The sequence below is a fragment of the Nelumbo nucifera genome, chromosome 5 (assembly GCF_055504915.1).
Source record: "Nelumbo nucifera cultivar China Antique chromosome 5, China Antique-T2T, whole genome shotgun sequence".
Taxonomy (NCBI): domain Eukaryota; kingdom Viridiplantae; phylum Streptophyta; class Magnoliopsida; order Proteales; family Nelumbonaceae; genus Nelumbo; species Nelumbo nucifera.
The window spans coordinates 43,916,278-43,988,366 of record NC_142653.1 but is presented as its reverse complement, the minus strand read 5'-3'; the positions used below and the strand labels follow the sequence as shown (position 1 = coordinate 43,988,366).

Sequence of the window (72,089 nt, the reverse complement as noted above, 5' to 3'; positions counted from 1 at the left end):
TCATTCGATTAATTTGGACCATTTGATAAGCATCGTTATATAATATGGTATAATATTAGGGCACACCATTATACGGAGTAATGCATGCACATACACAAAAAAAAAACGATGATGATAATCACCTTACCAAATAACATTAGTGTTGCTTATTGCCTACGTAGCAAAAACACTACCAAACATATTGATAGTGTTTATTTGTGAAAAACGAGTTAGCAAGTGTGGGCATTTTCTTTTGAAAATCGATCTCAAAAAATGCCCACACTTTCAAACACCATCTTAGATAATGCTTAAGCAACCAAGCCTAGGAAGGTTTAGGTCAGCAAGTCTAGTTTTAACCTTTAAGGTATTCTAGTTAATCTCCTATGATTCTATTCATTTCAGATTTATAGACCAATTTGGAAGTAAAAAAGGTAGAATTAAAGGGATGAGAGATCCATCATATGGATGGCCGAACCCTGCAGGAAGGTTGAGCGAAATTTCAAAAATTTCTCTCTCTCTCATTCGAAAATTGCATTCCCTATTTAAAAAAACTGCATTTTCAAGGATCATTCTTGAAACAAAACCGGACTAGATCTAAAACCAATAGGAAGTGAGGGATGTACTTGATATGAAGTATCAGTAACTCATAGTGAAGGTGTTCACGCCCAAGGAGAAGACCAAAACCCACTTCCACTAAAGATGACACAATGTGTGGTGAATCAGGATCAACAAGAGGGCTCTTTAGTAAGAATCGAGATTCTTCAGCAAGAATCGAACAGGGGCTGGTGAGTACGACTTTCAGATTGTTTCTTCAGCCAAGAAACAATATCAATAACCTTTCTTGATCAGATCCACAAGTGGAAATCGAACAAAGTAGGAATGACAAGAACATGAGAGAACTCTACAGATTGCTATGTATAAAACTGAGGAATTCGCCCCTATTTATAGTCTTCTTTGGATCAACCTCCTAATCTAATTAGGAGAGAGTTTCTTGATCCAAATATGATATTTGGATCTGGACTCTTAAATGGATAAGACTTATCTTATTCTTCAGCTAATCCTAATCAGATTATAAATCAGATTTTGCCCCTTTTAATTAACCAACTTAAGCCCAATTCGATTTGGGCTTTAGACCCATTAAGCTTATGTGCTCACTTACTCCTTAACCTATTGCATAGTTGGCTCTCTTTGTACGGCTTGGGACCTTTACATCGATTTACACATCAGCCACATGGGTTCAATCCAGCCTTTGTTACAAAACCTGGTCGAATTCACTATAGGAGACAATGAACCCCTGAGTCCATCACCATGAGCTCTTAATGGACCCAACATTTACACTAAATGGTTCTTGAATCCAGCCACTTTATGAAAATCCAAGAACTGTGGACAGATGCAAGATTAGCCCATCAGGTATTACCCTCAATAGTCTTACACTTAACCTCTCAACCCATAATGATCAAACACTGTCCAATAAGAGAGAACCTCTCCCTCGGCTGCAAGGTACAGTGTTGCACTCTCTACTCACATGGATCCCAGGAATTAGAACATTTTGCAAACATTTTGAAACCATAATATATATATATATATATATATATATAATATCTCTATATAAATATATTTTGCAAGAAAACAAATTTCAATGTTTGAAATCAATTGCCGGTAGTTTAGGTTTCCATCAGAGAGAGTGCATTCCTCGATCATTCACTTTGTCTGACAAAGGGGCTGATCCCGTTACTATGATCACCCACTCAAGTGAATTTTCAGACTGTCCCAACATACCTAGGTTTTGACCCCCTCTAAGGATCTCACTAATTGGAATATCAAAAACAACTCGATCCGACGAGTCTAGGGGTTAGGTGTAATATTCTAGTTTTGCCCATCTATCTCCAAGGTCCAGGGCAATACTAGAATTTGGTCCTGGTTCAAGGTTTCAAGAAAACCGACACTACATGTACCTCAGGTTTCACCCTGACAAATAAGACAAACAACCCAACCAACTTGGCGGCACATCAGTGTTAGTCTTAGCAGAATAAATCTCCTCAGATCTATCCAACGGTTGTGAAGATTCTAAACTAACACGAATCTCATAAGTGTTCTGTTTAAAGGTATTACACAAAAACATACCACAATGACATGAATCAATTATGTACTTTATTCATTTACAATAAATGTCAAAAGATACATCAATCTGATTGGAGTTAAGGGCATAACTGTATAACAATAATACACATAGATCCCATTAAATATGAATTTATATATTACAAATAGTTAAATATGCACTTACAAAAAGGATAAATGCACACAAATAACTAACAAAATAAATATTTGAGTTTGCATGCATTTATGACTTTATACATGAATGTGGGCATAAGTTGATCATACAAATATTTGTACATGAATATGTTTGTTTGCACCCAAGTTTTAAAGTATCAATACCCTCTCAATAATTTGTGTATTTAGAGTTTAACTTATTTAAAAACAAATAATACTTTTTTGTTTGATTTGACTTCTTGACACTTGACAGGTTATAATCTATTAATATTCAAAATCATTTAAATCTCCTAACTCTCATTATTTGCCTTAATGTAATAGTGACCCTAAAAACCAATGTCACTAGAATATCATATTGATATTTTGAATCTTGGACATCATGCATGAATTAGGCCATAACACTATATGTCAAAAACTTACAACTTTTAAAATATAATCTACAAGAGTTTAAAGTTTTATGGATAAAGTGGTTTTTTTATTTTTTTAATAAAATAGACTTTTTGGTAGGTTCCAATAAAATAGGCAATGTGTTAGGGATCCTTTATCATTTTAAGGGATCATCTTGCCATTTGATATGATCTGCTACAAGCAAAAAACATGTTAACAAGTTGAAAAAGCATGCATCCAAACTACACATTGAAAACATCTTTGTACCTTTAAAAGGCAAATGCACAACGCTTAAAAGAAAGGATCAAGAAATAGATAACAAAAGCCAAATGAAGGACAAGACAAAAGTAGTACTTCAAGTAATATGAAGACTTTTTATATTTGTTGGTGAGTACAAATACTTATATATGAATGCCACATTTACATACGGAAAAAAAATTAGAAGGATGTACACCGCCTACAACGCACAATGCTTATTACTTAATGTAGTTTAAATGTTGTGAATACATGTAATATCCTTGGTGGTAGGTGTAATACCATAATCACAAATGATGATTTACTATGACCCTTAGAGCCCTAAACAAAAGATGTGCAAAGTTAAGATGTTATTGCTCTAAATATTCATTGTGAATGGCAGATGATAATGACCATTCATGCCCATTGCTTTCATGCAAGATTACATTATGATTTTCTAAACATGTAACAAAAGCCGATATGTGGCATTTAATGAGGGCCCATAGTTGCATGCAAGCATAAAATATTATCTATTAAATTGCATTTTTCTATAAAACAATAATACAAGCTAAGGGGTCATGTCAAAGGAACAAATGCATGTGTCAGAATCCCAATTATATGTGTAAATACATTAATCATATATCATACATTAAATTCATTAGTATGTTGTTATGATGGATGGATGATCAAACCCCAAAATAATTACAAATAGAATGCATGCCAATTTTGTCCAGATGTAGTGAATAATGATATTGGAATAGATACATAAAACACATGATTTTCTAGTACTAAGCGCCTAGAACTAAAATGTATTTTAACAAATTTCATTGACAAAAAGATAGAACATAGTGGTTAAATCTTGCCTTGAATCTTGTGCAAGTCATGAAGTTAAATCCATATACCATATATCACATATGGTTAATAAGATAGCACATAAGGGTGGATTCGAGCTCATTCAACCGAATATTTATCTATTCAAACTAAAAACATGAGCTCAAATCAAGTTTGACTCAAGAGCTCATGTATTCGAACTTGGCTTATCTTGAGTTCGACAATGTGCCAAGCTTTATATAAAAATTAAAAATTATACATATAGAAATCATTTAATATTAAATATAAAAATTAAAAATATTATATATAATATAAGTTCAATTAGCTCTCAAGCTTTGCAAACCAAGCTTTATTAGGGTCAAGCTTAGCTTAAAGCTCAATTTAAATCAAATTGAGTCAAACCTTTCATGAGTTGAACTTAAATGGCTCAATTCATATTTGCCCTAAAATTAGCACTTATTCTTAGAGTGGTATTATAAAACATTTATACATTTGCAAAGGAAATTTTATATATGTTCAATCAATTCTACTCTCAAATTGGGCCATAACCTAATGAATAATGACCATATAAAAATATATTCATAAATTCTTTCAAACTCGCCCAACCCAATTAAGCTCAACTCTACCCAACCTAAACCTGAGTCTATCTCAAGTTGTGTTGGGTTAAGCTTAAATTAGACTTGGGTTAATAAACTTGGGATAGGCCAAGCTTTAGACTAAGGTTTGCATCTTATGAACATGGGCTGACTTCAATTAGATCCAAACCACCCAAATTACACCTATAGCATGAGTTTGGATCTTCTCCTCATATAGCACTCCTCACACCAACCTTATGATATATTCTAGTGGATCCGTGTTATCTTGATGCAAGGGAAATTTAAAGAAGAAAGAATCTTGAATAACCAAGATCACACCCATGGTGGTGTACAAAAGCCCTAATTGTGAAACAAAACTACATACTTGTTATGCAAATTCGAATTAATGTTGTAGATCCTCAAAAAATTGATCCTAACTAGGGTCATAACAAATCGAATTTAGATTAGGTTTAGCAAAATTTGAATCTGATCTAATTATTGAAAATTTACATATGAAGAATTTAATCAAATTTGAAGAGCTTGGATTTGAATTCAAATATGAGTGAATTCATATTGAATTTGGTTTAATCCAACAACGTTTAATATTTTAAAATACAAAAACAAAATTATAAAGTTAATTACTTTTCAACTTTTATATATAATAGATTAGTGTAAATATAACATATTGAATTTATTATATGTAAATGCATATATAATATAATTTATAAAATGTGTATTTTTTATGGTTTTAAGTATAATTATATAACATTTATATATTAAAATCAATAAATATTATAAAATAATCATATTCGGATTTTAATCATATCGGATATAGTCATATTTGAATCCAATCTGATTATCAATCAGATGTAGATTCCAAAAATTTGAATCTAATTTGGTTACACAAATACATCACCCAAATCTGAGATAATTGGATCGAGCCTTGGATTCTTGGGTATCATTAACAAGCCTAATCCTAACTGTAGTCTAACACTTGTTTGGCCAAGATTGATCCACACAAAGTAACAACAATTATAAAGTTCCTAAATTTTTGTGTGGATCACGATCCGAGAAAAGAGGAGAGGGAGAAAGAGGGTTGGGTAGCTCAAGATTGTGCTAGCAACCTGTTATGAACTAGCATTTAATAGAAAGAGTGAACTTTATAGCCTTACGAACACCCCCTTCTATATTTTACATAGTTTTTAGTCATTTTCTATTTAGGAAAGGATTTATCCAATAAATCCTCCTAATTACAATCAGGTCCCTAAATATTACAAGTATATCCCTTTTATTAAGACTCTTCTTAGTGAGCACACCCTCCTCCATGCTTTGTGTCTTGCCATTTAATGTGTGTGACCTCTTAGGTTCAATGCTATTAAGTAGTGGCAAATGATGTTGAACTCCTTCACCATTCCAAATAGAATTTATTTTAGTTGAAATGAATTAAAGCCCTTTTAATTCTCCCTTGATTGTGATTAATCAACCATTATTCATAGGGGTTTCACAAACCATGAGTGACATCTAGTAGTATGTCATGGCTATCCTAACATCTTGAACAATTTGAAGCTTTCCATCTCCAATTGCCATACAGTCTAATCCTTCAATAATACAATATCTCGAGAGAGCAAAAGGACTTGGTAAATGAGTTAAACCCTATTGGCTCTCTCATATGTTCCACTAAACCGACGATGACTCGTATGGTGACACTTAAAACTGTTCTCATATACCATTCTGCCTTGGCCAAGGACAACCTCATTAACTTTTTTGTGACAAAGATCCCCCAGGCTGTGAAGTACGAAAAGCATTAAATTATCAAAATACCCCACTAAATTTATTCTATTTTCTTTTACTTTTCTTGCCCTTTCTCTCTTAAAACCTATTTAACCTGGGAAATCTCCGCATAACTCCCTTCTCTGTCATTGAACCCTCAATTCCACGATTGATTAGAGCACGAGGCCAACGGTTCCACGGGAATGATTAGGGCTTTGTTCTCAACCAAGTGGAGGTTTGATATCGATTTAAACATCAAATTTGGTCCTCCTCCGGAGGGTATAGAATCTGATACTCCGATGGACAACAGAGGCTTTAGTGCATGTAGCACCGCCGGGGAAGCTATTGATGATGGCAAGGCTTGCAGAATCATTGTCAACTGTAATTCTTCGGCGGCTTCTGGCGATGTTTCGACGGTTGATAAGAGATCCAAAGGTGAATGCGATCCCAAGGAAGCCGGGACTTCGTCGGGAGCTTTTCTAGTGGGGGAAGTAAATAGAGGTGAACACGATGGATGAGAAGAAGCCGGAGAAGAAACAAAAGAATTTTCAGAGATCATGAATCTCCAAGCTCGAAGCTCGAAAATCGGTAGTAAGTGAGTTCGTGAAGAGACCGAGGACGTAGAACAACAGAGTGAGATTAAAGCGGAGAAAGCAGACGAAGAAGAAGAATAAGAAGAACAAGAACAAGCACAAGAAAAAACGACAAGAAAAAAAAAAAAAAAAAAGACGACGAAGAAGCAAAAGGTGAGGACAGAGAAGATAGGAGGTTGGGAGAGAGAATACAAAAGCGAGGGTTAGCTAGGTTTTCTTGTCAAAACAGCAAGGCTGATTTCTGGCAACTTCGAAGACCACGAACCGGAGCCACAGAAAACAAGCTCAGGCACGAAGTCGCAACCAAGATTCAGAGGAGAATGGAAGTCGAAATAGAGACGAAAGAATCAATAGGATGCAGATCAAATCAGAACGATGAGTGGATGTTGGATTTCTATGAAGGGGTTGAGGACAAAACGAGGGAGGAACCAAGTATTGCCGTACAGATATAGAGACTCAGTTCTCGAGCCATGGAAACGTCTCTCCCGACAGAGATCGTCGAGGGTTTCTACAAGACTGAAGACGAAGTGAAGAATTTATAAACAAATATAAAAATTACTATTTTCATTCTCGAGATCCCGACCGTCATGCAGTAAAGAGAAATCCTCCATTAAAGTAGTAAAAGGACGGAAGCACGATGATCGTCTTCTTTGTCTATTAACAGAGAGTGCCAGAAATAAGGAAATGTGGAAGGTGACAGATAAGGGAGTTATGCGGAGATGCAGAGGTAGCCAAAACCTGGATTGGCTAGACTGATGTTTCAAAACCATTGTTTTTAGTGTAGCCATTTCACCTAATTTTAATAGAATACAATGAACAGTATAAAAAGGTAGTTTGGACATTTAAAAGAAGGGTCTTTGTTTAATGGCTAAAGTTCAGGGGGGGTTTTGTCGGGGGACTTTGTCATTGACTCCATAGTACAAGGGGGGTCTTTCTAATTGTTATATTATAGGTCATGCTCATTAAACCTATTCTCTAACAATCACCCACATATTTGCTTTAGTGTTTCTACACATATGACTTGAGATTCATCACCCTATAAGGTAGGCATAATATGTGTTAGTTTATTTGGACAATAAAAGCCCATTTGCTAAGAACCATTTTAGGTTCTTTCTATGTGTTGAAACATATTTCAAAGTTTATAAAATAGTTAGGAATATGTATAATTAATGAAGAAACTATGGGCTATTTATATAAAAGTAAAAGTTTGCAAACATGAATGACAAAAATGCTCTTTTATTAATAAATGTGAATAGTACAAAATTGCACCTTTATAGTGTTACACAATTGGTTTTAGGACATACAACACCTCAAAGCATAACCTAGTTGTACATTAGGAACATCTCTTGTACTTATGTGTTGCTATTATGAAGATGTTCCAAATACATAGCTGGACTTGTTGTGAAATTGATGGTAGGAGTGCTCTATGAGGAGTGTAGGGGTGCAATTAGCGTGGCCTTGGCCAAATTTATAGTCAACCCAAGTCCAATCCTAAGATTTGAGCCTAAGGCCTGAGCTTGAGGTCAAACATGGTCTTCTCAATTTGAGCTCAACCCGCATTATAATTTGATGCATTTGGGTTGGGCTTGAGCCCAGGCTGGGCTTGGGTTTGTCAATTAACCCACTTTAAAATTACACATATACATATACATGATAATAGTGAACAATAAAGCAAAGACACTAACAAGACCTTCAAGGACGAGGTGCACCACTTTACCATCTATACATTTCACGCCTTGCCAAAGAGTATTGAGAGTGCTTCTTGACCGAAAATAGGACCTTATTATCCACATTGAGCTTTAGATTTGGATGCCAAAAGTAAAAGGGCATCAAATGGAGGTATTGAGTTCAATAGAGGAGAAATGGACGGTGGTAAAGGATGAGAAACAAAAGCGGCAGCAGCAAGATCTAAGGGTCCGTTTGGTTCACGGACGGGACCGGAATCGGAATCATCTATTCCCAACACCCGTTTGGTTTCAGTCAGGAATCGGAATCGAATTCTGATTGTTGCTGTTTGGTTCAACTAAAAGCTATAATCGGAATCAGCCAAAATTTCTAATTCACCTGAAATAAAACTTTTCAGCCATGTCCATCCACGAGAAAAGAACACCCAAAACTACCATAAAAGGCAGAAATATGAGAAAGCCAGTTCGACTGAAGGGAGAAATAGATCTTTGGTAATTGCTCGTAGAATGTGGTGAAATTGGGTAGGGATCCGCCAGAAGTTGCTGCTGTTCTCTTTGATGAAGAGATGACGACATTATGCCTTTTAAGGTGATTACTGCGTCCAGGCCAATGTGCACCAGTTCTAAAATGGAGTTACTGTAAGCCCAAAAAATCAGTTCTATTCAGTCTAAATAAAAATGACGAAATCTGTAGAACAAAATCCTGTACAAGGAGCAGCTAAATCCCAGCTTTAATGGGATTGTACCATGAAAACTCGATGCCGACTATAGAATTGGAGATCCCTAAACCTCAAAAAATGTATCGGAAAAGAAAGAAAAATCCAGTGCTTCCAGAATAGAGACAAAGAAATTTGGGAAGAATTAAGCAGCGCAAAATTCAAATCCTCTACCTATAGCCTGAGGTTCTTCGAGCTTGAGTTGACTCGACCAGATTTGAACTATGGAAACGTGGAACTTCCTCGAATCAGTTACGCGCTTGAAGACTTCAGCAGGCAGATTGGAATCCAGAGAGAGAGAGAGAGCATTGATGTATCTATCTATGCTGGCGCTAACTACTAAGTGATCACAATTTTGTCCAAAAAAACCTAAATAGCGGAATGGGAATGGCATTCCGGGGGAGGGTGTCGGGAATGGCTATTCCCTCGTATGGGGGAATCACATTCTGCACATTCCGGTCGACCAAACATCTGGAAGCAGAATGGTCCATTCCGATTCCGAATAAAACAATAATCGAAAGGAGATATGAAAACATTGTTCAAGATCTCTAATTTTCTCTCTTGCTTAAGCTGGTTTTTGTGGGGAATAACCCTTTGATCTCCCTCCAATTTTTCTCTTTCTGTTCAATGTCCTTTGATCTCCCTCGCTTTCTTTCTTTGTTTCGGTACAAGCTGATCTGAAAGTTATAGCTACAACAGTCAAAATGAGAGTGACAGAGGCAGGTTCAAGCCTCTATTCCCAGCCTTTACTCTCTCTTCTTGACTGAAAACGGGAGCTTATTATCGACATCGGGCTTTAGATTTGAATGCCAGAAGTGAGAGGGCATCAAATAGAGGTATTGTGTTCAACGGAGGCGAAATGGGCTGCGGTAGAGGATGAGAAACAAAAGCGACAACAGTAGGATCTAAGTTAAGCAGAGAGAGTAAAACAATAATTGAAAGGAGAGATGAAAACATTGTTCAAGATCTCCGATTTTCTCTCTGTTCAGCGTCCTTCGATCTTCCTCACTTCCTCTCTCTGTTTAGGCACAAGCTGGTTTCTGTGGAGAATAACTCTTCGATCTCCCTCCGCTTTTCTCTCTCTATTCACTGTCCTTTTGATCTGCCTCACTTTCTCTTTCTGTTCGGGCACAGACTGATCTGAAAGTTACAGCTACAACAGTCAAAATGAGAGTGATGGAGGCGGGTTCGAGCCTTCGTTCCCAGCCTTCACACGGATTTATTAGAAGATCATATGGAATATTTGAATGTCATCCACGGAGATGAAGGAGTACGTTGTGGGAGTCATGGGGCCAACTCCTTTAATCGAGTTAACATTAATACTATTGTTTCTTTCCTTATCTTTTTCTCCTCTGCCAACTCCCAAGGAAAGAATACGTAGCTTTACTGTTTCTTCACTCGTCAAGTTTCCAGGCCAGATGTCAAGGCAAAATAAGCTCCGAGCCACCTCTCTCACCAGATTGCGAAAACCAAAGGGCCAGAATAAACATCTTTCCTCTTGGGTCTCTGTTCAATTGTCTCTGGTCACGAGAAATTCAATCCTCACCCCATTCCCAGACCTTTCATCATCCCATACCTTTACTGTTACAATATGCGAGTTGGACGTTTGCTATTGAAACTAATAACTTGAACCCATGGAAGACAATCGCCTTAGTGTGCGCGAGTTATGTGAAGGACTACATGACGGACAAGGGTTACTTTGTTGATCTTGAAAGCGTCTCAAAGGAGGCAATTGCTTATGCGAGGAGTGTCCAGTTGGTTGGGGATGGGATGGACGTCTAGGTTTTAGATATTGACGAGACCTTGCGCTACGGGTGAGATTCTTTATCTATGGTTGCAATTCAATTTGTTCTTATTGTGATGGGTTCCAATGGATTTGATTTCTGATTATTGTTTCTTCTTCCTTTAAACTGGGGTGATGAGTTTTTGTAACGAATTAGGTTCTCATTTGGGTTTTGATGGTTTCCTTAAGCCTGAAGGTTTTCAATGGGAGTGAGTTTGATAAATGGGTTTCAAACTCTGAGCCTCTATTTCTAACGTTTCAAGCTTGTTGATTTCCAATTTCAGATTTAATTATTTTTCGCAACAAAAAGAAAGAGGTTTCTTTGACTTTGCGGACGTACTATTAAACACCTCAGTTCTGAATTCTGAATTATGGTGATTGGTCATGTGCAACTCTGGTGACATGTGAAGGTTAGGAACGGGTGGAGAGGTGCGAGGTGTTCGGGAAGTGGCATGTGAATGGCCGTCTCGTGGGTAGGAGATCAGGAGTCGTTTGACACACCACCTACCGGTTGGAGAACAAAACTGAAACATTGACGGCCGTTGATGTTCCGTAAAACAGGAGATTCACTCTTCTGATACACCACTGTAAATTGTAGTGGATGCTGTGCCGGTGGGAGAAGAAAATTGAAACAGGGGCGGCCATTGATGCCTTGTAAAATAGGGTTTTAACGGAAGAGGGACAGTGATTTTTACCTGGCTTATAGAAGAGGGATGGAGGGTAATATTAAAAAAATTCATAAGACACATGGTGTCACTCGTGTCACAAGTGTACAGATTTTGATAGAACATTAACAAACACTAATAGTAGGGGTAGAGCTAGTCAATTATCAAAAAACTCGGGTACTCTAAGATAACATGTAAATAATAAGGGTAGACTTAGTCAATTAGCTAAACATTAGGAATAGTTTAAGAAATTTACCCTTAAAAAAATTTAAAAAGCTTGAATTTTTAGGTCTAAGTATAGTTTGACTACTGAAAATCTAATCCCAACTTATATAAAATTTTGGTTTGGGTCAGTCTAGGCTCAAGTTGAGTCTGCCCAAGTTGCACTTCTAGTTAGGAGCAAATCCTGATTCCTCTAACAAAGGGTGTTACTCCATAAATAGAAATAAAGTGAAAATTAAAATTTTCTTGTTCCACAAACAAAAAAAAATGAAAATAAGAATAAAAAAATCATAGAAAAATCGAAACCTAATAGGCACACGTCACAATGTTTTGATAGCACACTATTGTCTAATCTGACGTTGATTGTCCTACGTTTATGTGGGAGCTGATATTAGAAAAGCAGGGAGAATAACAAGTAGCATCTTGTGAAAGTTCAACGGGGCCTTTTCTGCAAATGAAAATTTTAAGGGGGTAATTGTCAATGATCGCATAATAAGGAGGGTCTTTATAATCTACCCGAAAAAAATACATGAAAATATAGGAGTGTCTTAATAAATCAATTTTTGTAATATATTTGTACATATATATATAATAAATTAATAATGGTAGTTGTTTTTTTTTTTCCTTTTTTTTGATGGATTTCTTTTTTTCTTTTGAGTGGATGCTAATTTATAACAATAGCTAGTGGAGACCAGTGGGATACGAGATTTGTCAAAGGAAAGTAAAACAACAAAAACTGATAAATATTCTCAATTGGGTCGAATTGCTTTGATACTAGGAATGGTAATGGTAAGTTGAAGGCAGGGATCATACACCTCATCCTTAACCCCAGTTTTTAAGTAACTATTCTAATTTTAAAAATATTTAGGGTTGGGTCAGGGTGGGGACTTCACTCCCCATTGTCCTTGTCCCTGTCCGCACCAAAATAGTCCACATACTTAACCAGATCAGGTCCCTGTCCGCACCAAAATAGTCCTTGTCCCTGTCCTCACCATCCGCCATCTGTTCCTTCACACGAGAGACGCTAAATAGCGCATGAGGGGCTAACTGAACGTCCATCAGCCCCTTCCTTTACCCCCCAAAATCCCATTTACGAGTTCAAACCCTTCATTCGACAGCTCCAAGTTAGGGTATCTCCAAAACTCTCTTCTCCCTCTCCTCCCTCTCATGTGTTTCTCCCTCGCCAGAGCATCTTCTCTTTCTCCGGCATCGGCACCTACAACGGCAACCGGCGGTACTCTCCAGCCCATCGGCGGCAGAGTCATCTTCTCCTTCTTTAGCACTGGCACCTACAACGACAACCGGCGGTATTCTCCATCACACCTTTCAGCTCATTGTTTATTTTTTCTTCTTTTTTTCTGATATTTTTATTTTCTAGATATCAGAGAAATCGGTCTCCTTCTCCGGCACCGGCACCGGCACCGGCACCTTTCTTTATTCCATTTGGCTAACATTAAGGGCAGGCCTTCTGTTCAAAAGCTTGCGCAAAAGAAAAGTGAATGCGCGATTGATAGAGTAAAAACAGGTGGGTAAATCTGGTTGATGACTTGATGTGATGCGCTATCGAGAGAGGCGTTTCGCGTTTGCCTTGCCCACCGACCACAAATCAAAGGAACTTTACCAGTAGAAGTGACAGTGCCTACTCTTGGAAGGAAAATTATGTCTAGTAACATCATGGTGATTTTCCATGGAATCATTATTTTAATTGTATTGGGTAGATTCTGGTCCCCCTCAAAACATGGAACATATGCCAAGTTTTAGGGGCTTCAGAACCTTATATTGTCTTGTTTACTCAGACTTGAGAAGGTCCCTTTATTCACAGTAGAATGGCAAGTTTTAGGGGCCTGGATTGATCTTTAACCCATCAACTCATTAAGCATCCATTGTGATATACTAAATGGGCAGGTTGGGTTAAGAATTGGCACTGTTTTTGATACATTGGAAAATAAATAAAAATGAGGGAAATTTGTGAGAAAATTTGACATTTTCTACAATTATTAAGGAATTTACCACAACTTTCTTTTTCTCACTTATTTGAGCAAAACACAATTCCCTATTAACTGTGAAAAGTGGAAGTCCTTGATGGGATGAAAGGCCTGTAACATTTTGGGACTCCTCAGTTTCAATCATCCTTAATTCTTATGTACCCAATAGATGAAGCATTAAGAAATATTGGAAAAACAGAATTGAAAATACTGACAGATGAAGAATCCGTTTATTAATATTCCAAGAAATTACAATGCAGCTGCTTAACAATTAGGACCAGAAGGAACTCTTATTATAGAAAAAATTAAACAATTTGTATGGTCGCCATTCCTTTTATATTCACAGGTGGGACTGATCCACATATCATAATCGTCAGGACCCCTCAAAATTGTGAAGAACCCTGTTATTCAGTAGGGTTTAAATCCCTAGGGACTTACTTGAAGCCCTTAACAAATGAAATGAAAAAAATGAAAATTAAGATTAAAAAAAAAATCAAGGGCATTTGCAGTTTTGCCCTTGATTTTGCCATTGTACCATTGTATTAGGCTAGAACTTTCTCGCAAACAGAGAGCAAACATTGGCAGTTTTGCCATTGTACTCACAAGTTCTTCCACTCCTCATCCTCTCTAAAAGCTCTACAGTCACATCTGTTCTCATAAATCTGGTAGGGTGTGGTCCTCCTCTTGACCAGTCGACCCAAGTCAAGCTTCGGTTCGAGTTCTTCTCCCAGAACTTCAAGCTCACAAATATTGGTATGTAGTGCTGATCTGATAACACGAAGGCTTACAGTATCTCCCAAATAGAGAGAAATAGTTTCGGTCGGAGGCTACCTTGGTGGCCAGGTCTCGGTCCATCTCGAACCACTGAGCACCCTTTCGCCATTGACTAAGCTTGATATGTGGCTTCATGCAGAGGCTGTATCGGCCACGACCGACTGGGCCTGGCTCATCTTAAGCCTCTACGAAGGATTTGGTAGACCCAATGGGGTAATTGTAGACTGTGGAGAAGTTGAAGAGGGGAATGGGTACCTTAAAGGGGGTTGGTTTCGTACCGGGGATCTTGGTGCCAGTGCGAGACCGGTATCAAAACCAGAGAAGGAGACCGGTTTCTTTGATATCTGGAAAATGAAAACATCAGTAAAAAAGAAGAAAAAATAAACAATGAGGTGAAAGGTGGGATGGAGAGTACCGCCGATTGTCGTTTTAGGTTCTGGTGCCGGAGAAGGAAAAGATGATTCTGCCGCCGGTTTCTCTGATATCTGGAAAATGAAAATATCAGAAAAAAATAAAAAATAAAAAATGAGGGGAAAAGATGGGCTGGAGAGTACCACCAGTTGTCGTTATAGGTGCCAGTGCCGAAGGAGAAGATGCTCTGGCAAGGGAGAAGCAATTAGGGTCAGGCACTCGAGAGGGACCCTAACCTAGAGTTGTCGAATGAAGGGTTTGAGCTCGTAAATGGGACTTTTGGAGGGTAATGGAAAGGGTTAACGTCCGTTAGCCCCGCATGCGCTATTTAGCATCTCTCGTGTGAAGGGACAGATGGCGGATGGTGAGCGTGTGGGGCGTAGATTTGAACTCGGGGTATCCAATGGGGATGGGGAAAATTGCTCTCTCTCCAAATATCATTTTGTAGGTTGGTGTTTAGTCATTGTAGAATTGTAATTAATTAAGATCGATCTAAGTTAAATAGATAAATAATTAATCTAGATTACATGAGTTTGGTATTTTTAATAAATGATGGAGGTAGATTTAGTCAGACCCCTTAGCTGTGTGATACGTGGAAAAAGACTGGATAACCTGATAGGAATGCCAGCTCGGCACAGAGACGTAGCACAACCATATCCCAAAGAGAGGCCCGAGCTCCCGAGCTTCTCAAGAAGAGGCCCGAGCTCTCTAAAAGGGACTCACGCTTCTTGGAAGGTGAAGCCCGAGCTCTCCCTAAAGGATCCCGAGGCTAATAACGAAGCTCACGAGGGGCAAGGCCCGAACTAGTCCACCTCGGGTCAATTCGAACCACATGCCAGCACTTCAGGATAGTAGGACCTATTCATCTGAACCCAAGACTTCACCTTGCACACCACTCCGGCACCTCGACTCCAGGGCGCGTGACCCAACGAACCGTACCTGACGCCAAAGAAGCCCGTGCACGGAGGCGGCACGCCCAACTGATTAGGGGTCTGACACATGATAGTCGCACTCCAACGGCCACCTGCCACCGCCATCTCTGACGTCACAGAGACAGCCCTGACAAGGAAGACAGTGGCGATTATGACACCCGATTTGGCAAAGGTGATAACGCCCGATCCGGCAGAGGTTATGATACCTGATGTGGCAGAGGTATGGGAATGAGTGTACCAGGGCGGTTATAAAAGGCCCCCTTCCCCCAAAGAACGAGGTATGTGATATTTTGTGCTTTCTGGTCTTGCAATCTATCATTTTCCTTGTCTTCTCAAGGACATTAACTTGAGCTTCGGAGTGTTCCTATCGGGTTCCTCCCCGAAAGTCCCCATTTTCTCCTTTGTTTCAAGCATCTTTAGCTCTGTCCAAGGCAAGGTGATTGGCAGCTAGGACCGACCGGATTGCGCATCATCAATAAATATTATTAAATATAATTACTAAAATTATAATAAAACAAATAATTTTGAGAAAAACAGTTTTTATGTTATTGATAATTATTGTAATTATTCAAAATTATCATAACACATTCATTTATTTTATTTTCAATAATTCTATAATACTAACAATTATTTAATTTATTGAATAAAAACAAATTTCAAAATTGTGTATTTTATTGTTAATTATCTGAATGAAATTAAATTTCACATTAATTAGCTAAATTTTAAAAAATTCTATTATACTAACAATTTAAATTTAATTTAATTTCACACAGTAATTATGATAATGATGCTGTGAATTTTTTTTAAATCCTTTATATGACTGTCCACCGTCTAAATACAAAACCATTTACCAAAACGAAAACGATCTATATACAAACCCAAATGTAGGGTATGGGCGGGTGGATTATCCACTCCATTTCAGTCTTACTGCAAGAAGACAAGTTCCCTTCTCCTCGCGTACAACGACTGTAACATCCACGTGGGCGATAAAGATTGATCCTTTAAAACCAGCTATATGCCTAACTACTATCCCTGTTCAATGACAAAAATACCCCTCTATGCATAAAGAGACGAGTAAAAGAGAGGCTCGCTGGTAGGTCTCCCTGGGAAGAAGAAGATGGAAGCTGTGCCTTCGCCCTTCAGGTTTCCGATTTCAAGAGGAGGCCCCACCCCTGTACACCTCCTCACAACCGCCGCTGCTCTGCGCCTCGGCGACATTCTCCACCTCCAAACCCGCCACCACCTCGAATCACGATTACATGTTCTTCTTCGTTCCTCCTTCAAGGTGCGAAACCTTTGCAAGCTTGGACAATTTTAATCTCGCTTTCAGCTTTGAAGATATCCATGTAGAATGATTTGAACGCATATACATGGTATAGGTGAATGCCGTGGACTTGCATAAGATGCTAACAGTATTCATTAAGCTTAATGGGAGTTTAGGTTGCTGTTCTAGCTGGTTTCGCTTGGACTCTTTGCAATCCGGATTTAACACTTGACCTTCCAATTTTTCAAAATTGTTAAAACAGCATTTTTTATTTGTTTTCCTTTGAAATGGGTTTCTTTAATTTTTCTCAATTAGCTGGATAATCTGGACTTGGGTTAGTGACTTCATGGTTGAGTGCAATATGTCAACCAATTCAGGCATGGGCTCAATCCCAAGAAAAAGATGATTCTTTACTTTCCCTGGACTTCAAAGATTTGTTCCTTAAGCAGAAAAAGCAGAGATAGGTGGCTTGAGTGGGATGATACAAATCGGATTCTTTAATAACTTCTAGATAGCTCGACATTATGGTAATAAAATAAATAAAATTTATTCGGAAGAAGGGTTTCATTAGAAGAAGAAGATATAGAGAGTGAGAAGCTGAGATGGCAGATACTTCAAGAATTTTTTGGGTACTGCTGTGCTGAGGATAGGGTCAATTGAGAGAACATGCTAGTATATCAAAATCCCTTGGATGACTGGATGATTGATTTATGCAGAGAGGTTTCAGACAATGAAATTAAGGAGTCCTCAGTCCATTTTCAGAAGGAAGCCTGACGTGGCTCCTGACCCTGATGGTTTAAATGCAAACCTTTTTCAAGCATGTTGGGGATATTGAAGGGAACAATTTAATGACCATTGAGAAGTTATCTCAGGGGTAGGAAGATCTTGGAGGAGGTAAAGTACATGTTCATTGTTCTGATCCCAAAGAAAGTCAAATCTAAGACCTTTTCAAACCTATTTCTCTTTGTAGTTCTCTGAACAAGTTTATTTTCAAAGTTCTTGCCTTTAGGTTGCCAAGTGTAGTACTCTCCTAATGTCTCCAAGGCAATCTACTTCATCCAAGGGATATCAATTATGGTACTAATAGCAATTTGTATAGTGCTCTCTCAGACATATAGCAATTTGTATCCCATAACAAATCATCACAGAAAAAAATCTAATGTACCTACATGACTACAGCTTTGTACATCTTGAATTGTTTCCCTTCACAAATTAATACACTTGTGCTTTACCCTTTCTCAAAAGAACAAAAAGGATGTATAATAAGGGAAGCAACAGCCATCAAGGTCGGTTTACTAGGTCTAAAGATTGACTTTGCTTTGGGATTAGAGCATGTGCTGGTGGAAGGCAATTATCAAGTTATAATCAGGTGGATGCTGTCATCCATAGCTGGGTTTCCCGACATACTGTTGTTATGGCAAGATTCTTGACTTCTAGAATGAATAGGTCATTTAGGTGGATTCCAAGGTTTGTGGACTCATAATCTGATGGCCTTACTCATGAAGGTTTGGCAGGGAAAGTCTGTTTTGGGAGGCTTCTGGCCAGGGATGATTTGTATTTTGTTTTTCGGTTTCTTGTATTGCATGTGGTCAGTGCATAATACTACTGTTTATCCCTTTCCATTGCTTTGACAGTAAGCAGTTTTTGTTGAGGTTTACCATGTATATGTTATCAAATACCTCCAGAAGAGGTTATTGAGAACTCAAAAATCTAAGCCAATAGTCCTACCCAAACTGCATCTTTCTTATTCCTTTCTTCTGAACAATTTGTATTTATCTTTATATAAAGGATCATTACCAATGTTGGTCCTAACTACCAGGGTATTAGGAGGGGTGGACTGGATGGGAACCTCACCTTGAGCATTTTCGTGCACCAAGTGGCTCCTCTTAGACTCGGACCCACTTACTCACACTTTTCAGCCGAGATTTTACCATTGCACCAATGGTTCCTATTGTTACAACTGGCTCAGTTGGTAAGGTCTATGACTGGATGTAGCGGAGACTTGAGAGTGGACTATTGTCTTAGTTGGTAAGTCCTACATCGAGAGATTATTATTTAAAAGGATAAAGAGATTAACATCTCATTTTTTTAGTGAGGAGGCTGTAAAAGGATCAAGAGTCATGTGGCTGAAAGCAGGTGATAACAACACCGCTTTCTTCCACAAGGTTGCCAATGCAAGAAGAAGGATTAATTCCATAAAAGGCTGGAAATTAGAGGCCGATTAGTGAAACAAGAGAAAGACATAGCAGATTCTTTTGTTGGTTTTTACAAAGATCTCTTCAGTGAACCCTGCAAGAGAAGACCAAAATTGGATGGTTTGAAGTTTGATTTTCTGTTAGATCAGCAGGCCTCAGATTTAGAAAAGCTCTTGAAGTAAGGAAGGCTTTAGAATAGATGTAAGGGGAAAAATCTCCTGGTCCAGATGGGTTCACAATGTTATTCTTTAAGAAATTCGGGGAGCTTCTTAAAGCTGATGTATTAAAGGTTCTAGAGGAATTTCATGATTCTGCAGCCTTGGAAAGAGCTTGAGTGCAACTTTTATATCCTTAATTCCCAAGAAGAAAGTGTAGAGGAGATGGGCCGAATGGCCCATAGACTGTCATTTCATGTTATGTTATGTTTCCCTCTGTAATGGGCTTTATTCTGGGCCCATACTCTGTAATGTTCTGTTTTTGTAATTTCTTACCCACTCAAGGGCCTCTCTGTAATATTTCAAAGATTAACTTAATAAAATGTTTAGAGTGTTAGAGGGAGGTTTAGTTCGAACCTCTCACTCTCTAACTCTCATTGCCGCCAACTCTCTCTCTCTCTTCTTCCTCTTAATCATCTCTTGTTTGTTTATTTTCTGGTTTGCATCTAATCTCAAGCAGTTCCATACATCAAGAGGACTGTTTTTCAACTTGGTATCAGAGCGGGCCATTGCTTGGCGTGACCCTCATGTGGTTCTAGTTCAGCCAACTGCATGAGGAGGTTCTAGGGCTGAAATTTTACAATCATTCGCCTGGTTCTTGGAGGTCATTGGAGGGTGCCCAAGTCTCTACACACTTGGAGAAGGGTTCGGCGACCAGGAAGAATCAGAGAGCAAGGTGTTCGGCCTGATTTGAAATCAGAGAAAAGGATTTCGAAGTTATCTTAGAGAGCAAGGTGTTCGGCCTGGTTTGAAGTTCAAATAAGAGATTCTCTTACTGTAAGTTTTCTCAGTTTTTTGCTGGGTTATTTTTTGTTGCTTGGGAGGACTGTTAAAGCATTCAAACCCCTCCTCCATTCTGCCCTACTGTTGCCGGACTGATTCAACTCAGAAATTTCTGGGTTATTTTGGAAGAGCAGTTCGGCTGTTATTGGACTAAGTGGTACTAGTCTTTTTTCAGCCCAGCCTCTTCTTGGACCTATACAGAACACTATTGAAGTGGTTTCTTCTAGTTAACAGTAGGTTGTTAACTACTGCACACTGAGTGTTTGACAAAAGGTCTCTTAAGGACTGTGGACTTTTTTTCTTTCTCTTTGGGACAACGGTTGTTGGGGACCTGAAATACTTTGTGATTGGGGGTTTGCTGGTTGTCCCTTGAAGGATGAAACAGTATAGAAAGAGCTACCACTGAGTTGGACTGTCACAGTTATCAAGAGTGAACTGATTCTGTGAGCTGGTTGTTGTTGCTTATTCAACTCAAACTAAGCTCATCAAGAACCCCAGTACTTTGGAAAACTTATTAAAATCCTAATTAGAGCCTTTGCATGATGGATTTCTCAAACCTTGAAAACAAGAATGCTGCTGAATATGGACAGACTTTGGGAACCCCAGCCGATTCCATGTTGGTTGTAACTACAGTTAAACTTGATGGGACCAATTACTTGGCTTGGTCACAATCAGTGAAAATCCATATTTGTAGCAGAGGAAAATGGGGTTTTATTTCTGGGAGCAAGAAAGCTCCTCCAGAGGATGATCCATCTTATGAGAGATGGATGCAAGAAAACTACACAGTGATTGGGTGGCTTGTGAATTCAATGCAGCCACAGATTAGTCAGCATTATCTTTGGATGAACTCGGCTAAGGAAATCTGGGATAGTGTTGCTGAAACTTACTCCCAGAAGTTGAATGTTGCCAGAGCCTACAAACTGAGAAGTGATGTGAAGAATCTAAGGCAGGGGGAGAAGTCACTTGCAGCATACTTTTCAACCCTGAAATTTTTATGGCAAGAGATTGATTTGATAGAGGCTGTGACATGGGATACCCCTAATGATGCTGAAACATATAGGAAATTAGTTGAAAGAAACAGGGTCTTTGAGTTCTTGACAGGGCTGAATTCTAAATATGACATCACGAAGCAAAACATTTTGTCCAAGGAAGATGTTTCATTGCCTCAAGCATATGTTTTGGTCAGCAGTGAAGAGAGTAGGAGGCAAGTGCAGGTTCAAGGAGTCAGTATCAATGATTATTTTGCAAATATGGGAATTAAATCCAAAGGGGTTATAGGAGCTCCCAGTGGCACAAGAAAGAAGGAGGTGGTATGTGAATATTGCAAGAAGCCGAAACACACCAAGGACAAGTGCTGGAAATTGCATCCCAGTCTTGTCCCTATCCGATTCCAGAAGAAGAAAGATAGTAGAAAGACAGGAAGTGCACATGCATTCACAAGTACAGATATAGAGGTCGAGTCTGCCAATGCACAGTTGGCAGCCATGAAAGCTGAATATGTGAAGTTTGGAAAGATGATCAGCCAGCTTGAAGGTGTAACTTCATCATTCAACCCTTTTGGAAGTCCAACCACCACCGCATTTGCTCACTCAGGTATAAGGGCTTCTGCTAACCATGCATCCACCTTAGGTAATCCCAAGACCCCTTAGATCATAGACTTAGGTGCTTCTGATCACATGACCAACCTTTTCACTTTGTTTGTTTCATATGATTTGCTTCTTGGTCGTGACAAAATCACCTTAGCTGATGGTTCTCTTGCCCTTATTTCTGGCAAGGGAACTGTCAAGCCTAAAGACTCCTTACTCTTATCTTCCACTCTTCATGTACTTAAATTAAATACCAACTTATTATCTGTAAGTAGCTTGACCAAGTCATTGAATTGTTGTGTAACTTTTTTCCCTTCTCACTGTGTGTTTCAGGACCTGAAGTCTCGGAAGGAGATAGGGAGTGGCCATGAAGCGAATGGAATATACTTGCTCGACACCCCTGGCCAATGCTTTGATCATCTCAAGAATGTTGCTTTTGGTTCTACTTCTTTAGAGTCAGTCAGTCAAATTATGTTGAGTCATTGTCGGTTGGGTCATTTACCTTTTTTTGCTTTAGGTCATTTACTTCCCAATCTGTTTAAGGGAGTTAGTGTGTCCAGTCTCAATTGTGAGTCATGTCAGTTGTCAAAGCATTGTAGAAACAATTACCCTGTGAGCAATAAAAGATCTTCTTTTCCTTTTCATATTGTGCACTCTGATGTGTGGAGGCCTTACCACTTATCCTCTATGGGGGCTATTGATATTTTATCCTGTTTATTGATGACTTTTCTAGATTCACTTGGATATACTTAATGAAATCCCGGGATGAAGTCCCAAGACTTGTGAGGCAATTTCATGAGCTTGTTTTAACCCAATTTAATACCAGAATTAAGGTTTTCAGATTTGGCAATGCAAAAGAGTATTTTGAGAAGAGTTTATCCTTGTATCTCTCTGACATGGGGGTTATTCACCAAAGCTCCTGTGTTAGAACCCCTTGTTAGTGGTGCTAGTGAAGGGGTATTTCAGTCTTTGTACTTGTTGAGAATGCTGATGTGTACTGTTATATTAGTTCGAGTGCCTCTTACTTAAAGAAGGGCACTCAAGTCTTTTCCAATAAGTTAATAATATAATAACAGGTCTGGCCGAATCAAGGGATGAACTTTTTCCCTAATTCGAACCAGCCTTTCTCTCTTTTCTCTCTTCTATCTTTTCTTCATTCCTCTCCTACTTCTTGCTGTCTACTTTACTCTACAGTCAACGAACAAGACAGAATTCTATGGCAGGTCAAACTTCAACATGGTATCAGAGCTAGGTTCACCAAATCAGACTTGCTAGAATTCTGCCTTTTGCGCATTCGAATTAGGGTTTCACTTGGGGTTCTTAGTTGTGAGTTGGAGACTGGGAAAAGGGCTGAAAAGGAGTGATCGCCCTCTTCCCTAGGAGGTCTCTATGCCTCCGATTGTGTCGTTGGTGATTGGTTGCTGTGGTTTCTAAGCCCTAGTTAGGGCTGGTACGTGTGGTGCAATGGTGTCTCAGCCCTTCGTATGGTTGGCCTTCAGGCGATGAGGTAAAGTTTTTTTATATATTTTTTTTGTTATGGAATACATGAGTGGTGTAGTACAGTTCGCATGACGGGTTTTCAGATTGCAGTATGCTAGGGTTTATTCTGGTTTGTGTGTGATTCGAATGGCAATAGTGTCTACTGAATGGTGAAGCTTCCTATAGTTGTGGATTAATGTTGGTGGTGTTACAAGTGTGGTTTTCAGCTTTTGATATCGCTGAAATCAGTGTGTAGACCTCGGTGAGTAGGGGTTGTGGTGTTGTAGTTTTCAGCATCTAATACTGCTGAAATCAGTGTACAGATTTCGGTGAGTAGGGTTTGTGGTGTTGCAGTTCTCAGCTGTTGAAATCAGTGTGCAGATTTCGGTGAAGTGTCTGTGTGTAGTGCTCCTAATTCAGTGCTCAGAATTAAGGGAGTTCGGCAATGGCAGATAACAGTGATAGTAAACCTAGTGTCATGATATCTACTGACTACCTAAATGTCCAAATGACCTCCATTAAACTGAATGGAGAGAATTATGTCCCTTGGGCCAAGTCTGTAGAGGTTTTTCTGAAGGCGAAGAAGAAAGTGAAGCATATAAGAGAGGAGAAACCCCCCGCTAATTCTCAGGAGTATGAAGACTGGGAACAGGAAGATGCACAGATCATTACATAGTTGTGGAACAGTATGGAACCCAAAATCAGTGTGAACTTCATGTTTCTTGACACAGCCAAAGAGGTGTGGGATCATGCTAAGAAACTGTATTCAGGTCAGGATAATACCACTAGGGTATATCAACTGTATCAGGAATACTTCAATCTGCAACAGGGAAATCAGAGCCTTGAGGAGTACTATGCCAATGTGAGGAATATCCGTAATGAGTTAAATGTCTATCATCCTCTCACTTCAGATGTCAAAGTTCAACAGCAATAGCGAGAGCAGTTTGATGTGACACGGTTTCTGGTGGGGCTGAAGTCTGAGTATGAACCAGTACGAGCCCAGATACTAGGGGGATCTGCTCTTCCATCTTTAGAGGAGGTGTTTGCTCGTTTTCGGAGAGCTTCCATTGGATCTATGGACTCTAATGTCTCCGATAAATCAGCATTTGCAGTGTTAAGAGGCTGAGGTGGCAGAAGTGGGACTCGAGGAACCCAGCCTGGCAGGAGTGGTAGTGGTGGATCTACACATATCCGTGGTGGTGGTCGTACTGGAGGCAGAGATTCAGGGGGAGCTCGTGGTAGAGGACGTGGCTCGGGTCCACGGAAGTGTACTCACTGTGGTTTGGATGGACATACCATTAACTACTGCTATGACTTACATGGTCCTCCCTCGACGTGGGCCAACCATGCCATGACTAGTGACACCAGTTTCAGCTCTACACAGGAGAAACGGTCAGCTGACCCGATGCCTTCTACTCCCTCAGATGGTCCAGGCAAGGAGATGGTGAGTGTTCCTCGTGATGAGTATGAGAGGTTTGTTCAATCCAAGTCGCAGCAGAACACAGCTTCCTATGCACATTCAGGTATGGCTTGTTTGGCATCCACACCCAACCCCTGGATTATTGACTCTGGAGCCTCCGATCACATGACGGGAACTCCAGGTGTGTTTTCATCTCTCACTCATTGCTCAACATCACAATCTGTTACCCTTGCTAATGGCTCCACGTCATCTATCTGTGGTGTTGGTAATGTTGACCTAGACCCTGTATCCCTATCCTCTGTTTTATATGTACCTAAGCTTCCATTTAATCTTATGTCTGTTAGTAAGCTGACCAAGTCCCTTAAGTGCTCCATCACTTTTTACCCTTGTATGTGTGTTTTTCAGGATCTCAAGACGGGGATGAAGATTGGTGGAGGGCATGAGGCCGGTGGACTGTATTATCTTGATGGTGGTGGACGAACGTCAACGGCTCTTCAGTCATCCATTTCTCCTCTCCAGTGGCACTGTAGATTTGGTCATCCTTCATTGAAAGTGTTGCAGTCCTTAGTCCCTTCATTGAGTCAACTTTCTGTTTTAGATTGTGAGTCTTGTCAATTAGGGAAACACCATCGTGTTCCCTTTCGTTCTAGGGTCGATAACCGTGTGTCGAGTCTTTTTTCTTTAAATCATTCAGATGTTTGGGGTCCTTATAAAGTGATGTCATATAATGGATACCGATATTTTGTTATTTTTGTTGATGACTGTTCAAGAATGACGTGGCTCTATTTAATGAAAGAAAGAAGTGAATTATTTTCCATCTTCCAGAAATTTTATGCTGAGATCCGCAATCAATTTGGTGTTCACATCAAAATTTTCCGTTCTGATAATGGTCGTGAATACTTGTCTTCATCTTTTCGAGAATACTTGGACCAACATGGCATTGTACACCAAACTTCATGTACCTATACTCCGCAACAAAATGGGGTTGCTGAGAGAAAGAACCGCCATCTTGTAGAAACGGCACGCTCCTTCATGCACCACATGAATGTTCCCAAAAATTTTTGGAGCGATGCAATGCTCACCTCTTGTTTCTTAATTAATCGGATGCCCACGTCTATCCTTGATGGTCGTTCTCCTTTTAGTGTCTTATTCCCCAACATGTCTCCGTTTCCGCTTTCTCCTCGGGTATTTGGGTGTGTCTGCTTCGTTCATAATCTGAGTCCCGGGACTGACAAGTTAGATGCACGTTCCGTGAAGTGTATCTTCCTTGGTTTTTCCCGAACTCAGAAAGGGTACAAGTGTTATCATCCTAGTTCTCGTCGTTCCTTGGTATGTGCTGATGTTACATTCTTCGAGTCTACTCCGTTCTTCGTGGGGTCCGGTGCTGCTGCTTCCCCCACATCACCACCTCCTCTTCCTCTTCCTGTGGCTGATCCACCTCCTCTGGTTCCAGTCATGCCTACGTCTTTGCCTCCGGTGCCACCATTGGTTGACCGTCCACCCATCCGTCACGTGTATACACATCGCCCACGTGTACCGGCTGCAGCTCCTCCAACTTCATCACCGTCGACAGATCCAGCTCTAGCTCCGACACCAGCCTCCGACCTAGATCTTCCTGTTGCCTTACGGAAAGGTAAGCGTACTTGCACCCTTCACCCTATTTCCAATTTTGTTTCACTTACCCACCTCTCCGCTTCCCATCGCCAGTTCATATCTTTGTTATCCTCCGTGGTTGTTCCTAAGGATGTCCAGGAAGCCCTTACCTCTCCAGAGTGGTGCCGTGCTATGGAAGAAGAGCTCTCTGCTTTGCATCATAATCACACTTGGGAGCTCACCGCTCTTCCTCCTGGGAAGCAGGCTGTCGGTTGTAAGTGGGTGTATAGTGTTAAGTACTTGCCAGATGGTCGTGTTGAGCGCCTGAAGGCGCGGCTGGTTGCCAAAGGGTACTCCCAAACCTATGGCATTGACTACACGGAGACGTTCTCCCCGGTTGCTAAGATAGGGTCAGTTCGTGTCGTCATCTCTCTTGCAGCTATGTCTGATTGGCCTCTCCATCAGCTCGATATCAAAAATGCCTTTTTGCATGGGGATTTGCTCGAGGAGGTCTACATGGAGCAACCACCCGGGTTTGTTGCTCAGGGGGAGGATGGTAAGGTATGCAGACTTAAGAAGGCTATTTATGGACTTAAACAGTCCCCTCGAGCATGGTTTGGTAGGTTCAGTGAGGTGGTCAAGAAGTTTGGTATGAAACAGTGCCAAGTTGATCACTCTTTCTTCTGTCTTGAATCTTCGGCAGGTAAAATAATATTGGTGGTGTATGTGGATGATATCGTTGTGACTGGGAATGATAAAATGGGCATTGACAGATTGAAGGCATTCCTACAGGAACACTTTCAGACAAAGGACCTTGGCAAGTTGAAATACTTTTTGGGCATAGAGGTAGCAAGATCTAAGCATGGCATTAATTTGTGCCAGAGGAAATATGTGCTTGATTTACTGGAAGAAACAGGATTGTTGGGTACCAAACCGGCTGAGACACCTATGGAAACAAATACGAGGCTGAGCAGTGATATAGGTGAAGTGTTTGAAGAGCCTGGCAGATACCGACGACTTGTAGGCAAACTAAACTATCTAACCATTACTCGGCCAGATATTTCATTTGCGGTTAGTGTGGTGAGTCAGTTCATGCAGAAACCTTTGGTCCCACATTGGAATGCAGTGCTAAGGATTGTGAGGTATCTGAAAGGAGCTCCTGGTCGTGGTTTGCTGTACAGAAGTGGTGGAAAACTGGTAGTAGAAGGATACACCGATGCTGATTGGGCAGGTTCTATGTCTGATAGACGATCTACCACAGGCTATTGCACCTTTCTGGGGGGTAACCTGGTAACATGGAAAAGTAAGAAGCAAACAGTTGTGGCAAGAAGCAGTGCAGAAGCAGAATATAGGGCCATGGCACATACTGCTTGTGAACTAGTGTGGCTGAGGAACCTTCTACAGGAGATAGGATATGACATCAGTACTCCAATGAAGCTCTATTGTGACAATCAGGCAGCGGTTCATATCTCTTCCAATCCAGTGTTTCATGAAAGAACCAAGCACATCGAAGTTGACTGTCATTTTGTGAGAGAGAAGGTGCTGAATGGGGTGATAGAAACTGCATATGTTAGTACGGGAAACCAGTGGGCAGACTTGTTTACAAAAGGCTTGAGTCGGGGGAGAGTGGACTACATATGTAACAAGCTGGGATTATATGATATATACTCACCAGCTTGAGGGGGAGTGTTAGTGGTGTTAGTGAAGGGGTATTTCAGTCTTTGTACTTGTTGAGAATGCTGATGTGTACTGTTATATTAGTTCGAGTGCCTCTTACTTAAAGAAGGGCACTCAAGTCTTTTCCAATAAGTTAATAATATAATAACAGGTCTGGCCGAATCAAGGGATGAACTTTTTCCCTAATTCGAACCAGCCTTTCTCTCTTTTCTTCTTTCCTCTCCTACTTCTTACTGTCTACTTTACTCTACAGTCAACGAACAAGACAGAATTCTATGGCAGGTCAAACTTCAACACCCCTGAACAAAATGGAGTTGCTGAGAGGAAAAATAGACATATTGTTGAAGTTGCAAGGAGCCTTTTGTTTGCTTCACATGTTCTCACAAGATTTTGGGGTGATGCTGTATTTACTGCTACCTATCTCATAAATCATATGCCATCTAGGGTTTTAGGGTTTAAATCCCCCTTCAGTCTTCTTCATCCAGACAATGATCTCTTCCCAATTCCTCTTCGTGTGTTTGGCTGTACCTGTTATGTTCACATTCCAAGTGTGCAAAGACATAAGTTTGAACCAAAAGCCCACAAATGCATCTTCCTTGGTTACTCCCCCACACAAAAGGGTTATTGTTGTTTTGATCCAAAGACTGGCACCCGACATGACTCTGTGGATGTTTCCTTTGATGAACTTTCTCCTTTTTATGGATCCTCTTAGGAAGGACATTGTCAACAGGGGGTGAGTCTGTCACAAGTTTTTGCTCTTCCTCTTCCTGTCCCCGTCGAGTCTCTTGACAAGCCTGTATCCTCGCCAAATGAATCAAAGGAGGATCAACCACTTCATTCCTCTTGTCCTAGTGCCCCTATTTCTTTACCTCATCGTCCTACCCATAATCACAAAGTGTATCAAAGGCAGAGATCCAAGAATGAGCAAGTAGTTTCCCTTACAACAGATGAGGCTCATACATTCCCAATCACAGATGAGATAACAGGTACTGGTTCAACCCCCTTGGAATCATCATTCCTAAATCTTGATGTCCCCATTGCTGTTAGGAAAGGAAAGCGGAAGTGCACTGCACACTGCATTTCCAAACACCTTTCTTATGACCTATTTTCTCCTTCATACTTTGCCTACTTCTCTTCAGTTGCTTCTAACCCCATTCTTAGGTTTGTATTAGAAGCTCTTGGGATTCCAGAATGGAGAGATGCCATGAAGTCTGAAATGGATGCTCTACACAAAAATGGTACTTGGGAGGTGGTGGATTTGCCTGAAGGGAAGGATCCAGTTGGGTGCAAGTGGGTTTTTACCATTAAATACAGGGCTGATGGGACTATTGAGAGGTACAAGGCCAGACTTGTTGCAAAAGGCTACACACAGACTGTTTTGGAATGGTAGAATACTGATATGTTTCATTCTATTGCCAATGGGCATATTTATACAGTAAGCTGCTGCAATAAATAGAAAGAAAGAAAAATAGAAAGAAAAGAAAATAGAAAGACGAAAAAATAGAAAGAAGAGAAAATAGAAAGTACAAAAATAGAAAGAAAAAACTTTCTAAATCAATCCTTCCACAATCCTAGGAATATATACAATTCTATTTTCAGATCTGAACCAATAACCCCACGTTTTCCAACACTCCCCCTCAAGCTGGTGAATAGAGATCCTCCATTCCCAGCTTGGCTATAATTCTCCGAAAGTCTATACTATTGAGCCCTTTAGTAAGTACATCGGCCAGTTGTCCTTTAGTAGACACATAGGGAGTGCAAATCAACTTGCTGTCCAGTTTCTCTTTTATAAAGTGTCGGTCAATTTCGATGTGCTTCGTCCTATCATGTTGAATAGGATTGTGAGCAATATTGATGGCTGACTTGTTGTCAAAATATAGTTTCATAGGCTCTTCTCGTGGAATCTTCAGGTCTTCTAAAATTATCTTCAACCAGAGTAATTCACACATTCCTTGTGCCATAGCCCTGAATTCTGCCTCTGCACTTGACCGAGCCACTACATTTTGCTTCTTACTCCTCAAAGTGACTAAGTTTCCTCCTAAGAAGGTACAGTAACCAGAAGTGGACCGTCTATCTACTGGAGATCTTGCATAATCGGCATCTGTATATGCTTCAAGAGTCAGTCCTCCATTTCTTCTGAATAAAATTCCTTTTCCTGGATTGGCTTTCAAATAGTGCAGAATTCAATGAGCAACCTGCAGATGAACTTCTTTAGGATTATGCATAAACTGACTTATTACACTTACAACATATGCAATATCCGGTCGTGTATGTGCAAGATAAATGAGTTTTGCAACTAGTCTTTGGAACATCTCCTTGTGTACACTTGCATTCTCGTGGGCTTCTCCAAGTTTATGATTGGGATCTATAGGCGTGGAAGCTGGTTTACATGCCATATTTCCTGTTTCTCTCAAAAGATCAACAACATACTTTTGTTAAGAGATAAAGATGCCTTGTTTAGAATGTGCAACTTCAATTCCGAGAAAATACTTTAGTCTCCCCAAGTCTTTTATTTCAAAGTCTCTGGCAAGGCAGTTTTTCAATGCTTCCTTCTCCTTTTTATCGTTCCCAGTAACGATTATATCATCCACATAGACTAATAGTGCAGTAACTCCCCCTGAGGCTGTGTGTTTGATAAACAATGTGTGGTCACATTGACTTTGCTTGTAACCTGTACTCAGCATTACCTTTGTAAACCTTCCAAACCATGCTCTCGGAGATTGTTTGAGACCGTATAGTGCTTTCTTCAACCGACAAACTTTGTTCCCTTTAATGCCTTCTCCAAAACCCGGTGGAATGTCCATGTATATCTCCTCTTCTAGATCACCATGGAGAAACGCATTTTTTACATCAAACTATTGCAAATCCCAATTATAGTTAGCAGCCAACGACAGTAACACCCTTATTGTATTCATTTTAGCTACTGGGGCAAAAGTCTCCTGATAATCTACCCCATAAGTCTGTATATATCCCTTGGCTACCAGGCGTGCTTTGTACCTTTCTAATGACCCTTCAGATTTGTACTTAATTGTGAACACCCATTTACAACCTACCGTCTTCTTGTTTCTTGGTAGATCCACAACTTCCCATGTGTTGTTTTTTTTTAATGCCTCCATTTCCACCCTCATGGCTTTTCTCCACTCCTTATTAGAAAGTGCCTCGGCTAGAGTATTAGGAATTGGAATGGTGTTAAGGCTGACTAGAAAACTTTTATGGGATTTAGAGAATCTTTGGGATGATACATATTTGGCTAAAGGGTACAATGGGCGTTTGGTACATTCTCTGGTTCCTTTTCTCAGTGCAATAGGTAGGTCATACTCATACTCAGACTGTGAAGGTGTAGGTTCAGGATCTAAGCATCCCTCAGTTCTAGGATTAGGAGTTGAATCTTGGACTTGCACAAGTTGGGGATCTGGATTTTTCCTCCTAGAGTAAACCTGCATATATCTCACATTATCATGCACATCATTCGTGGGGTTAACAGTGTCCGAATTTGGTTCAATGGTCGGGTTGTTTGACTCTTGTTGAAACTCGGGAATGTGGGGCTCAGAGGAATGTCACTCAGAGGGATGTGATTCTTAACGATTGAATGTCTGTGAGGAGGGTAAAACATCTAGGGAGAGTAGATCCGATGCCTTATCTTTCATTAATGAGGGCTCCCCCTGAATATAAGGTTGAGTGAACAAAGATTTTCCTTCCTTAAATGTGACATCGATGGAGGTGTAGAATTTTCTGGTGGCTGGATGATAACATTTATAACCTTTCTGAGTTGGGGAATATCCCAAGAAGACACACCTGATTGCTCGTGGGTCTAATTTTCCCTTATTATGGACATGAACAAAGGCAGTGCAGCAAAAAATTCTTGGTGTGAGATTATTTGAGGCTCGAATATCAGGGTAAAATTGAGAAAGGACTTGTATTGGGCTTCAGTTGTCAAGAACTTTAGATGGTAGTCTATTTATGGTGTAGGTAGCAGTAAGGACAACTTCCCCCCAATATTGTTTTAGCACCTGATTTTGAAAGAGAAAGGCTCGGGTGGTTTGCAAAAGATGGCCATTTTTTCTCTCAGCTACCCCATTCTGTTGGGGAGTGTTAACACAGGAGGATTCATGCACAATGCCTTCTTTCTAAAAAAATGGGGACAAATTCTGATTAAAATAATCTGTAGCATTATCAGATCGAAACCTTTTAATTCTCACACCAAACTGAGTTTGGACCATGTTATGAAAGTTGGGAAGAATCGTACCCACATCAAATTTAGACTTAAGAAGAAAAATCCATGTGACCCTAGTGCAATCATCAATAAAGGTGACGAACCATCTGGAACCAGTAATGTTGGGAATTTGAGAAGGGTCCCATATATCCGAATGAATCAAATAAAAAGGAGTTGAAGATCTTTTATTGCTGATTGGGAAAGAAACCCTTTTGTGCTTAGCAAGTTCACAAACATCACAATGAAAGGTTTCAACATCAATTCCTTTAAACAAGGAAGGAAGCATTGTTTTTAAAATAGGACATGAAAGATGACCAAAACGGAAATGATGATGCCAAATTAAATCTTTATTGGAGGTAGATAAGAATGACTCGTGTGTGACATGCATAATAGTGTGAGATGATTTGCTGGTTGCTTCAAGGTAGTAGAGTCCATCTCTTTCCTTAGCAAGTCCAATCTTCTTCCCCAAAACCTGGTCCTGAAATACACAGTAAGAAGGGAAGAACACAACATTGCAGTTCACATCCTGGGTGAGTTTATGTATAGAGATAAGGCTAGTGGATAACTTAGGAACATGAAGAACATTTTTAAGTAATAGGGATGGAGTAATTTGAATATTCCCAATCCCTGTCACTGTGGTGAAAGAACCATCAGCAACAGAAATTTTTCTATTACTAGGACAGGGTGTATAGGTGAGAAAATGTAGTGAAGAGGGTGTCATGTGGTCAGTAGCTCCAGAATCAAGAATCCATGGAAAAACACTAGCCGAGGCATGTAATCCTAGAGATAAAGACTCACCTGAGAGAGCAAGAGAGGTAGAACCACTTCCTGGTTTCAAGGATTTCAGGAAGCACCTTAGCCTTTCAATTTCTTCATCATTAAATGGTCCCTGACTTGAGTGTTCTTGTTGCGGGGTTGTGGAGACATTATGGGCCTGTTGAACTCCTTTTGAAACTCCTCAATTTCCCCATTCCTTGCTGGATGTGGGAGGTTTCCCATGAAGTTTCTAGCACCGATCTTTCGTGTGTCTGGGCTTCTTGCAATAGGTGCACCAGAGGTTATCGTTAGAGTCACGGGTGGTTGTGTCACGAGCCAAGTTGTGATTGTTCTCACCCTTTGAACCACTATAACTTCCTCCCCTTGCCACCATGGCTGAGCCTTCGGGATCTTTAGGCTCAAGCATGATTCCACGACGGCTTTCCTCAGCTCTGACAAGGGCTATGACTTCATTCAATGGAGGCACTTCTTCTTTGCCAAGAATTTGTATTCGGACCTGATCAAATTCAGCATTCCGTCCGACCAAAAAATCATACACCCTATCTCTTTCAATAAAATTCTTCAAGATCACAGCATCATCTGCGCACTTTGTCTCAAGAACCCGATAATGATCAAGCTCATGCCATAAATTTTGCAGCAGATTTGCATACTCTGTAACACTCCTGCTCCCTTGTTTGGCCGCCACAGTCTTCACTTTGACCTCATAGACACGAGCAGCGTCATGGGCTTTGGAATAGGTTTGTCGGACAACATCCCAAATAGCCTTTGCAGAGGGAAGAAACATACAAGTATCACCGATCTCGGGTGTCAGTGAACTCCACAACCATGACATAATCATGGAGTCCTCTTCGTTCCAAGCATCAAAATTTGGCTCGCCCAACCTTGGTCCTGTTCCAAGGAGGTGACTAATTTTTCCTTTTCCCTTCAAATAGGTACGCATTAGTTGTGACCACTTCAAGTAATTCTGGCCATTCAGTCTATATGTTGCTTGAATATTTTGCAAATCACCAGTGTGAGGATGAGAGTTTGTTGCTCCTTCATCGGTTTGGATGGGAGCACTTGTTGCAGTCATGTCGGACATTGTTAATGGAGGAAAAATAAGGCCAGCAGGAAAGGAGAATAAAGGAACACTTCTGGTTACAGATCAACACTGAAGGCCAGAAGAGAAAAACACAAAAAACTGGCAATGAAGGCCGAAAAAATCTCAAGGTTGACAAACCTAGAGCTCTGATACCATGTTTTGGAATGGTAGAATACTGATATGTTTCATTCTATTGCCAATGGGCATATTTATACAGTAAGCTGCTGCAATAAATAGAAAGAAAGAAAAATAGAAAGAAAAGAAAATAGAAAGAAGAAAAAATAGAAGAGAAAATAGAAAGTACAAAAATAGAAAGAAAGAAATAGAATGAAAAAACTTTCTAAATCAATCCTTCCACAATCCTAGGAATATATACAATTCTATTTTCAGATCTGAACCAATAACCCCCCGTTTTCCAACACAGACATATGGGATTGACTACCTGGAGACTTTTGCCCCTGTTGCCAAGATGACATCGGTGAGGGTTCTTTTATCTCTGGTAGCTCACTTTGGTTGGCCTCTTTATCAGTTAGATGTAAAGAATGCATTTCTGAATGGTGACTTACATGAGGAGGTCTACATGTGTCTCCCTCCAGGAATGTATGGGAAAGATATGCAAGGAAATGTATGTAAATTGAAGAAATCACTTTATGGCCTCAAACAAACTCCTAGAGCCTGGTTTGAGAGATTTAGAGCTACACTTGTTAAATTCGGCTATGTTCAGATACAATCAGATCATACTCTTTTTGTGAAGAAAAGTGGATTTCTAGCAGTGTATCTCATTGTGTATGTTGATGACATTATAGTGACTGGTGATGATGCCTTAGACATTCTGGCCCTTAAGTCTTTCCTCCGTACAAAATTTGAGATTAAGGATCTGGGGGAGTTGAGATACTTCCTTGGCATAGAAGTTGCTAGATCCAAGGATGGGATTCTTATTTCCCAGAGGAAATATGTCCTTGATTTGTTGTCTGAAACTGGAAAAATGGGTGCAAGACCAGCTGCAACTCCCATTGATATGAGTCATAAACTTTCAGCTTCGGATGGAACTTTGTTGGAAGACAAAGGGGTCTTTCAGAGACTTCTTGGGAAGCTTCTGTACCTGTGCATGACTAGGCCAGATATTGCGTATGCTGTCAGTTGTATTAGCCAGTTCATGCATGCTCCTAGAGATACTCATATGGCAGCAACATAACGAATTTTGTGCTATTCGAAAGGCACTCCAGGAAAAGGAATTCTATTTACCAAGCATGGTCATCTGAAACTTGAAGCCTATACTGATGCTGATTGGGCTGGAAATATTGATGATAGAAGACCTACTTCAGGGTATTGCAGTCTGGTGACTGGTAATGTTGTCTCTTGGAGGAGTAAGAAACAGTCAGTTGTGGCCCCATCCTCCGCCGAAGCAGAGTATAGAGCCATGGCACATGGAGTCTCGGAATTGTTGTGGCTAAGGTCCTTAATGGAAGAACTTGGGATTGATCATGACAAACCCATGATGTTGTACTGTGATAATCAGGCTGCCATCAACATTGCTCACACCCGGTACAACATGATAGAACCAAACATATTGAGGTTGATAGACACTTTATTCGAGAAAGAGTCTCCTCTGGTGAAGTGTGTCTTCCATTCATTACTTTTGAAGGACAATTGGCAGATTTCCTCACCAAGGGCATTTCCAAGGCAAGGCTTCAACCTGACACTGGCAAGCTGGGCATGATTAACATCTATGCTCAGTTTGAGGGGAGTGTAGAGGAGATGGGCCGAATGGCCCATAGACTGTCATTTCATGTTATGTAATGTTTTCCTCTGTAATGGTCCTTATTCTGGGCCCATACTCTGTAATGTTCTGTTTTTGTAATTTCTTGCCCACTCAAGGGCCTCTCTGTAATATTTCAAAGATTAACTTAATAAAATGTTTAGAGTGTTAGAGGGAGGTTTAATTCGAACCTCTCACTCTCTAACTCTCATTGCCGCCAACTCTCTCTCTCTTCTTCCTCTTAATCATCTCTTGTTTGTTTATTTTCTGGTTTGCATCTAATCTCAAGCAGTTCCATACATCAAGAGGATTGTTTTTCAACTGAAAGGAACTACTGAGCTGAAGGATTTCATACCAATCAGCTTGGTTGGAAGTGTGTACAAAATTTTGGCCAAAATTCTGGTCACTAGACTAAGAAAAGTGATAGATTCCCTGATCTCCAAGTACCAAGGAGCTTTTGTTCACAACAAGCATATTCATGATGTGGTTCTCATAGCTAATGAGCTAATTGATTCAAGGAAAAGAAGTGGGAAGAGTGGGCTGGTCTGTAAAATAGACTTAGAGAAGGCTTACGAGCATTTCAATTGGTCTTTTCTGGATTATTTGTTGGAAAAAATGCATTTTGGCTCAAGATGGAGAAGCTGGATGAAAGTATGCATATCCACTCCAAGATTCTGTGTGCTTGTTAATGGTGCAACTAGAGGTAACTTAAACAGTTCAAGAGGGTTAAGGTAAGGGGATCCCTTGTTTCCCCTCCTTTTTTTAATAGTGATGGAAGGTCTAAGTAAACTGGTAGACAAGGCTGTGGAGAGGGAGCTGTTGGAGGGTTTTGAAGTGAAGCCGAGTGGTGCTGCTATTCCTATTCTGCAATATGCAGATGATACCCTCTTTTTTTGTAAGGCATCGGAGGAACTAGTTCTTAATCTGAAAAATCTCCTTTTCTGGCTTGAGATTGTATTAGGCCCAAAGGTGAACCTAGCAAAATGGGAAATGATAGCAGTGGGAGAGGTCTCTAACATTCAGAGTCTGGCTGGTTTGTTGGGCTGCAAAGTTGGCCTTCTACCTACAAACTATTTAGGGTTGCCACTTGGTGCCAAATGCACATCCAAAGCCATCTGGAACCCAATCTTAGAGAGGGTGGATAAAAAATTGGCCACTTGGAAAACAAGGTATTTCTCCAAAGGTGGGAAGGTGGCTCTTATTAAGAGTGTTCTAGCAAGCTTGCGAACTTATTTTGTGGCTCTCTTTCCAATCCCCTTGGAGGTAGTAGAGATTTTAGAAAAAAAGATGAGAGATATTCTTTGGGTGGGCTGGAAAGACTCTCACAAATACCATCTTGTGAACTGGGGTCAGATTTGCAAACCCCAATCACAAGGAGGCCTGGGGATAAGAAATTTAAAATCCTTTAACCTAACCTTATTAGGAGGTTTGCTGCTGAGCCAGATAATCTATGGATGAAGGTAATAGCTGGGAAATATGGGCTAGATAATAGTGGATAGGAAAGTGGTTCAGATTTAAAATAGGAGATGGAAGAAGAAGGATTAGATTCTGGCTGGATCCTTGGACTGGGAAGAGCTCTCTTAAAGAGCTGTTTCCCACCTTGTTCAATTTGGCAGTTGATAAAGAGGTGCTGTTAGCTGACTCTTTTGTGCTGAGGGGTAATAGCATCTGCTGAACTCCTTTTAGAAGGGACTTTAATGATTGGGAGATTCAACAGGTAGGAAATCTCCTAGCTCTTCTCCAAGCTCAGGCTTTAAATTTACAAACTCAGGATACAAGAGTGTGGAAATGGAACAGATCAGTAGAGTTCTCAGTAAAATCCGTTTACAGCTTTATAGTGAGAGGAAATGAAGTTTCTTTTCCCAGCCGGGCCATCTGGGGGACAGTGGCGCCCTCAAAAGTTAATTTTTTTTTTTTTTTTTGTTTGGGTGGCAGCTTTATAGAAATGTCTTTCCAAAGAGATGCTGGTGAGGAGAGGCTTTATCTGCAATGACCTGAGGTGCAGCCTTTTTAGTGTGGAGACGGAATCAGTTAATCATCTGTTTTTACACTGCAAGTTTGTCTCAGAGATCTGGAGCTACTTTGTAAAGATTCTGAAATTAAGTTGGTGCATGCCTACCTCAGTTAAAGCATGCTTGGAGGCATGGCATGTACCGGGGATGACAAAGAAAGGAAAGGTTTTCTGGTCCTCCATTCCTTTGGCAATTCTCTGGGCTGTGTGTCTTGAAAGGAACAGTAGGATTTTTTTATCACAAAGTCTCCTCTGAAGCTGAGATCATCAACATGGCCATAGGGTTTACTAGAAGTTGGTTGTCTATACTTACAGATTTTAAAGATGATACATCTGATTGTACTTTTTTGAGGATGGCCTTTTTTTGAAGTCCTTCTAGTTTGTTTTTGTACAGCTTCTCATTGTACAAAGGACCTTTCGATTAATACAATCATACTTTACCTTTACAAAAAAAAAAAGCTGTAAAAGGTGTGCAACAGAAGCATCTTATGGTGGAATACATTTAAACATGGGAGAAATCTTAAATGAAGCATAGAAAACATTTATGGTGGAATTGTTGCTTTTATGTGCAAAATGAAAATCATTGATTGGCATATTTATCTTTCCATGAGCTTCCTTTCCCATTGTAATTTTGTTGTCAAGCTGAAACATTACTTTGCAAATGAAATTTGGACACGGAGATAGAACTTAGAAGGAGCATGTCTTACTTGGCATACATGCATGGTACCATGGTGGAATTGTTGATATTGTGTGCAAAATGTTAATTATTGATTGAAACCTTTATCTTTTCATGCTTTCCCTTTCCCATTGACTATCCAAAATGAAGGCAACAAATTGAAATGTGAATGGGATTCAATTGATGTGACCCATAAGAATTTGCTTTCTCTTCTGCTAACAGTCTAATAAGTACAGTTACCCCACTCGACTGCAAAAAACAATAAAGGCTGTAACTTGAGACATATGAAAGCTTTGCTTAATTTGGGAATTTTGATTTTTAGTCATAAGTCCAACTATCAATCAATAAAGCTTCCTCTACCGGTGGTCCATCCATGTCTCATGCAGTTCTTCTTGCCTGCATTAGCATTATCTGTTCAGCAGTATGTTAATTGCACTAGAGATCTTTCAAAGACTCTGATAATAAGTACAGTTACCCCACTCGACTGCAAAAAACAATAAAGGCTGTAACTTGAGACATATGAAAGCTTTGCTTAATTTGGGAATTTTGATTTTTAGTCATAAGTCCAACTATCAATCAATAAAGCTTCCTCTACTGGTGGTCCATCCATGTCTCATGCAGTTCTTCTTGCCTGCATTAGCATTATCTGTTCAGCAGTATGTTAATTGCACTAGAGATCTTTCAAAGACTCTGATATCTTGATGAAATTGAAGTTTGCAATAGAAGGGAAATAAATAGAAGTAAAATAGGAGCAGGAGGAAGGAAAGTTCACTGTGGAGTAAGGTGCTTGCGCATGCGCGGGGGAGGGGGGTGTGGAAAATTTGTCATTTATGTTCTTTGCTAGATCAGACTTAGGACTCTTCCTGCTTCTGGAATTCCATGCATTTAGAAGAATAAAGGCCTGGAGCGTTTTACTTGTGTAAGGTTTTCCTCAATTTTAGGCTTTATTTGTTTCTTGTAGTTTCTTGCAGTCCTTTTATAAATTTAGCTGTTCACTTTTAGAGCTTTTGGTCATCTTAAATCATGTGGATTTACTTGTATATTAGATATGAAGTAGGTAAACTGGTGAATAAAAGAAATGTGGGGCATTGATCCTACTTCCTCAACATTTTGCATCTTCCTACAAGCTGATAATTTTTCCTTTTTTTGTTTTTATTATTTTTGCACATGGACCATGCAAATTGATCATGTTGCAGTTAAGTTGTTCCTTCAATGATGAAGTATTCATATATTTTCATTTTCATTTCTTCATTTTAGTCTAACCCTCAATTATTTCCTTGTATCAACAGGGATTCTCTCATTTTGGTCATGTATATGGGTTAAAAAATGCATGGCTTGAAGGACCACTTCTATTCAAAGGATTTTGTTTTCTTGAATCACCAAATGATTCTCTCTCAACCAGATTTAAATCTTACTTATGTTTCTTTAGTGCCAAAGATTCTAAAACTGAGTTTGGAGATGAGGGAAAGTCATATTTGGAGACTCCTAAGAGAAGGCCCCCTAATGGGAGACTGTGGACCAATGTTCTCCTTGCACTCAATATCTTGTGAGTTTATACTTTTTCATAATAAAATGTAATATGGGAATACGTGCTTTATGAATGTTATATCTTGTCTTATTTAACCTGTTTATTAGCAAAGTAGGTTTACTTTTAGTTGTTAGATTTCCTTTTTCAATTTTTTATGATGTGGATTATCCAATATGCTTTGTCCATCTTCTGGTTATGGTGTAAATCATGGTAAACAGTGCACTGCATTTCTTTTACCTCTTCAAACAAGTTTTTTTCATTTGTCAATGCCAATGCAGCTACATTACTTTACAATAAATTAAAGGAGAACCAATAAAGCAAACTAATTCTTTATGTATGATAAGTTCCTTTGATGTATCTTTATTGAACTTCTTATTAACATGTTTTCATTTCTTATTTCACTTGCACTTGGTGTGATATCTTCTTTCCCTCGAGAGATGCCATGTCCCACTTGTTGCCCTGGAGAAATTTGCTATAACCATGGATCCAAGGCTAAGCTGTTATTGTATGTTTGGAAACTATGATCTAGAAAGATTATTCATGTAATGTTTGGTGCTTAACCTCTGTTTCCCATTTTTCAAATGTTCTAAAACTTGCCTATCTCTAAAGATAAAAAATGTTTGTAGTCATTCAAATGGAAACCAAATAAAACATTATAAGGACAGTAAAATTTGAGAGAAAGAGTTCTAGACAGAACTAACATGCATTTCTGGATTGATCTGTGAGTTGTGCCTTGGTGATGATCACTTCTGTTTTTCTGGTTGCAAGTCCTTTATCAGAAGGTGGTTTTATCTCCTTCTGTATCCCTTTTTGGGTGCTTAGAGCCAATTAGTGTTATGGGCCCGGGCGTAGGATCTCGTCACGGGTCGGTCCACGGGGAGAACCTCTTGCTTTCCCTTGCGCCTTCCCTTGCGTGTAGACCCTATTGTGGGAAACCGAATGGGTGATTTGTCCAAGAGACCACCCGAACTCTCCGAATGGGTGATTTGTCCAAGAGACCACCCGAACTCTCCTCACTCTTCTCTTCACTGGAAAACTGAATGCCTTTATTTCAACTCATATCTCCTTAAATAGGAGATTACAAAAGGGGGTTCCTTGTTGGATTCGGCTAGGCTAGTAGGGTAATCCAATTCAAACTCAAACTCCTAATTACCTACTCCTAATGGTAACACAACTCTTACTTAAGAAGATAAGATAAGATAAGGATAAGGGATGAGGGATAATGCATAGCTGTTGTGGCAAGATAAGGGTGGGCCTACCCTGATGAGCTGTCATGTGGGCCCTGCTCTGCGGCTGCTGCCGGGTGGTGCGTGCGTCTCACAGTGCTGCTGCCTAGTGCTGCTGCCGCGCGGTGCGTGCTGCGCGCTGCCGGGCGGTACGTGCTACTGTGCGTGGTGGCGCGCGCTGCTGTGCGTGCTGCCGCCGGGCGGCGGTTGGTTAGGCTCGCCCACGAGTGTGTCTACTACTTCTGTGTCTGTAACAATTTGATAACTGCTGAAGTGGCTGAACGGAATGACTTGTAATTTTGTGTTTCAGTGGATAATATTATCAAATAATAAGATATTCTAAAGTATATTAATCAACCCAAGGGAAGACATAAACTGCTGAAGTTTATGTCATACTGGGTGGAGCTTCTTGTTAACTGGCCTATGCTACTAATTCTGAGATTAAGAAGGTTTATTTTACTGTATTGTCTTTTCTATCACTTGTCCTTTGCTGTATAGCCATGTGAATTTCATCATTATTCGGTGATCTCCCATGACCAGGGTTTATGTTGTACAAATTGCAACCCAAGGGAAGCTGTTACTGTGGGGTGCTAAGGTTAGAAAACCTTAAAAGTAAATGTCCATAATTCATTTTCATGCAGAAAATTCCTTTTTCACACTCATCTCATCTCAGCTTTATCAGTTCACTATGTATGCAGATTAATAGCCTCATTGATAAGGGACAATTATGGCGGTTAGCTACTTCATCTTTTTTACATGGAAATGTTGGGCATCTCATGGTCTGCTTTAAGGCTTGCTCCCTGGAATTTCTGAATTATGTTTGCTGTTCTTTTATTTTTATGGTAACCTTCAACGTAAAAGTCAATTTTGTTTTCAGGTCAATTGCTATTCTTTGAATTCTGTTGGTCCCATGATGGAGAATATCAGTGGCCCCAGGAGATTTCTTGCTGTTTATTTCACTTCTGCAATTGCAAGTAATCATTTGTATACCTACTAAATAGAAGATGAAATTGCTTAAGCTTATACCAACAACTCATATTCTTAAGAAAATCAGGTTCAGCGATGAGTTACTGGTTTTGCAAAGCACCTGCAGTTGGTGCGTCAGGGGCCATTTTTGGATTAGTAAGTTCTTTAATTCATATTTCTGTAGCTTCCTAGTTGTAGGAACTAATTTGTTCAGAAACAAGACTAGCTGCTGAACTAGCCAGAAGGTTGTTTGAAGATAAAATGTTAGAAATTGTTGAAAGAAAGAAAAACTGTTTTCAAGAAAGGGGATAGACCTGAACAAGGATTTCAGAATTCCTATGTTATTTCATGAAGAGCTCTTACTATTTTATTCATCTGTGAAGCAAAATTAGTTAGCAATGCTTGTTAATGGGTCATGACTATTTTTTTATTTGAAATATGAATTTTAAAAATTAAAATTTGGTGAATAAGGATTATACAAGTCCAGCTTGAAAAAAGATACCCTTAATAGAGTATCGATTAGTTTTTTTTGTGTTGAAGGATACATTTGTTGGTTGTAATTCTTAAGCAATAAGGACTTGTATTCATTAACTATGATCCATCATCAATTCTCTTCTTTATTTTCTTTTGTTCAGGTTGGGTCATTTGCAATGTTTGTCTTGAGGCATAGAAATCTTTATGGGGGTGGGAACCAAGAATTACAGCAAATAGCAAATGTGATTGCCCTAAACATGGTATGGTTCTCACTTGACCTTTTGAAATAATTTATGTCTTAAAAATCATGGTTGGAATACTCTGTGAACCAACTCATTCTGTGAATCAGTACACTACTTATTGCTGATAAAAAAATCAGTATACTACTTATTTCCAGCTTATCAATTCAAGATTGTTTGCTCCCCAAATTCTAGGGAATTTTGGGGCCAATTGTTCTGATTTGTTGGATGACTTGGTCTGTCGGTCAGGTTTTCAAATCAACAATGGCCTTTTACAACGGGATCTAGACTGCTGTATATTTCTTTTAATGTTTGACGTGTTTTATGCATGAATTATAAATTTTCCATGTCACCATGTGCACTGACCTGACTCAGGTTTCTATTAGATGGATGGAGAAGTTAATTTCAAGTGACATGGTTTCAAACATAATGCTAATTACAATATAACCTTATTGCAGATGATTGGGATTTTATCCAAAGGCATTGATAATTGGGGACATGTAAGTTCATTCAGTGTAAATTTTTAGCATTTTCAGTTTTTTAAGCATTTTGTGATTTCTGACAATAAATTTACAGTTGGGAGGTTTTCTTGGTGGAGTTGCCACATCATGGCTTCTGGGCCCTGCATGGAAGTATAAATCCCGGTCCAATGATGGAAAATTGGTTTTTTCTGACAGTGCACCAATTTTCTATCTTATTGATAGGAAAAGAGCAACTTAGTAATCCAACTTAATTGTGAGTCTGTGACCCTCATCAGCTGCATTTTGCCAATACATTTACCACCGATGCTATTTTCATCTTTTCTTTTGGAATGTTGAAAATACAGCATGTGCAAGCAGAATATGTTCACACCTTGTTAGTGGAGTTAAGATGAAGACCATGAATAGAAATGGAAATATAAAACAGCTTGTAACAAGGTGTAAGGTACACTAAGCAATGGGACTACAACAAATTGAAATAGAAGGGGATTTGAAAGTAATAGGATGGCTGCAGTCAGGTTGTTTGGGTGCATAGATACATTGGCAACTGATGAGGGAAATTATCAGCCTAACAAGGGGGATTGATGCTTGCTTCAAGTGGATAAGAAGATCAGCTAATGGATTAGCACATACCTAGCAAAACAGGGGATTGTTGGGGGGAATATGTTTTGGGCAGTGTTGTAACTCGGTGATTGTATTCCAAACCCCTACACTAGGGGTGACAGGTGTATTTTAAAATCTGTTTAACGAAGTTACTGTTTCCAATAAAAAATCTTTTTCTCTTAAATCTTCTGTAACACTGTATAATGTCAGGTCTATTATCAGGGGTCATGATTCATTGTGTATTGTAATTTTAACATTGTATTAATTCCTTCCACTTAAGCTATTTTTTATCATATTTGGATCCAGATACATCACATTTTCTGTCAAATAAGTCAGGCAAAATGTAGGGACACATTGCTTGAATGGGTCCTTGATATGCTTGCTAAGAACCATTCCAATCTTCTGATGTTGATTATTAGATGTCTCATTTCCACGTTATTTTTTGGGTAGACAACTAAAATTGTTCCATGCACTGGATTCCATTGCTTGATTCTCTAGCCACGCTCTTCTGATTGCATTTTCTCCATGAAATAGCTGCACTGTGCTTTCTGATCACCTAAGGTGTGGACGGTCATGAAAGAATTTTTCCATTTGGTGACTTAAAATGATAGGGGGTGATGGTGAAATCCTGGACTGACTAGTCTAAATTTTTGAGGGTGGTAACTTCATGCAAAAAAATGCTGGAGGTTATCTGTTAGTAACCTTACTGAAAATTCAGGGGGCTGCATCTGCACCTTTCTTGCCCCTTCTACACACTGAAACAAAAGGAGCCAGAACAAAAAACATTACTGAGTATAGCAGTTCAAAGAGGTGGGTTTCTCTTGAGCTGCCATGTTGATTTGTCCATGATGCAACTGATTCGGCTATAGATGCTTCAGAACTTCTAATTAAAGGATAGGCCGAAGGGAGGGACTTAACTCTTTTCCATCAGACAAGGGGGATGAGAGATAAATGCATACATTTCTTTGGGATGCTATCTCAGTTGCCACTTGGCAAAGACTTGGAGACTTGTGGCAAAAATCAGCTTGATCAAATATTCAAATGGACATTAACGTATGACCAACGTATTACTGCTGATGCCTTATTGATTTAAATTTTTTGAGCAAGCCATCAAGGATATTTGGAGTTTTGTTTTTTCTTCCGAAAAGCTTAAGGTCTTGTTCTCTTTTTAGTAAGTTATTTACTTGGGTAAATGCAATTATTTGGGTAAGTTTTTCTTGGGAAACACTTGTACGGGTAAATACATTTATTCATGTTCTTTTATTTTTCAAGTAAATAAGGCAATGACCATTTTAATCATAAATATCCATTATTAAAAAAATGCATTTTTGTCCCATTCAAGTGTTGGCAATTTTACCCTAGGTGGAAAAGTTATTTATCCACTAGGCCACCTATGTACCACTTACCCGGGTAAACGATACCTAGGAAAATAAATTTTTCCTAGTCCCCACATTAATCTGAAAAAAGAACATGGGATTCTTGGTCAATGGGAACCAAAATCCCATTGACCAACTTTCCTCCCTCTCAAAATCCAAAAAAAAGAAGAATACCCCAAGGCTAAATTCATTCACCAATAGAATTCATCTCATAACTATTACATGAGAAATGAAGGAGTGAGGAGAGGACCAAGAATTCAATTACAAGACAAACCAAATTTTGCTAAATTATTAGCAGCATATGCTAAGCTTCACTCATTACCCTCATAGTCTCATTTTTTTTTTTTTTTAAGTATGTATACCGAAAAAAATCTTTCAGTTTTCTTTATCTTCCTTTTTATTAGATTTATTTTGAGCTCTCTAGATTTTATTTTTTTGAAGCCCTATTGTTAATCCATCAAAATGTTGCAATGTATCAATCCATATCATAGATAAGCGGATATTTGTCTTGGCTTTGGTGCAGCAGGTCGTAAAAAGTTAAATTTAATAACATATTATTAACTTGTATCTTTACCTTGCAGACACCGGTAACTAATACTATTTTCTTAAGAATTTAAACTTTTAAAAAGTTTCAATTATTAATAATTGTTGTACATATAGCCATATCTATTGATAACTTGTTGAAATTTTGAACCTTATTTAATTATTATTATTATTTTTTAACTCCGTGGAACTGCACATTAGGGGCCAGCCTATCCCCCAACCCATAACCTGTCAACCTTGGTACAGGTCAAGGTGGATTTACCACTTAACTCGGCCATTGATATTCCTATCATTATTCACCAAGATAAGAGCAGAGGATTTCTTATTTTCTTGCTTTGATGTGATTTGAAAAAAAAAAAGAGAATTTTATGAAAATTACTGTTATTGGTGATGTGAAATAAAATCTTTACAAAAATTTTCCTCCAATAAGAAGTCGCCTCCACTAGGTCGTCTTTATACTCAACCTCTACCCAACTGTTTATAAAATAGCTTTTAGACATCCAGTAGCCTCTCAATTAATTGTTCTTATTGTTTAGGATAACTTCATTAAGGTGATTTTTTTTCTTTATTTTGTTTGTTTTTATACTTTTTATGTTGCCAATATATAATTTTTTATATCTGATTTTTTATTTTATTTAATTAATCATTATCCATTTGGGTTTTGAACAGCATAATTCTGAAAAAAAAATCATTTGCAATAAGAAATAGCACGGAGAAAGATATTATTTCTTATACATATTAAGTTATTAACCATGGAGTGTGGGGGTGGGGGTGCAACTTGGGCTGAGCCTATTCAAAATTTGACAAAAGCCTAATCGAGCTCGCCCAAGTTGTATCCCTATGAATGAGTCCATTTTCTGGCCCGGTCCTTTCCAGTTTCTACTTAGGTAATTAGACCGGCGGTTGGGCACTTAGGCCTCTATTTCAGGGCCATCGTGGCCTGGTTCAGTGGTTCTCCTTATACTTGCCGGCCTGTACTTGGCCTGAGCCTGCGATGATAACGCTAATATATATATATATATAGATTACCTTGCAGCCGCAGACGCAGTCCCGCGCCCGCCCAAAAAGAGTTGGAATTTGGAAAGAAGCCAAGAAAGGCAAAAATAATGGCAATTACTGCAGCAGGAGCAATGGTAGCAGTTCCATCATCCATGGCCTTTCGTGCTCGACAAAGAGTTAAGTGCTTATTCACCCCATTGGCGTCCTTCTCAGGCCAATCTTCTCCCTCTCCACCCTCAAGGAAGCTCGTTCTCTACACCAAACCAGGTTGCTGTTTGTGCGATGGCCTCAAAGAAAAGCTTCAAGCGGCTTTTTTACTTGCCGGCCCAGATTCCCTCCACGATGTTCATTTGCAGGTTCGTCCCCATGCTTTCTTCCTTTGTTTTTTCAAATTTAGATCTTTATATGCGTTTTGTTTGATATGTTTCTTACTTATTTTGTCTATTTTATTGAGTAGATAAGAGATATTACCACCAACCCCGAATGGGAAAGGTCTTACCAGTATGAGATACCCGTTCTGGCCAGAATTCGTTCTGATGGAACTGAGGTCAGCTTCTGCCCTTTTACAATTTGGGTTGCAGAAATATACTCTTCTGAATCGTGGATTTTACAGAAATTGCGCATTCGGTCTTGCATTGTTTTGATGTTTACATTATCTGAACTCGACTTTATGAACAAAATGAAATAAAATTGAACGAGCTGTCTGATTGTTGGATTGAATTCGATTAATGATATCGTGGAATTTATTTATAAAACAAAACGATATTGTGGAAGTTACCATCGATTTTTTCATGGGTGCTGCTTTTGTAAATCTCCTATATTTGAGCTTCGGGGGAATGCATTCGACCACTTCATCATCCATATTCTGTTTTTATTCTTAAATAGTTGTGGACTGTGTTTATGCTAAGATTATAGTTGGCTGGCCTTTCCTACCCTTATAAGTCAATCATGCACGAGTTCTAGAATACTTGTAAGACAAAGACATTGAAGCTAAAAGAGCTGAAATATCTCATATACTACATGATAAGTCCGTTTTTTTTTGGTGGGACACAAAAGAGGAAATCAGCTACATGACTTTGGTAATTAGAGTTGTAAACTATTTGCATTTGGTCCTTACAAGCTAGATAAGAAAAAAGATGGGCCAGTCTATTACTATTTCTATTTATATGAACAAAAGAAATAGATTGGAGTGATCGCTTCAATCACTGTATATGGGCCCATTGAAGTTGCTCTGTCCATGTAGTGGGCCTTTCTTTTAGATCCAAAAAGTCCACTAACTGCTTCCAAACTACAGACTAAGGCACGAAGCTCTTCATCATAGCTCCCAAACACATAGCACTTTTTTCCCTCTGCAATTGTGGTGCTGCTACCAGGACAATGGAGGATGAGACTTTGACCTGCAAAGTCTGTAACAGGACCACATGAACCATCAATATGTAAAGTTGCTTGAGGTAGCTGGTGTGATGAGTTTGCCGACTATGGAATTGCCACACTTGGTTGATTAAGCAAATCCTGTGGTAAATAGCTATGAAAGGATTAATGAGGCCCATCCTGCTCGTTGGTTTTCAAGAGGAATGTTGTTGCAAATAGAAAAGTTAGAGAAACAGAGAAAACATCGAGATATTCTGGTCTCAAAGGCTTTTGCTAGACTAAAAGGGAGTGTCTTTGGGATTAGACCAAACAAGAAGATCTTGAAGATCAATAAAGCCTCAAGATGTTTTTAATGTCAGAGTCTTTTAAATTTGCAGTTCTTGAGGGTGCTTTGTTGAGATTTGTGAAGAAAGTTTTGTTTGTTGTCGCGGGGGGACGATGTGTTCTTTGTTGGTGCAACCTTTGGCCTTTGGGAGTCAAGCTTGTTTTGAGTTTCTTGGGTTTTTGGTTGTTGTGTTTTGATTTTCATCCTGGGTTTTGGGTTTTGCTTGTTTGTTGAGGTTGTGTCTAGTCTAGGATGGTCTTGGAGTTGTTGTTTTGCTTTCACTTTTCCTCTCTCAAGTGACTTCTGGTCACTCTCCTTTGTACTTTTTTTTTTGTTTTAATAAATTTTATATTTATTGCAAAAAAAGCTATGAAGCTTCTTCAGGATTTCATGTGGCTGCATTTGCAGGTTATCATGAATTTTCCTGTTTCTTGCCTCCCTTATAAGGTATAAAACTATACAAAATTTGCTAAAAAATAAGTTGATTTCCTATTTGTTTAATTGAGGTTGTAGCATATTTAACCATTGTTGAAGAAGAATGTGCAGTGGTTTCTGCTCCAACACATCAGGATTGATGCCTAGCTGCACCCAACACCAAATGACCCAAGCAAATGGGCAAGTAAAAAAGAGATGATTAAATGTTTCCTCTTGAATCCTGAAATGGCAACATGTTCTGTCATTTGACGATAGCCATTTTACACATTTTTCCTTTGTCAATATCCCATTCCGTAATGCCTTACCAAGTGAAAAAGGATTTTTAACTTCCACAACAACCTCCAATTAAAATGTGAAGAGAATGATGAGGGTAATGTGTTGATAAAGGATTTGTATGCTAATTTTACAATGTAGCTACCCGAAGAGTTTCTCTTCCAAATGATTGCATCAAGGTATAAGTCATGTTGAATACTAATGAGGGTAAAGTAATTTATTCTGGAAGTATCAAAGTAATTTTGGAGCTTAGCTAGATTCCGTGAACCATTGGATTTAGAAGATCAGAAACACTTAGCTGGTGATTACTGCTATCAACATTTTAGCGTGGTTTAGGTATATCACCTTGGATGGTAGGCACCCATGGATCCTTGAAAGCTGATATGGAGGAGCCATCCTTGATCATCCATAGTAGGTTTTGCTTTATTTCCGCAAGCAATCTATGTGCTTGTTGCCACCTTGGAGAAGTGCGATGTCCTTTCTTAGTTAAAAAGAGGTTGTATTTGGAAAATACCTTTCTTTGGTTAATTTACTCCAAAGGTTATTCTGGTTGGTTGGTAGCCTCCAAATTTGTTTACTAAACATGGCTTTATTCATCACTTTACTGTTTCTGAAGCATAATCCTCTAGTTATGGGGAAGCATAGTTTTTGCCATGGAATAGTATGTTTGACACTATGTTCTCCTTTCCACTAGAAATTTCTAGAGTATTCATCACTTTACTGTTTCTGAAGCCTAATCTTCTAGTTATGGGGAAGCATAGTTTTTGCCATGGAATAGTATTTTTGGCACTATGTTTATCTGCTTTCCACTAGAAATTTGTAGAGTATTGATCTAATTGCACATGAAAGCTGTTAGATAAAATTTTAGAAGACATAGAGTAAGTGGGAATTGATTGGATAATGTGGTGTGACCTGCTTGTGGTAGGAGTTTAGAACTCCATAAATTAATTCTAGTGTATACGATCCAATAATTCCTTGTGAGATAGTTGGTCATTGGGTTTGAAGCCAACCATTGAGTTTAAGTACTTGGTGCCCTTCATTGATATTTTGACTTGAAGACTTTGGGTGATGAACTTTTGATGATGTCGAGGCACATTTGGCTGAACATCAATCATAATTGATCTTTTGCCCTAATAAAGATTCAAAGAGTTGGAGTGCTCTTGAAGGCCTTTAATTTGTTGGAGATGAACCTTGTAGAACAGTATGCAATCATCTGCAAATAGTAGATGTGTTATTGGGGTTCCATTTCTGCACAGTTTAATGCCCTCTAGTTGCTTCATAGAAACAACTTGTTGTAAAAGCTGAGTACTTCCATACCAATTATAAAGAGGTACTGTGACAAGGGTTCACCCCGCCTTAGTCCTCTTTTGAGGTGAAAATGACCATATGCTTCTCCTCCTAGCTTGATTGAGAAAGAGGGGGTGGATATACATTGATGTATGAGTTTAGACCACTTAATAGGAAATTTCATTTTGGAGAGCATCACCTGTAAGAACTGCCAGCCCATCCTATCAAAAGCTTAAGACATGTCAAGCTTAAGAGCCACATTTCCTTTGCCTTTTTCTTTTCTGAGTTTTTCTCATTAGGCATAAAGCCTCCTTGACCAGAAGGATGTTGTCTGCAATCTGCCTATCCTTCAAAAAACCGGACTGAAACTATTTATCAAAAAAAAAAAAAATTGGTTGCAGTGTTGTTACAATCCATTTTGAGATGACTTTGTACAAGACATTGCAAAGACTTGTAGGCCGATAGCTTGATGGATCTATAGGAGTTTTAGGAATAAATACCAGGTTGGTTTTGTTGATTTCTTTGGGCAAGAGTTCTAACTCATAGAAATTAATCACCATGTCAAAAACCCCATGACCAATTAGACTCCAAAAATATTGATAGAAGAAAGTAGTAAATTCATTAGGCCCCAGAGCCTTGTGGGAAGTCTTTGTTCTGCTCTAGATGTTGTTACAAAATTCATCCCCATAAGTTATAATTAGTTTCAAACTAGCCTCTTTTCTCCCTAGATGAAACTTTTTTAAATCGTAGCCAAATTCACATGGTAGTATAGCTCAAAACTCTTTGTGAATTGCTATTTCTTGTTAATATACTTATGCATGGTCTCAGTTTGATAGAAAAATCTTACATTTCATGTCTCTGTTGCAGGAAACACTTCCAAGATTGTCTCCTCGTCTTGGAGTTGAGCTCATCCAAAGGAAAATTGCATCTTCATTGAAAGAATAGGAGACATTAAGGTTCTCTGTGTTAGCAATAATTATTGCAGTTTTAATCTTGTCTTTCAAATGAATGTCTCAAATGAGGAGCCATCTGTAAAGAAATCTTTGTGTTAAACTTAATTCTGTATGTTTAGTAGATCAATTTTCATGTTTTTTTTCCAGCGTTTCATAAGCTCATCGTTTTTTCTTATATGGGTCCTTTTTACCAACCATTTCCATGCTCATCCCTATTGCTGTCTGCTGATGATTATGGACATAGAATTATACTCTTGGATTAGAGATTAACTATTTCGTTTTGCTATGCACAAATAGTTGAATTTGAATAAACAATAATTCACACTTGAATTTAAATGATTTGCATTTTACTTTTATCGTTAAAAATGTAACTGGAATCATGATTACCAAAGTTGGATGGTGCATATTAGTATCAGTTGAATGCAAGATCTTGTCTTTCCAGAGCACTTTGACTTGCTTACCTTGGGATGTTCTGCAAGTTTTGATGTTCATTTTCTGACAATTTTTAGTCTGAGCTAATCCAGAATCCTGAACTCCGATAACTAATTATCTAGATAATTGCACCTTTTGATAACATTATTGAATCAGATGACTCTGATGAGTGCTTCTTTACAAAGAAATGCATTATAAAAAAAAAAAGAAATGGATAGTTTGTGTTTCTTTGCAATGGCATTTCATCCAGATAGATGCAACCTATATTAAAATTAAGCATCTAACATGGATACAGAACCCATTTTGGAGTATCTTGGTAATACATGTGATATCGACAAGAAAATATACATCATCATCATTTCAGCCTTGTCTTGACCATATGGGGTCAGTTACATGAATCTTGTTCACCCTTCCATTCTATTCAATGTCATATCCATTTTTAAACTTTGAACCTCTTAACACCCATGTCCTTTTTGGTCCTACCACAAAATATCCATGATTCTCAAATATCCTCACATGCATTTTTTTGATAAGTAAAGGGATAAAATTTGATTTTTCCTGGCCTCAAAAGTTGGCACGAGGGAACTCAAAGGAACAAGTCCATTTTTTCTTCACTCGTTTATGAAAGTACCTCATAGCTAGACCAAGATCGATGTCATTCATTTTTTTCACTTCCTTTTAATTCATTACTTTCTTGTTGCCACTTACAAGTAATTGCCATTATAAACAATGGAGGAATTTGACTTTGGCGTGTGAGCGTTTTGTTCCTAAAGATGCTGTTTTTGCCTGGCAAAGTAGTTCCTTTTAGGAGAAATTACTTCATAGGATCCTTCCAAGACCCCAGATAGCTGGGACCAACATTTGGTATTCACCTTTTTTACTGTCACCAGAATATTTCTGGCATTGATTATCTCATGATCAATGTCCAGATTCGTTGCATCTATACTTATGCCCATGTTATGAATCATGGAGGCAGAAAAGATGTTATGGGCTACGGTTAGACCATGGACTACAAACTTTGGATGGAAGTGATTTTACTGAAGAGATTCCTGCCTATGGGGTTGGCTAGTTCAATATTCATCATGCTTTCATTATCTGTAAGGTTGTGTACTTCGTGCCAATCCTTCTTCTAATGAATAAGTCCCTTCATGGATTTAGCTTAGCTTGTTATTCCATATAAAGAATGCTAATTGTGAGCAGCCAGTATTTTTTTGGGATTAATTACTTATGTATACCCTGAGGTTTGAGGAAACTACTTATATATACCCTGTAGTTTCAAAAACTACTTACATAAACCTTATAAGGTGGGTCCACATAACAAAAACAGGCCATCTGTTAACATAATATTTAGGACTGTTTCACATGGCCATTAATTTTTCCATAATCCCATGTTTATTCTCTTCTTCCCTCCCTCGCTCTCCTGACCGAACAAACCAGAGTGGCAGCATTTCTCCCGTTCTCTCTCCCTCCCCTCTTCCTCTCTTCCTCCTTTGCTTGCCCCTCTTCCTTTTCTTGCACCCTGTGTTTCCCGCTAGAAGATGAAAAAGAAATGGGGGCACAATCAGTTTTGATTAACTTTTACAAGGGGCACACCTAAGATAAGACTTAAAAGAGGACTTCATAAAAACTGAAGGAGCACACCATTTCGAAGGTAGGGAGGCATTAATCCCAATTCCTTTCAGGGGCGAGTTCTCTCTGTTCAGAGACCTTAGCAGCGGCACCAATAACGAAAGGGATTGAGATTAGAGCCACCATTTCAGGGGTGAGTTCACTGTTCGGTGACCTTAGCAGCTGCAGTGGAGCAGGGAGGAAAGGAGGACGGAAGAAAAAAATAAGGAAAGGGCTTATCACTATCAGCAGAGGGAAGATTTATTGGCTCACAGTTTTCCATGCAGTATTGTGGGAAATTTGGGAAAGGAAACAGTCTGGTTTTTGAAAATAAGGCGGGGACTGGAAAATTTGTTTTCCTATATTACTTTTGCAACTTGTGGACAGCTAGCTCAGAAAAGTTCAAAGGAATGCAGTACCCTACCTTCTTTCTGCCTCCCCAAGTACTCTGACTATTTCCCAAGGTCCCTATACCCTGCAATAAGGAGATAATGAAGCTAAACTTTGATGGAAGTGCCATAGGTAATCTGGGTGCTGCTGGTATTGGGGGGATAATCAGGGGGATAGATGGTTTTATTTGTTGGGTTTTCAATAGGGACTGCTGATTCCTCCAAGGCTGAGGTGATGGCAGCTCTTACTGGAACCCATTGTACTAGAGAACTGGGCTGCTCAAGGTTAGACATTGAAGGTGACTCTGTAAAGTCAATCAGATGGTACCCCCACCATCTGATGGAGGCCAGAGACATCTTGAGCTAGATGATTACAAATCTCACTTGGATTCCTAGGGAGCTAAACTCTTTAGCTGATGGTCTAGCAAAATCTGGAGTGCACAAGGAGTGTTTGTATAGTGAAAGAAGCTTGCCCTTGTAATTTTGTGTGCTGCTTTTTGTGCTGTATATCTCCTCATGTACTTGCTTTTCTCTTAATAAAATTTTATTACTCTTTCTCAAAAAAAAAAGGAAGAACAAATAGGGAAAATGGAACAGAGAAGAAGAGGATGGGAGAGAGAGAAAAAAAAAGAGGGAGAAATAGGGACGAAGGCCAGTGCTGTTGCTCTTGTTCGGTGGTGTTTGCAGCTTCAAAGAAGAAAAGAGAATTTTGAAAATTTAATGAACAGTAAATGACGCTTTTGTCCTTTAGTTTCTGACAGATATAACGTTTGAAAGGTCAACAAGGTCTATGTAAATAGTTTTTGAAACTACGGGGTATATATAAGTAGTTTCCTCAAACCTCAGGGTATATTCAAGTCAAAACCCTTTTTGTTATTAAGCCTACAGAAGCAACCAAAAGATGCTGTGAAACCCAAAAAAGAAAAACCTTGGGTTAAATGGAGTTTGTAGGCTTGAGGAATATTTCTTCTGTACGTGCTAGGGATCCTTCCTGATTTTTCATTTGAACTGTTGTGCAAATTTTGGATTTACCTGCAAAAGATATCATGCTATTTGGACAAGGAAAAGAGGAAGTAAAAGATCAGAGCTCACAAGGAAGATGTCCAGGAGAAATGTTATTAATTATACTAATAAAAAAGATGGTTTGGTTGATGGGTAAAAATGTGGGGAATAACCGAATAAGATGCTACCATGGTTTTCAAACCGGACCAGAAAACCGGGAACCAGTCAGGTGACTGGTTTCGGTTGTTGATTTGGTCAGCAAGCCATTGACCCGGGTGGTTGAACCATTTGAACCGTTCAATAGTTTTGACCGTTTTTTATTTAAAAAAAAAATTAATTTTTTTATTTTTTTTGTCAGAATGGGCTGTCTGTTTAATTCGAACAGTCGGACCGTTCAACCCAAGAACCAGACCCTGACCAGTTCATTGTCCGGGTCAGTTTTAAAAATCTTGGATGCTACTGATTGCTTGCTTTCTGCACTAGATAACCACAACTATTTTAACTTAAGTCCTCCATTACTGTCCTGTACTTTAATTGCTGTCTGGCTTCATTGATTTCAATTTTCAACATTCAACCAGTTTTAACCATTAAATCCTTACAGGGTTAACTCTCTATTCAGAGACCTGTTCTTTTGACATCTATCCTGCAGCACTAGATTGAAATTATTAACCACTTCCAAAGTACAAAACTCATTGTGCAGGAACAGGGAAGAAAAAAAGAAAAGCAAGATTTCCTTTTCTGAGGGTCTATTGACCATAGCGAAGGTTTAAACTTTAAAGTATCAATACAATGCGACTGATACAGACCAATATACATCCAATTTGGTGGTCAACAGCAATATTCAATAAACTCACCTAATTGGTGTACTTGAATCCTGTTAAATTGGGCAGTGTTCTATAAGCTCACCTGATTTGTCACAGCACTTTGTTGACTCTTATTAAATAGACTATTTACTCTCATATCTAGTTCCTATTAAGTTGTATTTCTTCACTTATTTAACCTCTATCAAATAGGACATTCATTGTTTAAGTTTCATCTCCTAGTATTTAGTACTGTTTCTTACTCCTATGGCTAGAAGAGTTGGGGGTAAACCAAGGAACATTGGTTAAAGTAGTATTTAAGCATTCATAGTTTAATGGATATTAACATTAAATAGAATAATGGCAAAACAGGATACATTTAGCCGACCCATAGTTGGGATAGGGCTTGGATAATGATGATGATGTTACCAAAGAATCAAAATATGAGACAATACGTCCTGTATCAGGTGTAAGGTCACGGAGAGAGAGAGAAAGACTGGGGGTTTTGAATGTTTGGGATGGAGGGCATCCTCAACCTATTTGAGAATTATCAGGCTGAAAAATTAAAAAAAGAAAAAGGTCTATTGATCAATCGATGCACACGATACCCAAATCTTTGTATCATGCATGTTCGTATTTTGATCCTTGAATATACTCCGATTAAGCAACCACATTTGAACCCATTTAAGCTACATGATAGATACAGTCTCTACGGCTATACTACATGTTAACGAGTTGAAATGATATGAATTTTAATTATGTCTAATTTTCAACCCATCTTTATTAAATTCTCTTACCAATTAGTTCGTATTTCAAATAAACTATTAAAAAAGTTTTCTTATGTGTCTATATTTATTTGTAGTCGTTTGAACTTCAAATTTAGTTCTATTAATGCATATAATACATTTTGTTGGGATTCATATGAATGTCATCTTAAAATTGATTTTCTGATACAGATGCTTTAAACCTTGGCATAACAAGCGGACAGAGACTAAAGTAGTAGCTCTCAAATTGGTTTATTAATTCTTTCATTTTTCAAATAAATGACATGTTTCAGAAAATTGTAAAGAGAAATTGTTGAAATCACATCCTCCTACCCTTGGCAGAAAAATTTCAGTATCAGGGCAATGGCAATCTGCCATACTATTAAAAAAATTACTTAAATTTTGGTAAAATTGTCTAAAACTCACCATGACTTTTCAGTATTTCTCTTGAACTCATCCTAACTTTTCAAAATGTTGAGGGAACCATGTGTTGGTGAATTTTTATTTTCTAAAACTCACCATCTTTTAGAGCATTGTTAGTGTACATTGATAGAAGTTGCCCACATCAGCATAAATGCATTTTTCGTGACCAAACATCCCCTGAATGGCAAGTCAGCTTTATTAAATGTATTTTTTATGACTAAAATGCCCTTAAATTCCCAACTGTCTTATATATAAGATTTATACTCATTGAGAGAGTTTGCTGTCATTGTGCTGCTTGGAAGTATTCCAAATCCAAGGAAGTTGAAAAATGGGTTTTGGATCAAATAATAACATTTTTGAAATATTAAAAATTGGGTTAAATATAAAAAGGGTAAAATGGTAATCTATTAACACCCATTAATCTATTTATCGTCAAATTACTGACATGGAGTTCCTTGGATGTTTTAAAAAATTATGATGAATTTAAAAAAAAAAATGCTGAAAAGTCATGGTATCACTTCAGTCACAGACTTGGTGGTGTAACAGATTTCTATTGCTACAGAGGATGTGAACTCGAAATTGATCTAGTTTGCGACTCAAAAATTTCTGCAACTAATTAGTGGCGAAACAGAGCAAAATGGCTCGATGCTTATTTGAGGGAAATTCCTCCGAAGCTATCCGCTCGTCATGGCCTGGGTTGCATGTCCTAATGGCAATTACAGGTCAATGCCAGTTATGTCCAATCCATCGGCCAGACCCAGTTGAAAAGTTTTGGCCACTCCCGGCTTTTACATGTCAACCGGTCAAGCAAGAGAGCTCTGCCTCTCCGCGTTTAAAAGGCTGGACTATCTCTGCATGAGATGTTAGATCACCCAGACCCACCATGCATCCAGTACTAGAAATTTTCACCAAGTCGTGAGTCGTGTGAACTGTGAACTACCTTATCACAGGGAAAGGGCACGATTTATGGCCCAGCCTGTCGAGCTTGGCCACCCAAATTTTTACTAGTAAGAGACGCCTGGTCATTGAAGGGTCAGTTTTGGTTTGCAGTCAGAAACGGAATGATCTATTCCTATCGCCTGTTTGGTTCAGGAATGAAAATGAAAATGAAAATCAGTAGGTATGGAATTTCATTCCCAAAGGAGAGGGAGGGAATGGCCATTCCTTCAAATAGGAGAATGCTATACCACGAGTAATGGAAATGAGATTCCAATTCTGTCCAACCAAACAGTTGAACTCAAAATAGCCTATTTTGATTCCGATTCTGGACTCCTATTCCCACTAACCAAACAGGGCTAAAATTATTTGGGTTATGGACGGGAGAAATCATCCCATTACTTTTTTTTTTTCAGAAAATAAAAATGAAATTCCCCAATCTTGATAACTCACGTAAAACATTCCGATACAATGCCTTCCTCAAATCACAGAAAACGATCTTTCCATTTATGTCAAATTCTGAAATTCATGTAAGGGGCCACTTGATACAGCTGAAATGGCTGAACTACTTATTGGCTTGTCCATTTATGGACCAAGTAGTCATAATAAAACATTTGATAGAGCATAATTATTTTATCTTATGAATTATGACTACATCTGCTAAAAAGACAGAAATAGGCAATAAGTTGTTCAGTTTAGCCACTTTAGCCGTTACCAGTTGGTCACAAACTTCAAAATATCAGTATTGCAAACAGTACTAGTAGGCATTCTAGGATATGTATTTGAAATACATGTCGAATATACATGGATTCAGTGGAATGATCTGGACACAAGTCACAGAGATTATTAAATTTAAAACTCAAATTATTAATAAACAATCATACATTTCGATTGTTTATGTGTAGTAATTTATGGGTGTATTTAAAAAAAGCACTGAGAGTGGTTGAAGAAATGGATCCTGCATCCTGCACACAATGACACAAGAGGGCGTTTGCTACTTCATCCTCAGGACCATCAACAGTTTATCAGTTTTTCTTCAGAAGTTTCCAGTTAAAAAATGATCATAATAAGTTAATAACTCCATTCCTTAAACAAGTATTTGTATTTACCTTACAATATATCCTGTACTTGGTTGCCATTTCCGTTATTGGTTATGGCATTTGGCAACGTGGGACACATCCAGACAACAGCTGGCCTACTTAAACAGTGAGGGGTGTCCAAAAATTCTGAAATATCACTATTTTCAAAATTTCCATTTTTGTTTTCAGTTTGATCACTTTAAGTACTTGGTTCTTTCTACAACTGCAAAACAGTAACTGCTTCTAAACTTGTATGGGCTTCTTAACTTCTTTCTTCCCTTGGGAATAAAACTTTCACAACAAGATGTAGAATAGGATGGCCTGCCACCTTTCTGGCTTTGACCTGCAATTCATCTTCCAGTTTATATACATAGATATTACCTGATTGAGAGGTCCCCACAACTTGCTTAGGGAACTTCTACATCAAAAATATAATTAACTCCAGCATCTACTTGATAAAGATCAACAGGGTATGAGCAAAATTGTCAGCCTGCGGAGATTTGTGCATACAGGCAGCCAAAACGCATGACTAAATTGATGACTTGATGTCCTTGCATGATGAGCGTTATCAACACAGTCTACATAGTGGAAATATCAAGGGTCCTAACAATCCCAAAAGCCACACCTCCTTACAGGGAAGTAATCTTGCCACAGAAGCTGCAATCCATACAAGAGATGATTAGGACCAAGTAATCAACTGCAACCATAAAAAACATATTGCAGAAGGTCAAACTTGCAAAATATTTCCTATTTGGCAGACGTATGCACAAAAACAAGTAAAACATGTATATTCCTGTCAAAACACAATTAAACTGAGGAGCTTTAAATTTGATGGTTGCATTTTAGCTTAGAACTAAATAGAGAGAAATAAATACACCAGAACAGCACAAGAAAATAAGTGTGATAGAATAAACACCACCAAGAACACTATAATCAAATTAACTAAATCCATACCAAGACTGATCAGGCAGCTTTAAAATCTATGCAGGTCCTATACCATGCTTGGACCAAGATCCAAGAAGCATCTATCTGGATCTTGAATCTCACAACACCGGAAAATCCTACCAGATGCACATGCTCTGATTCACTGCTTATACGCTTAAGAGAATTGCTGAAGGGACCTCTATATTCTCATCCCAAAGGAGTACAACTAAATGACTAAAGGCTTTGAAAGGCCAAATGCACTCCCTACATGCTCACAGAAAAATTAGTAGAATTCATAATAAAAAATGGAGGTTTTCATTGTATCCCAATATCTCATTTCGTAGAGGTTTTGTAGCAGGGCAACTGATTCTTGAGAATTCCATTGCAACAATACATGATTTTGGAAACTACAGTGAAAACTCTGTAGTAGAGAAAGAGTATCAAGTAAAACCATTTTGGCGTTACACCATACATGCTAGATGCTACACAGAGGGTTTGATATTGGAAAGACAGAAATAAATGTCCATTTCCACAAGTATGACTGAAATATGCATATCCTGATTCATGATGTGAACCAAAGCAAAACATATTGTTCTTCAATAAATACAGAACATAAATTGTACATTAGCAGTGTAACTTACATGACGGGGATGGCAAAATGGGTGACAATACAGACTTAGACACTTCACCACTCCTCCTTTCTGATTCTGGACTGGGGCCATAAAACACCTTAGGCGAGATTTTTGGGGACAATTGTGGTGTATTATGCAGGGAAGGTTGATATAAAATAGCAGCATGAGGTGATAACTCTGGGGTAGATGTGTCAGAATGAACTGTCGGAGAAGGGCTTGGTGTAATTATGGAACCACTGCATGGACCCTTTCTTGGGAAACGAGATGGCACCACTGAGGGTGCAGGTGTCTTTGACACTGGAGCTGATGGAGGTTGTGAATCATGCTCAGGAGTTTTTGGATGGGCATTGTCACAGTTGAGACAGCGTGAGAATTGATGGTGAGGTGAAGGAGCAGGAGCATAAGATGGAGATGGAGATGGAGATGGAGAAGGAGATGGAGAAGGAGACCCATGGAGTGTACAGTTTAGAATAGATGACAAGCTTATCTCCTTCACTTTACCAAAAACTGAGTTATTAAGGCCAAGATTCTTTGCAGGAGGAGATCCTGTAATTGTCTGTGCTAGCTGCTTCAATCTCTGTGGAAGAAGGTAATGGTTCCCCGTAGCTGATATGACAGAAGCTTGTACTGTTACAGGTGGAGACAATGTTGAACCATTTTTGTTTGTCACCTGCACATACACATTCTGCATGCACAGAAAATGAAATCACTGATAGAGATAAACTTAACATCCAAATGCTACTCAAATTTAGAACTTATATGAAAATCATGCAAAAAAAAAAAAGTAGTAGAGCACATGGAAATACTTCATAGGATCTCAGATGCAACCCAAACTTCAGCTGGTCGTTGAACTGGTCAAAATTTTCCTGTACTTGAGAAACTGAGTTGTACAGAGTAAAGTTGAAAAGGATCTGCGGTATTTGCCAGATAGAAACAGATGGCCCGGGTATCACTGTGATTCCCCCAGGGAACTTCAAGATCTGAAAGAAAGATGGATGCCCGAAAATTGATGTTGTCAAGGACAGATTCATATGCCCCAGGACCAACTCTATCAAAGATGACCTCAGAACACTTAGGGAGACTGTATTTATTGGAACATTCTTCGGAGCAGGAAGGACACCAAAAACCACATCAGTACTGTTTGATACAACAGATCGGTGCAGAGATATAATAGAAACCTGTCAAGACAATTTTCTTTCAGATTAATAGGCCATCATTTCAAAATGAGTTACCAAAAATAGAATAGATGAGGCTTGAAACAATACTGTTGTGTTTGGCACTCCTATTTCTGCCAATATATCACTTTCTAGTGTTCCAATGTGGTGAACAAGCAATGAAACTGACTTTGGCAGTCTGAAGCTTGCTTGCACAGTAGCTGAAGAGAGAAACATAAGTGTCAAAAGAAAACAAAGGATGCCAGAAGTACGAACTCATCATATATATAGAAAGAGAATAAAAAAGCATGCTACCCAAAAGCAAGGATTGTAATTGATGCACATAAAGAATGCTGAAAATGCATTAATCTAATTTATTGTCTTATTCTTCTTTTGATTTGGAAATGAAATGCATCAGATCATTACTTTTCATTTTCTTCTTTTCCAGATTCAGCTTTATTTTGTTAGAAGACCTTACCACCATCATGAACCGAAGTCTAATCCTTCTCCTTGGTCAGTACAACAGACCAAGTAGAAGTTTATTTCTGCTGCATCATATTGGTTGTAAGAATTTTGCACAGTAAAAATAAAAGAAAAACATTGTTCAGAAATTACCAGAACACAACCTTCTAGACAAAACCAGTGGTTAAATATGAAAAATAATAGGGAGAAGTAAAGAACACAAAAAATTGATGACATATACCAGGGGATTTGAATCACATCCTAGAGTTCAAGTCACCTGGACAAAACATTGTATCATCCAAGAAGCATAGGAAAAGGATAAGAAGACAGTTGCAAGCACTAACAAGAGACTGTCAGAGCATCGACACTGTCTGGAATTAGAACGAAATGTAAAAAAGAAGAAGAAAGAAAGAAAGAAAAAAGCAACCTGGTATAAACAATCAATCTAATAGTATGTGGTCTAAGGCTTATGCTTTAGAATGTTTCTCTCTGTAGAGAATGACTTCTGTGATCCTCATGAAAAAAAAACTTTTTTTTTTCTTTTGATATAATTAATTTATCATTAGTTGTCATTATTTATAAGTTCTATGTTGTGTGGTTAGAATTATTTCACCTTTTTCTGAACTTTTCTTACCCCTGTAGGATAAGATCCCTTAAAAAATCCTTTGACAAAATCAATCCCTTAATATAGTTGATTGGATCATTTTGAAATTCACCAGGGTTGGGGGTGCATGGATTTGGAGGATGGGCCACCCCCTGTTGTGTAGCTCCATGAATCAAAAAAAGTCATTTTGAAAATTTCCATTATATGGATAAAAAGACTTTTAATGGTGAATAAAAAGAAATTTTGGTGTATACTTATATAAGGAAAAAAAACTATAGATTCTAACTTCCAATCCACCCCCCCCCCCCAAAAAAAAAAAAGAATAATAGATTCTAACTATAGATTATTGCAAAACATATGATCATAAAATAAATGAGAGGATGAACTGGATCATCATTATAGCTCAAAACAAGATCATACATAATAAGTTTGTAGTAATAAAACTTTATTATAAGATTCAGAAATTTTTTTACCAGGAAAAAATGCCCTTGATGATGTTCTAACGCTTGTGAATCAATTTCCGACCAGACAAGTTATAATTTAATCATTTATTACTGTTACTGATTATACTCCCGAGAAGAATAAACTTAACAAATAGCCACAGATTCTATTAACGAGGAACCAATAAGCAACCCAACAACTTTCCACTATGAACAAAATCAAATTCCATGTATAAGTCCTATAAGTAAACCACAGCTCCAAAACCTAGAAAAAAGATAAAAATAACGCATACACATCTCCCTCAAAAGATCAAAATCCCTAATTCCAGAACAAATATGCACTAAATGCCACGCAGAGAACGAGGGGCAGGAGACAGAATTACCATTAAGGTCAGGTGCATCATAGGCGTCAATAACGGATTTAAACGGATGAAAGGGAGGGAGCCATAGTACAGCAGAAAAGAAAACAGCGACACTAAGAATTAAAATGAAAATGCATTTGAAACTGATCGCTTTCCCGATTCTGGCCAAACCCATCGAACAACTTTCGCAGAAGAATGCCGAAGAGCCGCCACCTTCCCCATCCTGCATCTGCTGCTGCTGTTGAGCGTCGATTTTCCCCATTTGCAGAGCATCTGTAATCCCCCTCTCTCTACTGCAACCTGTTCTCTACAACTATGAAGACAAAACGAAGAGACGAAGAAGAAACCTTGATTTTCTTTTTATGGGCAAACGAAGAAGAAACTTGGGAAGATGAAAAAGGATACAAGGAGGGCCGTCGTGAGGACTTCTGCTTCTAAGCTGTATCCAACACTATATTCTATTTTTTTCTTATTTCTTTAATTTGGGCCACCCAGCGTTGGGGAGAAGCAAAGAGGGGTGGCAGAGAAAGAGAATAAAATATAAAAATCTTTTTTTTTTTTTATTTGTTTTCTGTATTAGTGACCAGTAAAGAAGTTCTAGTCCACTTGTTCAGTGTCTCCTATCAATCAAAATTCAAATTGGCGTAGTCAGTACTTCTTCTCACCCACTTCTACAACACACATTTTCCCTCCTTTTACATTCAATTTCATAATTTCTTTCTCTAACCCCTTGTTTTTCCTTTCGTTTCATTTTGACATTTATTCTGAGTGTTTAACTTGAATTGATAGTGTCATCTGAGCCGTACACTTGGTTAGTGAGATCAAACCCTAGAATGGGTGGGACCATCTCTTGGGTTGGGCATTGAAGGTTGTAATAATGAGAGCCTTCAAAAGTAGAGTTAAAACACAATTGTCTAGAAAGGGTCTATTTGGCCTGGTTTGATTGGATCATCTTCATGTAATTGATGATCACTGGTTTGATTGGACTAGTTTTCATTTAATTGATGACCCCACCATTAAAGGGGTCTGGATCAAATTATGAGTGATGGGGTCCATGAAGGAATATGGAGAGGTGATGCATCATTAGTGGTCTATTTGCTGATTTGCTCTAGAAACTTCCTGTAGGGTTTACTACCCTTAATGGAAGCAAGCCCTTAGTTGTCCTGAGTGTAAATGGTTGCATGACCCAGGACTTAAGTGGACAAATAATGGCCCAACACTCATCGCTAAAGAAATCTGACCCTCAAATGATCATAAGGTCCCACCATTAAGTCACTCTCTCAATGCTACAACTGCTGGATCTTAGCCTGTTGGGTCGTGGCCATACCCGGCCATAACCAAACCTACCAAGGCCCAAAGATGATGTCAGATTCAACCAACTTAAATGAGAAAAAGAAGGCTTGGTTGGTTGGTTCTTTGTCTTAAAACAGGTTAGTTGTAGATCTAATCAGATTGTACAATTTGGTGAATGCCAAACCAGAGACTACCCGGATCCAAATGGATCATGAGTCATGACCCGAAAAATGTTGTATTGGGTGGTTGTAATATAAAGTATTGCCACCAATACCATTAATTACTGTTATGTCGGGTTGATCAGGACATGGGGCAAAATAATCAACTCACAGTTTTCCAAAAGCTTATTATTCATTTTCATTTAAATCTGTTTTAGGCCAAACAGTGGCTTATTCCTTATAGAATACCTAGTTGCACAAGTGGCATAGATTTAGTCGATCTTAAAGTATGCTTAATTTAATCAAAACACTTTATTGGATCATGTCCATCGACCATGTATACATTAAAAAAATGTGTAGAATTAAAATAGGGTTCATTAAGTATACATAAAGGCAGTGTGTGTTACCAAGAGGTTGTTGATGGGGAGAAAGACTGTGAGCAGTGACCCATGTTATGGTTCAAGACCACACGAAAGCATCCACCCACCAAAGATTTTGATGGAACCACTCATGGTGGTTGGACTGTTGAGCTATATTTGTCTACATCTCTTCCTTCTTGGATAAACAATAATTTAATTGAATGAAATTGTGTGTTTGCAACCTTTTAATGGTTGATGAAAAGGGGAATTCTGCCAAAATGCGCATGTGGATTTTGAAACAAAGAAGTGGATTCCATCCAATCCATTGATATGGGAAGCGACACCTCAATTAATGTAATGTGGAATCAGATTCTAATATTTGACTATGTATTGTTATTCCTGTCTCCACCCACCAATGTATAGGCTAGAATATTTTTTCTTGTCGCCCTTCTTTTTAATTTATATCTATATCTATACCTATATCTATATTATTAAAAGTGTGAAAGTTTTATTTGATTAAAACATTCTAATTTTTTAATTTGGTTCCTCTCTAATTGTAAGATCATAAATATAATTTGAGCAATCACTTTTTTTTTGTTCAAATGATTTCTCTCGTTAGGTTTTATATTTAAAGTATTAACTTCCATAGTCCCATTAACATTTATTGAATTCTGTCCTTGACTAAAATACCATATTTTTTAATTTGTTCTCTCTCTAATTGTGAGACACAAAATGTAATGTGAACTATTATGGTTTTTCTCATTAAGTTTTATATTAGGGTATTAACTCCCAATCTTTCATTGGATCATATATTAATTAACCATATTAAAGAAAAATACGTTTGACAAATAAGAATAATTTTTATAGACATAAAAATATAAAAAAATTTTGAAAACATATTATTTACTATCATCACCATCACAAAAATTGTCATAAAAATATAAAAAAATAAGAATAATTATTGTATATTTATCATATTAAACGAAAATAAGGGTGAAAAATAAGAATAATTTTAATAGATATAGAAATGTAAAAAATTATAAAAATATTTGGAAGCATATTGTTTATTATCATCATCATCATCATAAATTGTCATGTACAAAACATGTGCACATGCTTACTAGTTGTATAGACCATGAAAAAAATCTAGTTATCATATAAATATGATCTGTATAACAATATATTGGTAGTTTAAGCTCGGATTCATCCAACGTATGAAGGCTAGGCTGGGATTGATTGTCAATGGGTCAGGTCTATCTTATAGAACCGATTATGGGTCTGTTCCAATTAATAATTGAGTTACGATCAACTCTTGTTGTTTTGAATCTAATTAAGGGTTTGTGTTCGTTTCCTCTAAATTCTTATCTCTTAAGATGAATCTTTTAATTTTAAGAGAAAATTATTTATTTATTTCCTCTTAGCTCTTATCTCTTAAAGTGCAATCATACAACTTTTTGTTTTCCAATGATACCCTTAAAAAGACAAACGAAAAACTCTCATATATGGGATCAAAATGGATATTTGATAGCTTTCAAAATTCATAACAACATTCTCTGCATTCAGAGTTCAGAGGAAAGAAAAGTTCACCAATACCAGTATACCTCTTAATGTAGTGCTTGTTTGGCAAATCTTTTTCAGAAGATTTGTTACAATATCTAATAGTTAAAAGACAAGGTGAGCTTTTGCAAATAGATCTTGGAAGACCAAAGACTGTTTGGTTGAAATATTTTTCATAAATCTCATGAAAGACCATAAAAGCTAAAAGATTGTTTGGTAATGTGATGAAAATATGTGTTATGTATATATGAATGTTTTGTGTGTGTGTGCCAATAAACCTTTCATTTAACACATAAGACCCACATACATTTTCTAAGGTGGGCCCCATATACCATTGGTGGACATGTATGTGGGGCCCATATACATTTTACAAGGTGGGCCCAACATACCATTGGTGGGCATGCATGTGGGGTTCATGTGTGGACATGTATATGAGGCACACATTCATTTTACAAGGTGGGCCCAACACACCATTGGTGGACATGTATGTGGGACCCACATACATTTTACAAGGTGGGCTTGACATATCATTGGTAGACATGCATGTGGGGTCCATGTGTGGACATGTGTGTGGGGCCCAAATACATTTTTTCAAGGTGGGCCCCACATACCATTGGTGGACATGTATGTGGGATCCATGTGTGGACATGTATGTGGGATCCATGTGTGGACATGTATGTGGGGCCTACATACATTTTACAAGGTGGGCCCGACATACCATTGGTGGACGTGCATGTGGGGTCCATGTGTGGAAATGTATGTGGGGCCCACACACATTTTTCAAGGTGGGTTCCACATACCATTGGTGGACATGTATGTGCGGTCCATGTGTGGACATGGATGTGTGGCTCACATACATTTTACAAGGTGGGCCCCACATGCCATTGGTGGACATGCATGTGGGTTCATGTGTGGACATGTATGTAGGACTCATACATTTTTCAAGGTTGACCCTACATAGTACATAATGTGGGCCCCACATATCATTGGTAGGTCCCACTTACACATTCAATTAGTTTTTTTGTGAAAAGATAACCCATTTTTTCCTAAGCATGTGCATCGTGGCACACGTTGGAAGAAGATGAAGCACTAAAAGATTGTAAAAGCTTCATTTGAAGCTTCTTGAAAGAGCCCGAATTCGGGCTGCTAGCATCTTTTATGGGCTGGAGCTTTTTCCCAATAGATATTTCCATTGCTAAACGGGAAAAGCCCATAATTCAGACTTCTGGGCTTCTAAATAGCCCGAAGCCCGTGCGAAAAGACTTGCCAAACAGGGCCATAATTATTACACTTTCAAATGTCAGACTTTAGAACAAATGAACAGGCCCTAAGACCCATACCATTTATATAATTAATAATATATAAAATCCTTCATTTTTTTTTGTATTTTTTATAATTTATGTCTAAAGGGGAAGTTTTATAAATGGTATATAAATTAATTATATTAAAAACACATATTTTTAGACACAAAATAGTATTTTACTATTCGTTTTATTGAGGTCATTTTATCACTATGAAATTTTAAGTTGCTATTACCATTTCTAGTTACATGGCCCTTATTCATGTTTATTAGCTTCTGGTCCCCTATTCATTTTATTATAGTTTTTGGCCCCCCTCAAGAAAAAACCTAACTCCACCCTTGGTGCCAAGTATAATTAGGTTAAACTCAATTTTCCTAATTAATAATTGGTTCAATTTTGGATCTATCTTATAGTCATGATCAATAATTACAATGAGACTGGAACCAAATATGGATTGGTTGAAGCCAAGTTTGAGTTCAGGCCTTAGATAGTCATCCTACTCATCCCCACCATTGTGCAAGACGAATCGAAAAGGGCATCAAATGGTGTGAGTTGTGAAGTTCAACCTATTGAATAGATAAATTGGATTGTCCCACCAGCTTCTCAAATTAGTGATAACAACTTTTGTGACTCCTACTTATCACCCACAATTATGTTTTAAATGTCAAATCATAATCGCGATAAAAGTTGTCTTTACACATTCAAAACATCAAATTCAAATCAAAGCAGCAATATAAGTGATATTGTACAATAAAAGCTTGTACGTGGAAATATAAATCCAATGGGCAATATTTACCATCAAAAGTGTTCTTATGGTTTGCAAATTTGAGCTGGATGCAAATTTTTTACAGTTTAACCTTTGCATCTATTTGTTTGTAAATATGATTTGTACTCTTACTTGATACAAAATTTGTACTTTTATTTAATTTACACTCATTGGTAGTATAAATTTGGTATCCAAAAAACGATGTAAGATTTACATCCACTTCCTTCTATCTCACTCATTCATTGGCAATATAAATTGGGGGTTACATCGTCTTGCTTCTTATCTCACTCCTGAACAAAAAACCCTTTTCCCACCTCCATTTTCTATTATATAAGGTGGGGACAACACATTTTACTTCCTATTTTATTTCTGACAGACAAATAAGAATATAGACTCAACAAATAAGAATAAGACAAAATTAAATCTGAAATAAAAATAAACCAGAATTTAGACTCAACCTATTTGCACCAACACATTTACACCAATGCAAAAGAAATTTACACTGCAAACAAATTGAGCCCATATAACAAACCTAAGATTGGTTTCAACTAAATTGTGAGTCTATATTGGGTGTTGGATCTCTTTTGTAACATAACTTTCCATCTATCTAATGATTAGAATTTTTGTTTTGGTATTACATCACATCATAAGGGATTCAAGAGGTGGGGATTGAGCAGGGTGCACATTGGTCACTAACTTCACCATGGAGAGCCTTAAATCCCACACTTTCATTTTTCAAAATGCTATCATGTTGTGGGAGATTGATTGTTTCTATTAAATAGATATAGGACAACAATTTAGCCGTGTGGGTTATTAAAAAGAGGAAAATCACTATCTTCTTCAAAGTGGGTATTTGGCATGGTTGTGTTTTATGTCCATTGTGTTTCAACATAATTAGTACAACAATGTGAACTTTAAATTGTTTTAATTTATACTATTACCATAAAAAAGTTGTTGTAATTAGGGTGGTTTTTGGTAGTTTGAAATTCTCATGCATCAATTTTTGGGTCAGCAGTATGATCACTTGGTCCAAATGGAAGGTTCATTGTAATTAAAAAAATGGCCAAAAACCATTGTTGGGGTCAAATTGGTCAATGGTTTGATCGCCCAGGTCAGTGGGTTACTAACCAAGTCAATGGTTTTTAGCAAATGAATGATTCAAGGGTGAAACCGAATTAATTGCTTGGATGTTTTATGGGCCAAACGGTCTAGCCGTCTGGGTCAACGACTATTCAGAAATCATGGTTTTTCATTAATTCAATTGTACTAGGAGTGAAAGTAATTTTTTTTTTTGTTATGCTTTTGTTTTCATAGTGGGAGCAAAGTTTGCTTTTAGAAAAGGGAAACAAGCTTTACATTCAAAGTTAGTCAATGTAAACTAGGCATATTCTAATTTAAAGTTCATGTTTGTAACCATTACAACAAAATACAAATACAATTAATATTTATCAATTCAAAACCAAACCAAGTTTGCATTTATAACTTAGGCTTAATTTGGAAAGAGTACAAATACAAATTTATTCAATACAAATACAAGGTTTAGAAATACAATTTACAACGTTTTGAATTATACATATTTGTACTTGTACTCTTCTTGAGTGCAAAACCCGGTTTGTTGCATAAATACACCTCGATTCATATTTACTAACGTTTGGTAAAATAGTAAAAGAACCCCCAAAATCAAGGTAAATATGCAATCTTCTTAGGATTTCCCTCAATTTAGGGGTGTAAATGTACATACGTTTATTTTGAAGTAAAGTTGTGCTCTCTTTTTCAGAAATAGAATAATGGTTTACTCTCTTTTTTCATGCATTTATTCTCCATGGAACTCTTTAGTTGATTAGTGTCAATGGCTTCTTCCTATTTTGCTATCTCCCTTTCCGATGTCACTTAGCTTTTGGTATCAATGACTTTCTTCATCGACGATAACCTTGGACCATTTTTTGACTTGCTATCTTGACTTTGGACGGATGTGAAACAGAAATACGACATCAATGGTCACTTTGCTCCATTTGGCATGCTATCCTTCTTCTTCGCCTACCTCCACCATTGATAGAAAAGGAGGTACCACGATATTTTATAAGATCTTGGAAGGGATTAAAGATATAATGTTGGTCGAGCTGGTGGCAGGCCAAGATGGCCCAACACGATAGGGGTTGTGCCTGGCACGACATGGTTGCTATAGTATTGTGTCATACTTGGCATTGGACTTATTTATGGGCCGGGTTTGGGTTGGGCTTTCACTTTGTATTAACAGATTTTTCTAAGGCTCGAGTCTGAGCCTGGCCCGACCATTGGGCCTACAACTTGGGCCTGAGCCCGGCCCTCATAAAAAGCCCGAAGCTCAGGCCTGGGCCCGAATCCAAAATTTATCCCATGTTGTTACTATTGCTGAAGTGGCTGAATAGAGAGAGAGAGAGTGAGAAAGGAATTATAAAGAAAAAAAATAAAAAAATGTATATATTAAATTATAAATATAAATATTATATTATTTATATATTTATATAATATATAAAAATACATATTATGTATTTTATAAAATATATAATATTGAATCGGGCCGGGCCGGGATTTTTTGACAAATCCCGAGCCTGGCCCGTAACACAATCGGACTTACTATGTTAGGACTGACGTCAGACCTGCGGGCCTAATTACATGACCAAGCCCGACCGAAATGCGGGCCGGGCCATTGAGCTACCCAGCCCATGAACAAGCTTGGCATAATTCAGGAATCTAGGTCGTGCCAGCCTAGGCTGCGGAGGGGATAGAACTCCAAGCATGGCTTGCTAAGGCCCAAGGCCTAACACGACATGACGTGGATGGCATAGGTCTAGAAGGGATTGAACTTGTCATACAAACCGATTTTGGAAATCAATAGTATCATTACATCAAGTACTTGTATTGCTTCAATCTTTTTATATATATAATTGATTTTGGTCTTCTTGTTATTTTCATGTGTTTGGTTTTGTTTGGTCCATTGTCTTGCTGATTCTCACATCATCCCTAGACCCATCTCAATGGTACG

The 72,089-nt window shown here is 38.4% G+C and overlaps 3 protein-coding genes and 1 long non-coding RNA gene across 6 annotated transcripts; 2 read left to right on the top strand and 2 right to left on the bottom strand.

The window, feature by feature from the left end:
- Window positions 1–13,897: 13,897 nt before the first annotated feature.
- LOC104608570 (uncharacterized) lies at window positions 13,898–16,751 on the bottom strand. Its single transcript, XR_016076332.1, has 2 exons — window positions 15,025–16,751; window positions 13,898–14,955 (listed from the first exon to the last, which is right to left on the bottom strand). It is a non-coding gene; the product is annotated as an uncharacterized LOC104608570 (long non-coding RNA).
- A 137-nt stretch (window positions 16,752–16,888) lies between these two features.
- Window positions 16,889–44,350, top strand: RBL10 (RHOMBOID-like protein 10). 3 transcript variants are annotated; one of them, XM_010274492.3, is made up of 10 exons: window positions 16,891–17,098; window positions 39,832–40,088; window positions 41,837–41,891; window positions 41,995–42,075; window positions 42,174–42,270; window positions 42,351–42,418; window positions 42,898–42,996; window positions 43,434–43,475; window positions 43,552–43,710; window positions 43,802–44,350. In XM_010274492.3, the coding sequence occupies exons 1-9, from the start codon at window positions 16,931–16,933 to the stop codon at window positions 43,693–43,695; spliced, it is 1,011 nt and encodes a 336-aa protein (XP_010272794.1). In that variant the 5' UTR covers window positions 16,891–16,930; the 3' UTR covers window positions 43,696–43,710; window positions 43,802–44,350. The 3 variants fall into 3 exon arrangements, with proteins under 3 accessions (XP_088744145.1, XP_010272794.1, XP_010272793.1); XM_088888019.1 differs by lacking the exon at window positions 43,552–43,710 and having other exon boundaries at window positions 16,889–17,098; XM_010274491.3 differs by having other exon boundaries at window positions 16,892–17,098; window positions 43,552–44,350.
- Window positions 44,351–46,984: 2,634 nt separating this feature from the next.
- Window positions 46,985–51,776, top strand: LOC104608479 (Thioredoxin superfamily protein). The gene is made up of 3 exons (XM_010274489.3): window positions 46,985–47,331; window positions 47,433–47,522; window positions 51,534–51,776. Exons 1-3 carry the CDS (start codon window positions 47,083–47,085, stop codon window positions 51,609–51,611), a joined length of 417 nt encoding a protein of 138 aa, XP_010272791.1. The 5' UTR covers window positions 46,985–47,082; the 3' UTR covers window positions 51,612–51,776.
- Window positions 51,777–59,023: 7,247 nt separating this feature from the next.
- On the bottom strand, window positions 59,024–64,085 carry LOC104608478 (uncharacterized). The gene is made up of 5 exons (XM_010274488.3): window positions 63,652–64,085; window positions 61,874–61,983; window positions 61,415–61,786; window positions 60,618–61,293; window positions 59,024–59,709 (listed from the first exon to the last, which is right to left on the bottom strand). The coding sequence occupies exons 1-5, from the start codon at window positions 63,890–63,892 to the stop codon at window positions 59,621–59,623; spliced, it is 1,488 nt and encodes a 495-aa protein (XP_010272790.1). The 5' UTR covers window positions 63,893–64,085; the 3' UTR covers window positions 59,024–59,620.
- Between the last annotated feature and the right edge of the window lie 8,004 nt (window positions 64,086–72,089).

Bases quoted from the DNA above. Each gene is read 5' to 3' on its own strand.
- LOC104608478 (XM_010274488.3), bottom strand. From the start codon at position 63,892: ATGGGGAAAATCGACGCTCAACAGCAGCAGCAGATGCAGGATGGGGAA. The intron at 61,984-63,651 runs GTAATTCTGTCT...TTCTCTCTTCAG, and splicing joins TGATGCACCTGACCTTAATG to CTACTGTGCAAGCAAGCTTC. The intron at 61,294-61,414 runs GTATTTCCATGT...CTGTGCATGCAG, and splicing joins TGCATCTGAGATCCTATGAA to AATGTGTATGTGCAGGTGAC.
- LOC104608479 (XM_010274489.3), top strand. From the start codon at position 47,083: ATGGCAATTACTGCAGCAGGAGCAATGGTAGCAGTTCCATCATCCATG. The intron at 47,332-47,432 runs GTTCGTCCCCAT...TTTATTGAGTAG, and splicing joins TCCACGATGTTCATTTGCAG to ATAAGAGATATTACCACCAA. The intron at 47,523-51,533 runs GTCAGCTTCTGC...TCTCTGTTGCAG, and splicing joins TTCGTTCTGATGGAACTGAG to GAAACACTTCCAAGATTGTC.
- RBL10 (XM_010274492.3), top strand. From the start codon at position 16,931: ATGGAAGCTGTGCCTTCGCCCTTCAGGTTTCCGATTTCAAGAGGAGGC. The intron at 42,419-42,897 runs GTAAGTTCTTTA...TCTTTTGTTCAG, and splicing joins CAGGGGCCATTTTTGGATTA to GTTGGGTCATTTGCAATGTT. The intron at 42,997-43,433 runs GTATGGTTCTCA...ACCTTATTGCAG, and splicing joins ATGTGATTGCCCTAAACATG to ATGATTGGGATTTTATCCAA.